The sequence below is a fragment of the Bos mutus genome, chromosome 11, assembly GCF_027580195.1.
Source record: "Bos mutus isolate GX-2022 chromosome 11, NWIPB_WYAK_1.1, whole genome shotgun sequence".
Taxonomy (NCBI): domain Eukaryota; kingdom Metazoa; phylum Chordata; class Mammalia; order Artiodactyla; family Bovidae; genus Bos; species Bos mutus.
The window spans coordinates 53,403,668-53,475,756 of NC_091627.1; positions in this window are offsets into that span (position 1 = coordinate 53,403,668).

A 72,089-nucleotide genomic window follows, 5' to 3' on the forward strand; every position below is an offset into this window, starting at 1 on the left:
AGAGACCCAGATGACATATTTCTGATAATAATATCTACTCATTATGAACAAATATAGAAAAATCGACAGCATGATTTTAGTAACTTAAATATGTGTGAAACAGACAAAAATAGAAAAATACATATGCATTTTAGTGGAGAAGGAAATGGAAACTTAGTCCATTCTTGCCTTGAAAATCTCATGAAGAGAGAAGCCTGGAGAACTGCGTTCATGGTGTCACAAGGGTCAGACAAGATAACAACTGAACAACAAATGCATTTTAAAATAGCAGTTCAAATACATAGTAGATACATATTGCTAATATTCTGATAATGTCTAATGCATGCATGATTGATGAACTCCTTCCAGTTTGTGGCCTCTTCTCAGGAGACTATGGACTTTAGAGTAGAAACCATGACTTAAGGAATACAATTTCCAACTTGGAATTTCAATGGGATTTATTATCTAAATTAATTGACAATCCCTAGGTTATGGAAATGCAATTGAAAATTAGTACTTTAAATGATTCATAGAATGAATTACCTTTTCAGCAGCAAAATGTTATCCTAGGGGTGTAAAAATATATACCATAGTTTCACAAATTATTTTTTCCATAAATGGCTTTGTATTAATTTTATTATTCAATAAGTATTTATATTTGTGTCTATGAATCTTGTTTTGCTGCTGTATTTTAGAGGTATAACAGGAAGAAAAGTTGTTACTATTAAATTGTTCTTATAGAGTTTATAATCAGTTCTGAGAAGATGGATCTGATTTTCATCCTCTCTGGTGGCTCAATGGTAAAGAATTTGCCTGCAGTGCAGGAGTCACAGGTTTGATCCCTGGTTTGGGAAGATCCTTTGGAGAAGGGGATGGCAATTCACTCCAGTATTCTTACCTGGGAAAGCCATGGACGAAGGAGCCTTGCAGGCTACAGTCCATAGGATCACAAGTGACTAAATCACTACCCACCACCTGGGATAAGATAGGGTTATTTTTGGTACTGAGGGCAGTTCTACTCTTTGGAACAAGTGAAGAGAGAGCTTGTATATTTGTTCTGATTTCTTTATCTGTGAATAATAAAAAACACTAAATGAACAGTGGCTTACCCAAAAAAAAAAGAGGTTTATTTTTGTCATCTTGAGGTTCAGTTCAGTTCAGTTGCTCAGTCATGTCCGACTCTTTGTGATCCCATGGACTGCAGCACGCCAGGCTTCCCTGTCCATCACCAACTCTCAGAGCCTATTCCTGAGGTAATCAGTCCAATTGCTGGTATAACTGTCTTCTGCTTTTAGGACTTTAATGATCAGGGTTCAATCAGGGAAATAGAAACACTAGCAATTATGATTAAGGGGTAACAACCTCAGATATGCAGATGACACCACCCTTATGGCAGAAAGTGAACAGGAACTAAAAACCCTCTTGATGAAAGTGAAAGAGGAGAGTGAAAAAGTTGGCTTAAAGCTCAACACTCAGAAAACAAAGATCATGGCATCTGGTCCCATCACTTCATGGGAAATAGATGGGGAAACAGTGGAAACAGTGTCAGACTTTATTTTTCTGGGCTCCAAAATCACTGCAGATGGTGACTGCAGCCATGAAATTAAAAGATTCTTACTCCTTGGAAGAAAAGTTATGACCAACCTAGACAGCATATTCAAAAGCAGAGACATTACTTTGCCAACAAAGGTCTGTCTAGTCAAGGCTATGGTTTTTCTAGTGGTCATGTATGGATATGAGAGTTGGACTGTGAAGAAAGCTGAGTGCCAAAGAACTGATGCTTTTGAACTGTGGTGTTGGAGAAGACTCTTGAGAGTCCCTTGGACTGCAAGGAGATCCAACTAGTCCATTCTAAAGGAGACCAGTCCTGGGTGTTGTTGGAAGGAGTGATGCTAAAGCTGAAACTCCAGTACTTTGGCCACCTCATGCGAAGAGTTGACTCATTGGAAAAGACTCTGATGCTGGGAGGGATTGGGGGCAGGACAAGAAGGGGATGACAGAGGTTGAGATGGCTGGATGGTATCACTGACTCTATGGACATGAGTTTGGGTGAACTCCCGGTGTTGGTGATGGACAGGCAGGCCTGGTGTGCTGCAATTCATGGGGTCGCAAAGAGTCGGACACAACTGAGTGATAGAACTGAACTGAACTGTACTGACTGAATAGGAATTAAACAGTATATAATTTTGGAAAGAGCTGTGAAGTAAAAATTCAGGAGAGTGCTGGGGGGATGATACAATTTATCTTTGACCAATCAATCTGAGAAATCAAGCATGTCGAATGGCTAATATGATCCTGCAAAGAAAAAAACTCATGTGGAGGTCTATAGACAATTCCATTTCTGTGTTATGTTCTCTGTGGGTCTGAAGCCATGCTTCTCTTGGAAGGCCTGGATCTTCTGTTGGCTAAAAAGCATGAGCATTTGGGAAGATCTGAACACAGAATAGAGGAGTGAGTGGGCTTGCCCCTTCCCGTATGTCTGTCACAATGCCTGATCTTGGTGACCATCAGAGAATAATGGCTTCTTCCTGAGTACCACCTCCAAAATGTCCTGCAAATTCTTCTTTGGAAAACTATCCCAGAGCCTTCCAGAGAGTGTGATTCTGGAGAAAGAACTAAACTAAGTCTACATACATCATGTGAAATGCCAGACTGGATGAAGCACAAGCTGGAATCAAGATTTCCAGGAGAAATATCAACAACCTCAGATATGCAGATGACACCACCATTATGGCAGAAAAGAAGAGGACTAAAGAGCCTCTTGATGAAGGTGAAAGAGGAAAGTGAAAAAGCTGACTTAAAACTCAACATTAAAAATCTAAGATCATGGCATCTGGTCCCATCTCTTCATGGCAAATAGTTGGGGAAACAATGGAAAGAGTGACATTTTATTTTCTTGGTCTCCAAAACCACTTCGGATGTTGACTGCAGCCACCAAATTAAAAGACACTTGCTCCTTGGGAGAAAAGCTATGACAAACCTAGAAAGCATACTGAAAAGTAGAGACAATACTTTGCCAACAAAGGTCTGTCTAGTCAAAACTATGATTTTTCAAGTAGTCATGTATGGATGTGAGAGTTGGACCATAAAAGAAGCCTGAACACTGAAGAGCTGATGCTTTTGAACTGTGGTGTTGGAGAAGACTCTTGAGAGTCCCTTGGACAGCAAGAGATCCAACCAGTTAACCCTAAAGGAAATCAATCCTGAATATTCACTAGGAGGAGTGATGCTGAAGCTGAAGCTCTAATACCTTAGCCTGCCTGATGTCAAGAAATGAGTCATTTGAAAAGACCCTGATTCTGGGAAAGATTGAAGGCAGGAGGAGAAGTGGGTGACAGAGAATAAGATGGTTGGATGGTATCATGATTCAATGCAAATGAGTTTGAGCAAGCTCTGGGTGATGGTGAAGGACAGGGAAGCCTGGCAGGCTGCAGTCCATGCGGTTGCAGGGAGTTGGACACAACTGATTGACTGAACAATAGCAAAGCAGGAAGTTGACATGGATAGAATATTGTGAGAGAACTTTAAGTAGTAAGATAAAGAAGGTAAAATGGTAAAAATTATGTGAGATTTTATTAAAAAAGAGGGATTATCAAATATATTTTAGAGGTAAACGCAGATAAAGAAAAATATTAAATATTAGGATAACATAAATTATGAGTTAGTTACTTTGGGTTTGCTTTTCTGTTTCAATCTATTTTTCATTACATTATTGATAAAACAACTATAACTTGAATTCAGGACTATTTTTGCCTTTTTCAGACAGGTATGCTATCTGAGTGAGTTTAAGAAATGAGCCCTGAGATACTGGATTGGGCAGTGATGGAGTGTGTGTTCCTAATGCATTTGGCAATTGCTTTGAGGGAAATTACTTTGTTCTTACTCAGGCAGGTATCATCCTGTTCTCTCTAAATAAAATGTCTATAACCAGTCATTTCTGTGTGAAGAAGAGGGATGGTATGTATTGAATAAGAAGTATACATTGTTGAGATTTATTAAAAAGAGAGTTAAGCATTGAAGAGACACACACTGCTGCAGTTTTTTTTTTTTTTTTTCCCCTAGTAGCTCAGCTGAATTTTGCATTCAGAGATCCAATTGGCCTTATCATGTCTATCCAAGGATGCCACATCATTAGGAAAATGCCTACAGCTCCTAGGAAAGGAGGGTAGAAGTTTGCAAGCCGAGAACTAGAGCTTAAAAAAAAAAAAAAAAAAAAGGTTATCATAGGAAATGCCACTAAAAGAAAATACCCTTCAGTAAAGCTGTGTTTCTTCCCACAACCATCTGGCAGTGTTCCATATTGTGCTTTCTGAAGAATATCTTACAGGGAAGAGAGGAATGAAGTAGGTACAGCTCCTACCTGTTAATGTTTTGAAAGAATAATTTTATTTTATTATTTATTTATTTTTGCCTGTGCTTGGTCTTCATTGCTACTCAGGCTTTTCTCTAATTACAGCAAGTAGGGGCTACTCTGTAGCTTCAGTGCATGGGCTCCTCCTTGCAGTGGCTTCTCTTGTGGAACACAGGCTCTAGGGCATGCAACTTTCAGTAGTTGCAGAATATGGACTCAGTAGTTGAGGTTCCTGGACTCTAGAGCACAGGCTCAATACTTGTGGCACAAAGGCTTAATTGCTCCATGGCATGTGGGACTCTTCCCAGGCTAGGGATCCAACTCATGTCTTTTGTACTGGCAGGTGGATATTTTATTACTGAGCCACTAGGGAAGCCCCTCTACCTGTGAATGTTAGGGAAACACATAATTTAAGCAATAATAAGTTTTGCACCAGAGACTTTTCTCCTATAGAAAAAGAATCCATATTTGACAGCTGGATATGTGTCTGCCTGAAGACTCTACATTATCCAGTCTCCCTGAAGGCTGGATGTGGCCATGCAATCAAGTTCTTCTAAGGAAAGGAAAACAGAAGTGGTGAGGGTAAGTTTCAGTATTTGCCTCCAAAGGAAGATGGTTCACTCTTTTCCCTTTGCATTTCACCTTCTGGTTAGGTGCAAATTCAGGTTATCCTCAACCAAGAGATTATATTAGGAAAGGATGCCAATCATACAGGATAACCTTAAATTTAAAAGAATCCGGATTCTTTTGGTAAGGGCCACAAATACATTCCCACTGTTACCATCAATAGTTGAAATCTATTCTACATTTCCTTGAATGTAGGATTTTTCCAGTTTAAACTGGAAAAGGTCAGTCTTCATTCCAATCCCAAAGGAAGGCAATGCCAAAGAAGGCTCAAAATACCACACAACTGCACTCATCTCACACGCTAGTAAAGTAATGCTCAAAATTCTCCAAGCCAGGCTTCAGCAATACGTGAACCGTGAACTTCCTGACGTTCAAGCTGGTTTTAGAAAGGGAAGAGGAACCAGAGATCAAATTGACAACATCCACTGCATCATGGAAAAAGCAAGAGAGTTCCAGAAAAACATCTATTTCTGCTTTATTGACTATGCCAAAGCCTTTGACTGTACGGATCACAATAAACTGTGAACAATTCTGAAAGAGATGGAAATACCAGATCACCTGACCTGCCTCTTGAGAAACCTGTATGCAGGTCAGGAAGCAACAGTTAGAACTGGACATGCAACAACAGACTGGTTCCAAATAAGAAAAGGAATATGACGTCAAGGCTGTATATTGTCACCATGCTTATTTAACTTATGTACCCACTACATCATGAGAAACGCTGGGATGGAAGAAACACAAGTTGGAATCAAGATTGCTGGGAGAAATATCAATCACCTCAGATATGCAGATGACACCACCCTTATGGCAGAAAGTGAAGAGGAACTAAAAAGCCTCTTGATGAAAGTGAAAAAGGAGAGTGAAAAAGTGGGCTTAAGGCTCAACATTCAGAAAATGAAGATCATGGCATCTGGTCCCATCACTTCATGGGAAATAGATGGGGAAACGGTGGGAACAGTGTCAGACTTTATTTTTCTGGGCTCCAAAAATACTGCAGATGGTGACTGCAGCCATGAAATTAAAAGACGCTTACTCCTTGGAAGGAAAGTTATGACCAACCTAGATAGCATATTCAAAAACAGAGACATTACTTTGCCAACAAAGGTCCATCTAGTCAAGGCTATGGTTTTTCCTGTGGTCATGTATGGATGTTAAATTTGGACTGTGAAGAAAGCTGAACACTGAAGAACTGATGCTTTTGAACTGTGGTTTTGGAGAAGACTCTTGAGAGTCCCTTGGATTGCAAGGAGATCCAACCAGTCCATTCTAAAGGAGATCAGTCCTGGGTGTTCTTGGATGGAGTGATGCTAAAGCTGAAACTCCAATACTTTGGCCACCTCATGCGAAGAGTTGACTCATTGGAAAAGTCTCTGATGCTGGGAGGGTTTGTGGGCAAGAGGAGAAGGGGACGACAGAGGATGAGATGGCTGAATGGCATCACTGACTCGATGGACATGAGTTTGGGTGAACTCCGGGAGTTGGTGATGGAGAGGGAGGCCTGGCGTGCTGCAATTCATGGGGTCACAAAGAGTTGGACAGGACTGAGCAACTGAACTGAACTGAACTGAATGTAGGATTGCCCCATAGTTGGCCATAAGCAAGATACTGTGCTAGAAGTGACTCTACAATTTCTAATATCAACTTCTAAAAGAATCACATGTTTCAGCTTTTGTACTTTTGTGACGTTCCCTTTTGGAAGTCAGTTGTGTAATAAATCTTATTATCCAGAAATCATCATTCTTTTTAATGAAAATGTTAGTTGCTCAGTTGTGTTCATCTCTTTACAACCCCTTGAAGTGTAGCCCACCAGGCTCTTTTTTTACACAGGATTTCCCAGCCAAGAATACTGGAGTGGGTTGCCATTTCCTTCTCCAGGGAATCTTCCTGACCCAGGGATGGAATCTATGTCTCTTGCGTCTCCTGTATTGGCAGGTAGATTATTTGCTGCTGAGTGACCAGGGAAGAGATCCCCAAATAGCTGTGTTAGAGGCTCCATGGACACACAAAATATGCTTGACTGACTCCTAGCTGTTTGAGCTACTCCAGGTGAAACACAAAACATGAGTGAGTAAGAACACTGGGACCTTTTATCCCTGGCATACACCACAAGAAACAGAAGACCAGATTAAAGAATTATGAGAAATTATGAGAAATAATAAAGTGGTTGTTGCTTTAATTTCATAAATGTTGGAATGTTGGCATAGTTTTTTATGGAGTATAGACTATTGGAACACTTTTTCTTTTTCTTTTTTTTAGTAATCCCACTGACACCACTGGGGCCTGATGCTATAAGGACAGACACTATGGAACAGGATTTTTACCTCCTTCCTACCCTCATTCCTCCCTACTGGTTGGGAAATACCATATTTTGAACCTCAATAGAAGCCCAATAAGAGAATTGGCTCTAGAGCATTTGCCTTGATATTCTTCTTCTTCTTCTTTTTTTTAATTGAAATAATTTTGGTTTAATCAAGTAGCTATTATATAAAATTCATGTATACACCATTATATTTCTACTTCTCTGTACATTACAGCATCCTCAGCACCAAATTGGTTTTAATTCTATCATCTGATATAACCACACTGCTTTCTCTTTCAAAACCACTCAGAGAAGCTCTGCCTGAACCATGAAGTATTAGGTAGGAAGTTAGGCATGAGCAAGGAGAGGTGGCCTAGCAGAAAAAGATTCAGGCTAATCTCTAAACCCTAGCCCAGACACATTCCAATGTGGCCCAGGGGAGCTCACAGACCTGCATCAAACTAAACATAGGGACTTCTCCAACTCTGGCACAGGCGCCCTTGCACAGCTGTGTCCTCAAGTGAACTTAGGAAGCTGGGACCCCATTAAAGATTCATAAATATTCTATACATACATACATGTGATTATAACAGAATTATGGGAAAGATGTGCAATAGAGGCTGTTGTTATGTAACTTGTAAGTATCAATCAAAACCATCAGTCCACGCCCACCTATATGAATATGTAAAACCCCTGTCTTGAAAAAACCCAGTACCTCACCATTCTGGGGCCACTGCCTGTCTTGGCTTGGCCCACCTCTCCATTGAGGTGTTCTTTCTGTTCTCAATAAACTGGCTTTTGCCACAAATAAAACCTCAGATTCTTCTTTGTGCCCTTACCAAGACCCGAGGCCTACAAGGGAGGGTCCTCTTCAGCACTCCCCAAATCTGGTAACAGAAGCTTGAGTATCATGGTTTAAGCCTTTGAGTTGACAAGACCTGTTTACGAATGATGATTGCAATTCTTTTCTTTCTCCCTCTTGACCTCAGATCTCAGGTCTCTTACTCTCAACTAACTTTTATTGATTCAAAAATCTATATAACTTATGTTCCAATTCAGCTATATGACAACCAGTGATTTTTTTAAAAAGCATAAATGATTTTACTGTTGAACTGTGAAGCTTATAATTTTTAATTTAATTTGAATACATTTTAAGGATTGTACTGAGAATTTTAAATAGATATTTTTATTGTTAATGACATCACAGATTTTATTGACTATGCTGCTGCTGCTTCTAAGTCACATCAGTCATATCTGACACTGTGTGACCCCATAGATGGCGGCCCACCAGGCCTCTGTCCCTGGGATTCTCTAGGCAAGAATACTGGAATGGGTTGTCATTTCCTTCTCCAGTGCATGAAAGTGAAAAATGAAAGTGAATTTGCTCAGTTGTGTCTGCCTCTTCATGACCCCATGGACTGTAGCCTACCAGGCCCCTCCATCCATGGGATTTCCCAGGCGAGAGTTCTGGAGTGGGTTGCCATTGCCTTCTCCTTATTGGCTATATTCCAGTCTATTTAATTGCTGAGAGGCAAATATGTTGAACTTGTTAAGTTTTTTTGGTTCTGACATGCTGTACAAATGGCCAAATACTTCATTGTGCTATCTAGCATTTTATATATCTCAAAGCTTAAAATTATTATTTATTTTATCTTAATATATTAAATGAATGAAATTCTCACAGTATAATTATTGCTATGGCAGATTTTACTTTTTCTTTGTATTGCATTCTTTTTTCAGCATATTATAAATTTATTATTGTGCTCCTATAAGTTTTCTGGTGTCTCAATAATTCTGCCCCATCGTAAATGAATTATCTCCATTCTTGGAACTTTTCTATCCACCCTATGGAGAAGCAAGAATATTAAGGCATCAATAGTGATTCCATCCTTAGTGCTAAAGGAGGTATGATACATTGTATAAAGAGAAAAGAAATATATGTTAATGCTCAACTTTCACAGTGAAATGCAACCAAAATCTGTCATGCTGTCATGGCCAACTCTTTGTGACTCCATGGACTGTTGCCTGCCAGGCTTCTGTGTCCATGGAATTTTTCTGGCAAGAATACTGGAGTGGGTTACTATTTCATGCTCCCAGGGATCTTCTCAACCCAGGGATCAAACCAATGTCTCCTGAGTCTCCTGCATTGGCAGGCAAATACTTTGCCACTGAGCCACCTGGGAAGCCCTCAAAGAAAGAATGTTTACACTTAAAAATGGTATTCATTATATAATATTCAATGGCCCCAAACCTTTGAAAAATCAGTCCCTGAGACTCTAAATGCCCTCTTACTTCTTCACTGAAACAAACAAACAAACAAAAAATCTTCCAAAACATTTATTCAAATGAAATTTAAGATTCTGATGTTTTGTGAAATATTTACTATGTAACGTCACTGAGCACTTTTCCTTTGTGTAGACATAAGAGTATAGCATTTAAAAGTTGTCAGAGACTGTACAGACTGTCTTGTTCAAAACTCTTTCTTTGTAAGAAAAAATACATGTGTAGCCCGATGTAAACAATGGTGTTTTTTGTTAACACACATACATATGCACACACATGCACACACACAGATCTTCTACTTAACCTCTACAAAACTCCAGATTCTAATTAGCTAATCTTTGAAATGTTTTATAGCAGTGAATTGCCTTATAACTATATCTTCTTTGCATCATATTTGCTATAACATATTCACATACATAACTTCTTGAATAATCCTCCCAAATCCTCTTTTTGTTATATTACTTTCTACTCTCAAATGAATTTTCCAGTACCAAGATGATCAAGGTCATAAATTCTAACATTAAAGATGATGTAATAACTATTCCTGTTTTGAAATATTATGCTTCCATTAATTTGAAAAGAAAGTTTCTGATTCAGAATGGTCAAAATACCTTGTTATACACACCCTTTTTAAACTTTTTAAATACCTTCAAAGATCTGAGTTATCCTCATCTTTATGTAAAATATGCCTAATAGGTATAGGGTGAAGGATGAGAGTGTGAAAAACAGCTGAAAACTCAATTATTAAAAAAAAAAATCCAAGACCATGGCACCCAGTCCCATCACTTCATGGCAAATAGAAGAGGAAAAGGTGGAAGCAGTGACTAATTTCCTCTTCTTGGGCGCTAAAATCACTCTGGATGATGACTGCAGCCATGAAATTAGAAGAGGATTCCTTCTTAGCAGGAAAGATATGACAGACCTAGACAGTGTGTTAAAAAAGCAAGTTCAAGGGAAGTTGTGATGCTCACTTTCCTTTTAGGAGTCTACATTGTGAAGAAGCACTGTGGGAAGAATCTATTAGTAGCCATCATGTCTTAGGTCCTCTGGATGACCTACTGCAGGAGAAACAGATTTTACAAATAAAATTTTCCACATATACTCTCAAAAAGTTTTTAGAATACATTCAGTAAAGTTGAATAATTTGATATCAGTGGTGTATCCATACACTAATAATAATCAGAAACAAAAATTAAGAAAATCCTGTTTATAATTGCATCAAAAAGAATAAAACATCAAGCAACAAACCTAACTAAGGACATAAAAGACTAATAGTCAGAAAACTAGAAAGCACTGATAAAGAAACCAAATGAAACACAAATAAACAGAAACATATTCCATGCTCAAGCACTGGAGCAATGGATAATTAGGATGTCCATTCCAACGAAAGCCATCAACAAATGTACTGACTACAATCACAACATAATATACAATGACATTTTTCATAGAAACAGAAATATTCCTAATATTAGCTTGCAACAACTAAGAACCTTGAACTGCCAAAAAGACTCTGAGAAAGAACAACACACCTAGAGGCATTTTCCTCTCTGACTTCAAACTACATCACGGAGCTCTAGTAACCACAACAGTGAGGAACTAGCACAAACACAGACACACAGACTACAGGAACAGAATAGAGAGCCCAGGAATAAACCCACATGTATGTGGCCAGGTAGTTCATGAAAATCAAGCCAAAAAAAAATGCAAAGAATAAAGGACAGTCCTCTAAGGAAACAGTGACAGGAAAACTGTTGACAGGCCACCCTACACTAAAGAACATCACTGGTCATCCTCTAGAGCATACAGAAATCTAACTAAAAGCCCGCAATTTTCCACATGGAGCTCTTTCCCTCCTGAGTCCTCTGAGATGGACCTCCAGTCAGCACTCAGTTGGACACAGGAAACATCTACTTTGTTCTCATTTTTCCCTCTTGCAGCACCTCCTTGCTGGTGGGTACTAAGGCAACTGGGCTCCTCTCAGCATGGACCCAGCCCCATTATCCAGAAGCCTGAGCCCTGATGGTCCTGAGGAGACAAAGCTCCCGCCAGTTGGTCACAGAGCCAAGTCTGAAGTCAAAATGTGCCTGTACCAGCTAGTCAGAGGAGGGTTTGGCGTCCGCTGCGGGCTACTAGAGAAGAACAGGCAGCACCACGCTCACAAACCCAGAGGTCTCATCCAGAACGTAGCTCTGCTGTGCACACTAAGACTGGAAGCCGAAACTGAAATGGAGCTGAATATCTCCATCAGTTCAGTTCAGTTCAGTTCAGTTGCTCCCTCATGTCCGACTCTTCGCGACCCCATGAATCGCAGCACGCCAGGCCTCCCTGTCCATCACCAACACCCAGAGTTCACTCAAACTCACGTCCATTGAGTCAGTGATGCCATCCAGCCATCTCATCCTCTGTTGTCCCCTTCTCCTCCTGCCTCCAATCCCTTCCAGCATCAGTCTTTTCCAATGAGTCAACTCTTTGCATGAGGTGGCCAAAGTACTGGAGTTTCAGCTTTAGCATCATTCCTTCCAAAGAAGTCCCAGGGCTGATCTTCTTCAGAATGGACTGGTTGGATCTTCTTGAAGTCCAAGGGACTCTCAAGAGTCTTCTCTAACACCACAGTTCAAAGCATCAATTCTTCCGCACTCAGCTTTCTTCACAGTCCAATTCTCACATCCATATATGACCACTGGAAAAACCATAGCCTTGACTAGATGGACCTTTGTTGGCAAAGTAATGTCTCTGCTTTTGAATATGCTATCTAGGTTGGACATAACTTTCCCTCCAAGGAGTAAGTGTCTTTTAGTTTCATGGCTGCAGTCACCATCTGCAGTGATTTTGGAGCCCAGAAAAATAAAGTCTGACACTGTTTCCACTGTTTCCCCATCTATTTCCCATGAAGTGATGGGACCAGATGGCATGATCTTCATTTTCTGAATGTTGAGCTTTAAGCTCACTTTTTCACTCTCCTCTTTCACTTTCATCAAGAGGCTTTTTTTCCTCTTCACTTTCTGCCATAAGGGTGGTGTCATCTGCATATCTGAGGTGATTGATATTTCTCCTGGCAATCTTGATTCCAGCTTGTCTTTCTTCCAGTCCAGTGTTTCTCATGATGTACTCTGCATATAAGTTAAATAAGCAGGGTGACAATCTACAGCCTTGACGTACTCCTTTTCCTATTTGGAATCAGTCGGTTGTTCCATGTCCCGTTCTAACTGTTGCTTCCTGACCTGCATACAGATTTCTCAAGAGGCAGGTCATGGCCCTTCTCAAAACATGGCTAAAGAACAATTAAAGACTATATGGAATTCAGCCATAAAAAGGAACATTTTTGAGTCAGTTTTAATGAAGTGGATGAACCTAGAGCCTATTAAACAGTGAAGTAAGTCAAAAAGAGAAAAACAAATATTGTATTTTAAAGCATATATATGGAATCAAGAGGGATGGTATTGACGAATCTGTTCACATAGCAACAGAGATGCAGACATAGGGAACAGATTAAGGGACAAGGGTGGGGAGCAAAAGGGAGAGGATGAGGTGAATGGAGAGAGCAGCGTGGATGCATATGCACCAACATATGTAAATAGACAGCCCATGGAAATTTGCTGCATGATTCAGGGAACTCACACTGGGGCTCTGTAATAGCATAGAGAGGTGGGAATGGGTAGGAGGTGGGAGGGAGATTCAAGAGGGCGGGGACATAGCTACACCTATGGTTACTCCATGTTGATGTATGACAAATCAAACTAATATAGTAAAGCAATGAAAAATAAGTAACTGTTTAAAAAAAAAAAAAAAAGCAAAGATATCACCTTGCCACCAAAGCTTCATATAGTCAAGGCTATGGTCTTTCCAGCAGTCATGTATGGATGTGACAGCTGGACAATAAAGAAGGCTGAGCACCAAAAAGTTGATGCTTTTGAAATGCGCTGCTGGAGAAGACTTTTGTGAATCCCTTGGAAAGCAAGCAGATCATATCAGATAATTTTAAAGGAAGTCAACCCTGAATAATCTTTGGAAGGACTGATGCTGTAGCTTAAGCTCAAATAATTGGCCACCTGATGCGATTAGCTGACTCATTAGAAAAGTCCCGGATTCTGGGAAAGATTGAAGGCAGAAGGAGAAGAGAGTGACAGAGGATGAGATACTTGGATTGGCATCATTGATTCACTGGACATGAACTTGGTCGAACCCCAGGAAATGATGAGGGACAGAGAAGCCTGGCACAACTTGATGACTGAACAACAGAAAAATACGTTGACTATAAAATAATACTTTCTATATACAAATGCAAATGCCCACCCCCCCATGAGATTCAATTAATGATAAACCCTTCATAAAACTCCCTTGCTCATAACGCCCTTGATTTTCCCTTCTTTCAACATTTAGAGCTTTTATTACTAGTAGTCACATGGAATTTACTCCATACTACCTGGATCTGTTATATTTTCTTATTTGTTTAAGCTTATGTCCTCAACTAGACTTCAAATTTTTGTTTTGGATGGGGTATCACTAAGCCACATCAGTCTTTAGTTTTTATCACAGAGTCTAGAAAAGTTTTCATCAGTTCAGTTCAGTTCAGTTGGTCAGTCATGTCCAACTCTTTGCGACCCTATGAATTGCAGCACGCCAGGCCTCCCTGTCCATCACTAACTCCCAGCGTTCACTCAGACTCATGTGCCTTGAGTGGGTGATCCATCCAGCCATCTCAGCCTCTGTCATCCCCTTCTCCTCCTGTCCCCAATCCCTCCCAGCATCAGAGTCTTTTCCAATGAGTCAACGCTTCACATGAGGTGGCCAAAGTACTGGAGTTTCGGCTTTAGCATCATTCTTTCCAAAGAACACCCAGGACTGATCTGCTTTAGAATGGACTGGCTGGATCTCCTTGCAATCCAAGGGACTCTCAAGAGTCTTCTCCAACACCACAGTTCAAAAGCATCAATTCTTCAGTGCTCAGCTTTCTTCACAGTCCAACTCTCACATCCATACATGACTACTGGGAAAACAAAAGCCTTGACTCGATGGTCCTTTGTGGACAACATAATGTCTCTGTTTTTGAATATGCTATCTAGGTTGGTCATAACTTTCCTTCCAAGGAGTAAGAATCTTTTAATTTCATGGTTGCAATCACCATCTGCAGTGATTTTCGAGCCGCCCCAAAAATAAAGTCTGACACTGTTTCCACTGTTTCCCCATCTATTTCCCATGAAGTGATGGGATCAGATGCCATGATCTTCGTTTTCTGAATGTTGAGTTTTAAGCCAACTTTTTCACTCTCCTCTTTCACTTTCATCAAGAGGCTTTTTAGTTCCTCTTCACTTTCTGCCATAAGGGTGGTGTCATCTGCATATCTGAGGTGATTGATATTTCTCCCGGCAATCTTGATTCCAACTTGTGTTTCTTCCAGTCCAGTGTTTCTCATGATGTACTCTGCATATAAGTTAAATAAGCAGAGTGGCAATAGACAGCTTGATGTACTCTTTTTCCTATTTGGAACCAGTCTGTTGTTCCATGTCCAGATGTAACTACTGCTTCCTGACCTACATATAGGTTTCTCAAGAGGCAGGTCAGGTGGTCAGGTGTTCCCATCTCTTTCAGAATTTTCCACAGTTTATTGGGATCCACACAGTCAAAGGCTTTGGCATAATCAATAAAGCAGAAATAAATGCTTTTCTGGAACTCTCTTGCTTTTTCCATGATCCAGCGGATGTTGGCAATTTGATCTCTGGTTCCTCTGCTTTTTCTAAAACCAGCTTGAACATCTGGAAGCTCACGGTTCACGTATTGCTGAAGCCTGGCTTGGAGAATTTTGAGCATTACTTTATTAGCGTGTGAGATGAGTGCCATTGTGCGGTAGTTTGAGCATTCTTTGACATTCTTTGGCATACTTTCTTTGAGATTGGAATGAAAACTGATCTTTTCCAGTCCTGTGGCCACTGCTCAGTTTTCCAAATTTGCTGGCATATTGAGTGCAGCACTTTCACAGCATCATCATTCAAGATTTGAAATAGCTGAACTGGAATTCCATCACCTCCACTAGCTTTGTTCATAGTGATGTTTCCTATGGCCCACTTGACTTCACATTCCAGGATGTCTGGCTCTAGGTAAGTGATCATACCATCATGATTATCTTGGTCGTGAAGATATTGTTTGTACAGTTCTTCTGTGTATTCTTGCCACCTCTTCTTAATATCTTCTGCTTCTGTTAGGTCCATACCGTTTCTGTCCTTTATCGAGCCCATCTTTGCATGAAGTGTTCCCTTGGTATCTCTAATTTTCTTGAAGAGATTTCTATGAATGTTTTCATAAGGACTGTTAAATAAGTTAGTAAAAAATAAAGTTTAAGTAAAAACAAAACCTAACAGAATAACAGCTGGACAATCAATCTGAGTGCAAACCAGTTTGAATTAAAAACACTGGCATATTTATTGAGCACATACTATGAATTGAAGTTTTTTGCATAGTACTTTACACATACTTTCTCATTAAACTAATTAAACACAGTCTGGCTTGAAATAAACATTCTGCATTTAAAATAGCTTTGAACATAGATAAATTTAGAATTTATGAAATGAACTCCAAATTCTCAGATGCTTTACCTTATTTATCTGAAGATAATTTCTTAAACAAGAGCATCTTTGAGATGTCAGAGATTGTACCAAAAAAGGGAACCGCAAGGAAAGACAGATACCCAAGTGCACAACAATTAGATTTCTTGGATTATGATGTCAGGCTTGCAAACCTGCTCCTTAAATTTCATTTGCTGGTTGTGGTCTAAGCATCCAGTGAAAATTGAATTTCTGTTTAATCTGTTTCTCTCCCAGAGTGTAAGTCTAAATCCTGCCAAGAAGTAATTATTTGCAAGTAATGTCCCCCTCATCTTCCTTGTTTCTTGGCTTCCATGTCTCATGATCATATTCTTAAAACTTATTTTGATGTAACTTTATATCATGCTATGTGCTTCCTTCAAATCCACTTTGGTTCCCCAATAGTCAGCACTTCTAAATCCTCAGGAAATACATTTTCCTAAAAGAGCACAATAGCTAACATTTTCTAACCCTTCTGTGAGTTCCTCAGGACTATATATTCATTATAATGGAGTAAGTGAACTCCTCTATCTCATGTCCATATATACCCCACCAAAATATTGATGTGCTGATTAACACCTAATACAAATGCTTTGTATTCCAAATAGCCTCCAGAGGAAAGAATGTGCATTTGGATTTATTGCTCAGCATTATGTAAGATGAAAGGGGCATATGTATATAATTAAAAAGCTGCAAATGTCACTGACTCCATGGTCAGGAGGCTAGCTTAAGAAACTTCAGGCAATTGTGCATTTTGTGACCTTGTCTACCTGCCAAAATAGAGAGGATTCAAAGTAAAACTGCTGAGCTGAAAACAGAGAAACAAATTTCAGGCACAATGATTTCTCTCTGGCATGGAAAGATCAATTCATGGCAATTTTAGGGGTGTGGAATGGCCACTATCCCAATTTTGTCTATTTTTCTGTTGATGTATTAGTTTCAGAGAAGACTTTCAATTAAGAAGAGTGTTCTATCTTTGTGTAATAACCCAGAGTGCAAGATAGGAACCGTTCTGTACTCAGAATGGTTCTGATTTCAGCTCCATCACTTCCCAGTTGTGTAAAATTAGGAACATACTTAAATTATCTGTACCTCATCTTCCTCATATATAAACTAGAGTTGATAATGACATCTACCTCCCTGGATTGTTGTAAGGATCAAATGAGTTAATGTATGTAAAGGGCTTAAAAAATTGCCAGGCATATAGTAAACCCTTATGTGTTACTTATTATTATTCACTATAGACTCAGTCTATCCTGACAATTTTTGTTCTCAGATATTCAGATTCAGCTCTTGCTCCCTTTCCTCAAGAAAACCTTCTCTAATGACCTTCTGCATGGGAAAGGAAGAAAACCAAGTAAATAATTAGCACTTTTCATCACCATAAGGGACAGGCCCTTATATTAGGTCAATAATACATATTTTTCAAAAGTAATTATTATAATATTCCCTTACATATGGATGATGCTTCTCAGGTGAGGAAACTGAGGTTTGGAGAGGGAGAATTGATTGTACAAGATTTCACAGCCAGTATGTAGCAGAACCAATCATTTAGGGCAAGTATATTTAAATGTAATGACCAAAACCTTTCTAAAATGGCATGGTAGGTTTTCTGTTTCCCTCAAAAATCACATGTAATTCAACCTATAATAGGTAAAATATTTTTATAAAATTGACTTAGTTGATTCTTGCAGGAAATCTAAGTGATACATAGTACAACTATGTCCCTTTACAAATAACAAATGTAAGGTTAATTGAGAAAGCTAGTTTACTCACCTTCTACAGAAAGTACATGGAGAAAAAAATTCAAAAATAGGTTATCTTAGAGCTTTAAGCCAACTTTTTAACTCTCCTCTTTCACTTTCATCAAGAGGCTTTTTAGTTCCTGTTCACTTTCTGCCATAAGGGTGGTGTCATCTGCATATCTGAGGTTACTGATATTTCTCCCCACAATCTTGATTCCAGCTTGTGTTTCTTCCAGTCCAGCGTTTCTCATGATGTACTCTGCATATAAGTTAAATAAGCAGGGTGACAATATACAGCCTTGATGTACTCCTTTTCCTATTTGGAACCAGTCTGTTGTTCTATGTCCAGTTCTAACTGTTGCTTCCTGGCCTGCATACAGATTTCTCAAGAGGCAGGACAAGTGGTCTGGTATTCCCATCTCTTTCAGAATTTTCCACAGTTTATTATGATCCACACAGTCAAAGGCTTTGGCATAGTCCATAAAGCAGAAATAGAAGCTTTTTTGTAACTCTCTTGCTTTTTCCATGATCCAGCGGATGTTGGCAATTTGATCTCTGGTTCCTCTGCCTTTTCTAAAACCAGCTTGAACATCAGGAAGTTCACGGTTCACATATTGCTGAAGCCTGGCTTGGAGAATTTTGAGCATTACTTTGCTAGCATGTGAGATAAGTACAATTGTGTGGTGGTTTGAGCATTCTTTGGCTTTGCCTTTTTTGGGGATTGGAATGAAAACTGACCTTTTCCAGTCCTGTAGTCACTGCTGAGTTTTCCCAATTTGCTGGCATATTGAGTTATGCCACTTTCACAGCATCGTTTTTTAGGATTTGAAATAGCTCAGCTGGAATTCCATCACCTCCACTAGCTTTGTTAGATCACGTCCATTAGCTTTGTTAGGAGCTAAAGTAAATAATGTCTAAAATGTAATTACACTATATACTGCAGTGCTGCTTCATGGATTATCTCACCTCTAGGATCCATTCCAAGTTCTGTGATAAGGCAGACACAAAACAAACCCACTATCACTGACTGCCTCTGTAGCCTATTCTGCTCAGTGTGCCTCCAGTGCTCTATCAGGACCCCTAGTTATGGCACAGCAAGGCATAGTTCTATTTTGTATCCTTTTGCCTCTGTTCGGTGTTTTTGTGGCCTGGAATGCTTCTTTCCCTCTTCATCCAAAGGCCTGAACTCTACACTGTCTCTGTGAGATTCTCTTTTCCACTCCAAACTGCAAAGTTGTCACTTTTGATAGAACCTTCACTTGCATCAACCCACTTCTCATGACTAGGCGGAAGGTTACCTGTCCCTGTCACTTCTTGAAATACAGATGTACATTTCAAGTTTTTATTGACATGTACATTTTTTCTAAAAGAGTATAATCTTAAAATTAGTCTCATTTATTTATCATTATATTAACATTTTACATATGGTCTTTGGAAATATTAGCACATTTGTATACAGCATATATATACCAAATATAATTTAATGACTAGTTAGCATCCTCTGTGAATAGAACCATTAGCTCAAATTTATATCTTTATTCCCACACCTATCTATTGTAATTTTTTCAGCTTATTAGCTGATATTCTCATTTTCTTCCCTGAAAATAAAAAAAAAAATCTCAACTGGGAATTTAATGTGAACCACTAGGACAATTTCAACTGAATGGTATATGAAATCCTCAGAAATCTGAGTATATAAAATCTAACATTTTTTGGTACTATCATTTGTATTTCTGCAGTCAACTTTAACTAGCATGCTGGAACTATTGCTGATTATTTCTTTTTACTGAGTAATAGCATCTTTTAAAATGCTTCAGATTCTATCTAAAAATCAAATGTGAGATATTAAATACAGTCCTTTTGGGAGATGGAAGCATTTTACTTAATTTCTGTGGTTATCATGCTAGGAAAATCCTTAATACATGACAGAAGGAGATGCACACACAGAATATATTAAGGAATAAATAAACTTTTTATTACAGACAGTATGAAAAATACACACAAAGTCAGGCCAAGTTAGAAAACATAGAAGTGTAGATGGAAAGAAAGTTCTGCCTACATAAGCACACTTACCTCAGAAATAGAAGGTGAAGATAAGAAAAGATTCTTTCTAAGAACCAGCAGTTAAAAGAGTGAATACTAATTGCCTTCCAGTTAAAGGATGATGGGAGATGCGATTACATTTTCTTAAAGAAGAAATCTAGTTTTCCTAGCAGTGATTTGCTTGCACTTAAAAGACTCTAGGATGTTGAGAACATTTGTCTGCAGCTCTTCAAAAGCATATGGATTCCATAAGACTGTTCTATACATCGGGAGAGGGTGGGAAGATTTGGGAGAATGGCATTGAAACATGTAAAATATCATGTATAAAACGAGATGCCAGTCCAGGTTCGATGCAGGATACTGGATGCTTGGGGCTAGTGCACTGGGACAACCCAGAAGGATGGTATGGGGAGGGAGGAGGGAGGAGGGTTCAGGATGGGGAACACATGTATACCTGTGGCGGATTCATTTTGATATTTGGCAAAACTAATACAATTATGTAAAGTTTAAAAATAAAATAAAATTTAAAAAAAAAGCATATGGATTAAAATGAGACAATTCTAACTGGCCAATACATGGGAGATGGCATCAAAGCCTGCCTTAAATAAATCTTCTCTATATATTTATGCAAATAAGAAATTATTTCCTCTACAAAATTCCAATAAATTTATTCTGAATTGGTAAAAACAAATTCCAATTGGTTTCAAATGTTAGAATTTATTCATAAGGAATTTTTCTTATTATAAAACAACAGACAAAAAGACTCTAAGAGTTGACTATATCCTAGTCAATTACTTTCATCTTTTCTGCACTTAAATATCTTATCTTTTCTTTTGTAGAAATTATCATCAAAATATATTTAATAATTATATGATCTGTATCTTTCATATCTCTCTAGATATTGTGAAGTTCTTGAGGATAAGTATAATGATTACTCAGGTATACTAGAGTTAAATTATGGATATTTTATGAGCACTTAGATGAGCATATGGAAACACTGTCTGTGTCAACAGGTATGGCAAGAAAATGAGTAACAAATTAAGGTAAGCCCTAACGTACATACAGGCAGTTCTTGTTAAACCTTGCACAAATTTAAATTACCAAGGTTTAGTTAAATAAAACTTGTCTTCTAATATGACAATTCAAATTTTAGTTATCAAAGCATGTTAATTGAAATTAATTGCATAAGGTACAAAGTTTTCTTCTAGCTCTTCTCTCCACAAACACTGTGCAAAAAGTGTTTTGAAGCATTGTATTCAAAGTCTTAGGATATGACTTCTTTCAAAGGCTGTTGTTTATTGCGCATTGTGCATCTGTTACTCACTTCACACCTGGTGCAGACAGTTGTGCTGTGTATTTGTCTCTTAGTTACAAACCTACATGCCACTTTACAATAGTCAAAAGAGGGAGTAAGCCAACAAAAATGAAATTGTAACAAAGAGACTAAGTGCTAACATTGTAAGTGAAATTCAAATCTATATAAATGAAATTATAGAATAAACCACTAACCACACTATTATTGATGCTACTGAAATTGGAGAGACTTCAGATATACAGCTAGGAGAACTTTGTGCAGTTATCAAATTGAATGAATTAATTGTGATAAAAAGAATGAAGATGTCTAGAAGAAATAACACTGGCAAAAAAAAAAAAAAAAAACCTTTACTTAAATTTTCAGATATATTTCATGACATTGAAATAACAAACAATAAAATATTGGAAGCCACTTCAAACTGAGAAAGTTCAGTTCAGTTCAGTTGCTCAGTCATGTCTGATTCTTTGTGACCCCATGGACTGCACCACTCCAGGCTTCCCTGTCCATCACCAACTCCCAGAGCTTACTCAAATTCATGTGCATTGAGTCAATGATGCTATCCAACCATCTCATCCTCTGTCATCCCCTTCTCCTTCTGCCTTCAATCTTTCCCAGCATCAGGGTCTTTTCAAATGAGTCAGTTCTTCACATTACGTGGCCAAAGTATTGGAGTTTCAGCTTCAGCATCAGTATTTCCAATTAATAATCAGTCCTTCCAATAAATATTAATATCCTTTCATTTAGGATAGACTGGTTGGATCTCCTTACAGTCCAAGGGACTCACAAGAGTTTTCTCCAACACTACAGTTCAAAAGCACTAATTCTTTGACATTTAGCTTTCTTTATAGTCCAACTCTCTCATCCATACATGACTACTGGAAAAATCATAGCTCTGACTAGATGGACCTTTTTGGCAAAGCAATGTCTCTGTGTTTTAATATGTCATCTAGGTTGGTCATAACTTTTCTTCCAAAGAGTAAGTGTCTTTTAATTTCATGACCACAGTCACCATCTGCAGTGATTTTGGAGCAAAAAATACTAAGGTCTGTCATTCTTTTCATTATTTCCCCATCTGTTTTCCATGAAGTGATGGGACCAGATGCCATAATGCTAGTTTTCTGAATGTTGAGCCTTAAGCCAACATTTTCACTATCCTCTTTTACTTTCATCAGGAAGATCTTTAGTTCTCCTTCGCTTTCTGCCATAAAGGTGGTGTCATCTGTGTATCTGAGGTTATTGATATTTCTACCTCCAATCTAGATTCCAGTTTGTGCTTCATCCAGTTCAGCATTTCCTGTGATGTACTCTGCATATAATTTAAATAAGCAGGGTGGCAATATACAGCTTTGACATACTCCTTTCCCAATTTGGAACCAGTCTGTTGTTACATGTCCAGTTCTAACTGTTGCTTCTGGACCTGCATATAGATTTCTCAGGAGGCAGGTCAGGTACTTTGGTATTCCCATCTCTTTCAGAATTTTCCACTGTTTGTTGTGATCCATACAGTCAAAGGCTTTGACGTAATCAGTAAAGCAGAAATAGATGATTTTTCTGGAACTCTCTTGCTTTATCCATGATCCAGGGGATGTTGACAATTTAATCTCTGGTTCCTCCACCTTTTCTAAATCCAGCTTGAACATCTGGAAGGTCACAGTTCACATACTATTGAAGCCTGGCTTTGAGAATTGTGAGCATTGCTCTGCTAGCATGTGAAATGAGCGCAGCTTTGCAGAGTTTGAACATTCTTTGCCATTCTTTGAGATTGGAATGAAAACTGACCTTTTCCAGTCCTGTGGCCACTGCTCAGTTCTTCAAATTTGCTGGCATATTGAGTGCAGCACTTTCACAGCTTTATCCTTTAGGATTTTAAAAAGCTCAACTGGAATTCTATCACTTCCACTAGCTTTGTTCTCAGTGATGCTTTCTAAGGACCACTTGACTTCGTATTCCAGGATGTCTGGCTCTAGGTGAGTGACCACCTCATTGTGATTATCTGGGTCATGAAAATATTTTTTGTACAGTTCTTCTGTGTATTCTTGCCACCTCTTCTTAACATCTTCTGCTTCTGTTAGGTCTATACCATTTCTATCCTTTATTTTGCCCATCTTTGCATGAAATATTCCCTTGGTATCTCTAATTTTCTTGAAGAGATATCTAGTCTTTCCATTCTATTGTTTTCTTCTATTTCTTTTTGTTAATCACTGAGGAAGGCTTTCTTATCTCTCTTTGCTATTCTTTGGAACTCTGCATTGAAATGGGTATATATATATCCTTTTCTCCTTTGCCTTTTACTTCTCTTCTTTTCACAGCAATTTGTAAGTCCTCCTCAGAAAACCATTTTGACTTTTCCCATTTATTTTTATTGGGGATGGTCTTGATTCCTGCCTCCTGTACAATGTCACAAACCTTTGTCTGTAGTTTTTCAGGCAGTCGGTCTAACAGATTTAATCCCTTGAATCTATTTGTCACTTCTACTGTATAATCATAAGGGATTTTATTTACGTCATACCTGAGTGGTCTAGTGGCTTTCACTGCTGCTGCTGCTGCTAAGTCGCTTTAGTCGGGTGACCCCATAGATGGCAGCCCACCAGGCTCTGCGGTCCCTGGGATTCTCCAAACAAGAATACTGGAGTGGGTCGCCATTACCTTCTTCAATTTAAGTCTGAATTTGGCAGTAAGGGGTTCATGAACTGAGCCACAGTCAGCCCCCAGTCTTGTTTTTGCCAACTGTATAGAGAGCTTCTCCATCTTTGGCTGCAAAGAATATAATCCATCTGGTTTCAGTATTGACTATCTGGTGATGTTCATTTGTAGAGTCTTCTCTTGTGTTGCTGGAGGAAGGTGTTTGCTATGATCAGTGTGTCCTCTTGGCAAAACTCTATTAGCCTTTGCCCTGCTTCATTCAGTACTCCAAGGCCAAGTATGCCTGTTACTCCAGGTATTTTTTGGCTTCCTAAAGAGAAAAGAGCATAACAATTCAGTAGGGAATAGAAAAGATGCTCACTCTATATCAGATGCTATACAATGAGAACTGTATATAATTTGCAAAGAATTAAAACACAGTTTTCAGTATTTCTTATTTTTTACATTGTAGTGTACTAAATAAATATTATTTACTATTTAAAATTTTTATTTATATACTTATAACTGACAATAAGAGGGTTTATAATGCTTTGGTAAATATTTTTAAAGGTCACAGAATAATCATATTTTCCCATTGATTAAAATCACTTTGCCCAATTTCATTGTATGTACCTTTTCTGATCTGGCACTACTGTAGAAGTGGGAACTGCCTGTGCATACTGCTGTCATCATCACTCAAAATAATCATATGTGGACAAAAACATTATGCTATATCATACAAATTTAACAGAAAGTATCAACAGTCTTCTCAATGAATCACTTGTAATTGTTTTATATTTTATAAAATTGGAAGAATGCAGAAGTGGTCACTTAAGGCAACTACAGATCAGGGGGAACCTTTTTGCATAGCAATTCAAAGGAAAACTATGATTGTATTTATTTATATTTACTGTACTGCTTATTTTAATTAAGAAAATTATCATGATTCTTTGTTGTTATTGTTGCTTTAAAATGCCATTATGAGCTAGCACAGGAAACTATACTCAATATTTTATAATAACCTATAAGGGAAAAAATATGAAAAATTATATATATGTATTATTTATATAAAAATATATATACACATACGTGTTTAGCTGCTAAGTCATGTCAGATTCTTTTTCAACCCCATGAACTATAGCCTGGCAGGCTCTTGTTTCCATGGGATTTCCCAGAAAAAAATACTGGAGTGGGTTGCCATTTCCTTCTTCAGGGGATCTTCCTGACCCAGAAATTGAACCTGTGTCTCCTGCATTAGCAGGCAGATTCTTTACTACCAAGTCACCAGGGAAACCATATATATATATATAAAATCACTGTGCTGTACATCTGAAACTAACAAGACATTGTGTGTTAGTCCACTATACTTCAATAAAAGAAAAAAGACAATTTTTGCAGAATTCAACCTGTAAAGGCAAGTCAGCCAACTCAAGTCATCATTACAGACTGAAGCTATGTAGGTTTCACTAGAGTTTCAGTCATACTTTCAGTAATGGATAGCTGAGTTTAACATTTAAAAAATCTGAACAACCCATGGTCTTTCTCCAATTCTTTGAGTTTAATATCTGAGTAAACAAATTCAATAGAGATCATAGAGTACATTGCATATGGTGTTTTCTCTCATCTCAGTCCATTCAAGCAAACAAATGATTCAGTCTTACAACAACAAAATGTCTACTTGAAATTTTGTCCTGAATTTCTCTTTGAAAAAAAGAACTGCACTGCTTAGCCAGTTTTAATTCATTGATTGACACGTACTCATAGATTCCATTTACCCATTTCATAAAATCCTATAGTTACAGAATTTCAAAACAGGAAATACTTTGGAGTAAGGGGTTTCTTCTCCTTTCAAACCCTGCTTTTTTTCATACTTATTAAAAGACCAAAATGTGTAAATGCTGCTGCTGCTGCTGCTAAGTCGCTTCAGTCATGTCCGACTCTATGCAACCCCATAGATGGCAGTCCACTAGGCTCCCCCGTCCCTGGGATTCTCCAGGCAAGAACACTGGAGTGGGTTGCCATTTCCTTCTCCAGTGCATGAAAGTGAAAGTGAAGTCACTCAGTCGTGTCCGACTCTTAGCGACCCCATGGACTGCAGCCCACCAGGCTCCTCTGTCTATGGAATTTTCCAGGCAAGAGTACTAGAGTGGGGTGCCATCGCCTTCTCCATGTGTAAATGCTTGTAGTTGCTAAATACATGGCCAAGAGTGACTTCATTAAAATAATTGCACAAATTATTGACACTTGGGTTGTTTGGAAATTATCACAGTTAACCTTCCCAGAAATCTAATAAAATATCTTATTTATGGGTCAATTGAATATGCATATACAAAAATAGCTTTCTTGTTAAGTAAATGAGAAGGTCAATGAATAAGTAGCCCCTGACAGGGGTAGGAGAGTGGAGGAGGTAGAATGTGTTTTGTTTCTTTCTGTATCTTTGCTATTAAAAGAAAGAAAGAAAACCTTTGCATCTATCAAAGGAAGCTTGAAATTGAGAGGAAACTGCAATTCAAGAAACAGTAAAAGAACATTCTGTACTCTCCTTGAACTTCTATGTCCCAGTCTCTACATGTATTTTCATTTTGTCTTTAGTCTTTTGAGATTGCTTTTGAGGAATTATATGGGCTCCCTCTGGTGACTAATTTCACACCTAAACATTCCCATGGCAGTTAATTAAGAGACTGAAATCTCCAAATCCTGTGTCTCGTCTTATGCATAAAAGTGTGTGAGGCTATAAACCTACAGGGATGAATTAAAAACAAAACAAAACAAAACACTGGAGTTTAGTACTGGTTCTTTATAGAATGCTTAAAGAGTAACTAACTTCGTCACATTAAATTCCCGTTGTGTGCTACCTTTTTTCTTTCTTTTTATTGTAGTTGTCATTATTTAGAGTGAGAATATCTTGACATATTCAGGCAAAATACTTCTAAAATAAAGACAAAATTCAATTGTTTTAAAACAATATACTTTTTTCCAATGTGTTGTTACACATAGAAAATGGAGTAAAGCTAGTGTGGAGATCATAAATCAAAGTCATACATGAAAGATTTATCCAAGTCTAGCCTCTTCAGGGGCTTTCCTGGCAGCTCAGACAGTAAAGAATTTACCTGCAATGTCAGAGACCTCGGTTCAATCACTGAGAAGATCCCCTGGAGTAGGAAATGGCAACCCACTCCAATGTTCTTACCTGGAGAATTCCATGGACAGAGGAGGCTGGACGGCTACAGTCCATGGGGTTGCAGAGTCAGACATGAAGCCAGACAGCTCTTCATCACCTTAAAAGAGCCTGGGTAACATTTTGGCTACCTGATGTGAAGAACTGACTCATTAGAAAAGATCCTTATGCTGGGAAAGATTGAAGGCAGGAGGAGAAGGGAATGACAGAAGATGAGATGGCTGGATGGCATCACTGACTCAATGGACATGAGTTTGAATGAGACTTGAAAGTTAGTGATGGACAGGGAAGCCTAGTACGCTGCAGTCCATGGGGTCACAAAGAGTCGGACACGACTGAGTGACTGAACTGAATTGAAGGCTCCCTCTTAGTATAATGTGGCAAATATCAGGACTCCTTATTCAGCCTACTTTTGTTTCTTTTTTTCTATCTTTTAAATCTGTTTCTTTCATTCTAAGAAATAAAATATATTCCAAGAGATGTAATTAAAGAATTGAGCCACATTCTAGTCCCATACTCAAGCTTTATTAAGAAATAATCATTTTGAAGTTCCTATGTCTGCTTTGTATTTAGTAGTTGTATTTTCAAAACATGTGTCTACATAAATAGCCTTGAAATTCGATATCATTTTGTGTCTGTTTATAATTTACCTACACTAGTATCATTGTGTGTGTGCCTTCCTGAAACTGGTATCTTTATCCACCTGAGATTACAGATCCATTCCTGTTGGTGGGTATAGATATAGTTTATTTTCTTTACCAGTGATCAACTATAATATTATAGTATCATTTTTTTTTATTCTGACCATATATAACTGTCATTTAAATTGTTTTCATTTTTCTGTCAGCCTAAAGATTCAGAGCATCTCATGGCTTTTTTATCTTCCACATATATGAGGGTTTCTCAGGAGCACAGTCTGTGAAGTTGGATTGATGAGTATTGGTGAATGCACATCTTTAACTCTATCAATAATTCAAATTTCACTTAAAAGTGATGTTTCTGTTTACTTTCTCATCACTTTTTATTTACTTTATGAGAACATTTTGACCAGGAAGTGAAAAAAGTGTTCTCAGTTTAATTTCTACCCTTCTTTGTGACACTTTTAAAAGCTATTTTCAAAAGTAGCTTCACTTGTGAACAATTGAACATTTTCACACCTTTCCCCTAGTCACTATCTTTTGCTACATGACAGTATAAGTTTAAACACTTTCTTGCTCCTATATACCCTGATATCAGTATGTGAACTGAGAACTTCAAGATGTATAAGCTAGATTTCAAAAAAGTAGAGGAACCAGAATCAAATTCCCAGCACCCACTGGATAATAGAAAAAGCAAAAGGATTCCAAAAAAGGAAAAGGAAAAAAAATCTACTTCTGCTTCATTGACTATGCTAAAGCCTTTAACTGTGTGGATCACAACAAACTGTGGAAAATTCTTAAAGGGGTGGGAATACCAGACCACTTTACCTGTCTCCTGAGAAACAAGTATGTAGGTCAAGAAGCAACAGTTAGAAGATGACATGGAACAATAGACTGGTTCAAAATTGGGAAAAGACTATGTCAAAGCTTATTTAACTTATATACAGAGTATATCATACTTTCCATATGCCGGGCTGGATGACTCATAAGCCGGAATCAAGATTTTCAGGAGAAATATCAATAACCTCAAATATGCAGATGATACCACCCTAATGACAGAAAGTGAAGAGGAACTAAAGAGTCTCTTGAGGTAGCTGAATGAGGAGAGTGAAAAAGCTGGCTTAAAACTCAATATTCAAAAAACTAAGATCATGTCATCTAGTCCTCTTTCACTTCATGGGAAATAGATGGGAAAAAAATGGAAACAGGGACAGATTTTATTTTCTTGGGCCCCAAAATCACTGCGGACAGTGACTACAGCCATGAAATTAAGAGACACTTGCTCCTTGGATGAAAAGCTATGACAAACCTAGACAGCATATTAAAAAGCAGAGGCATCACGTTGCCTATAAAGATCTGAATAGTCAAAGCTAGTGCGTTTCCAGTAGTCATGTACAGATGTGAGATTTGGACCATAAAGAAGGCTGAGTGCCAAAGAACTGATGCTTTCAAACTGTGGTGCTGGAGAAGACTTGATTGAGAGTCCCTTGGATTGCAAGGAGATCAAACCAATCAATCCTAAAGGAAATCAACCCTGAATATTTATTGGAAGAACAATACTGAAGCTGAAGCTCCAATACTTTGGCTACCTGATTTGAAGAGTCAGCTGATTGGAAAAGAACCTAATGCTGGGAAAGATTGAGGGCAAGAGGAAAAGGGAGTGACAGAGGATGAGATGGTTGGATGGCATCACTGACTCAATGGACATGAGTTTTAGCAAACTCAGGGAAATAGTGAAGGACAGGGAAGCCTGGTGTGCTGCAGTTCATGGGGTTGCAAAGAGTTGGACACGACTTAAAGACTGCACAAAAACGCTGATAGAGTAGGGAAGGGAAAATATTCATTCACACTACTACTACTTCTTTGGAAAAACTATTCCAGTGTTATATTTTAATGTTGTTTTTCCTTCACATCAGCTGGTTAAATCATTCCATTCTCTTTTCTTTCAATATCATCTAACTTCAAGTCATTTTCCTTTATTTTGTAAGATATTTTACAATGATCTTTTAAAAGTGTCTAGTTTTCTGCTAGACACTCTCTCATCAGCCCCCTCAGTAACAAATAATAACAATGTCTGTATTAATGGCTTTTATACTTCCATGACCTTCAACACAGCATCTAAGCAATCTTTGTATATCCTAAACACATTTACATTTTAATTTTAAACTGTAATTAAATGCAACTCAAATAGACATCTTCTTTTATGTATACAACACTAGAACCACTTCATCTAAACACAGTTGAGGAAAAAAGAGAAAAAAAAGACAACCATGACAAACATAATTTTAAGTTTTAAGTATTAGTTTCAAATAAATTATATTACTGCCTAAAAAGCCTATTTCTTCTCCCTAGTCTTTTATTTTCTTATATCATAAGAAGCAATACTTTTCACACTCTTCTCAAACTATCAAATCTACTCTGCATATCCTCACTCTTCTTTGATATCCTCACTTGATATCCATACTTCTTCATGCCCTCCTCCAGGGCATCTTCCCAACCCAGGGACTGAATCCAAGTCTTCCACATTGCTGGCAGATTCTTTACCGTAATCTGAGCCACCAGGGAAGCTCAAGAATACTGGAGTAGGTAGCCTAGGGGAGCTTCTCTAGGGGATCTTCCCTACCCAGGAATCGAACCAGAGGCTCCTGTATTGCCAGTGGATTCTTTACTGGCTGAGCTACCAGGGAAGCCCGATTTCACTGAACAAGCAGTAGCAAACCAGAAACAGCTTCCATACATTCCCAAAGCCACATCCACCATTTTAGCTGGATCCCATTATGGTGGTGACTTATGTTATGCTGCTGTCTTAGCCAAGCCTATCTGTTTACTCTTGCTGAATCACATCTATTAAAAATTGTGACTCTTGCAAAGAACCCATTTTGTTTCTACGTTATCAGCGTTTTTATCTCAGCTGTATTATTATCGTCATCATCATCATACCCCAAGGCTGCAATATCTCCCATGCTAGAAACTCATAAAATCTTTTTGGACATCAAATCCCCTCTGGAGAAACCACCTGGCTTTTCTGCTCCCCTTTGTAGGAACATTGCTTTTAATTCCTCCTCCTCCCATTTTCTCCTGAATTTACCACCATCATATTTAATTGCTTCAATCTTAGTAAAACCACTACTAAACCACTGAGGCACTAGACCCCAATGTTGGTACAACCAGTGTTATTATTTTTTTTTTCTGATCTCACTTGACTCAGCTTATCACATTTGACATAGCTGATCATTCCCTCATTTTTTTCTTGAAACACTTCCTTTCCTTCCAATATCTTTCCTCTACTGAAAATTTGTTGCTGAATCTTCTTAATTTCCCAATAACTAAATTTGGAGAACCTTCGAACTCAATTAATGAAACTCTTTTCTTATCAATCTTGATGATTGCATCCAGAATTATAACTTTAAATACCATTTGTAGTCAAATGCAAAGTATATGAATTTCCTATCTGACGTCTCCATGTGAACATCTAGATGTCAACATGTCAAAGACAAAATGCTGGAATTCAAATACTCACTTCTCCTTAGTCTTATTTTCCTTTTCTTATTTTTTGTCAATCCACTAGAAAGTAACTCCATCACCCCTATCGCCAAGACTAAAAACCTTGGAGATACTTTGGATAGATCTCCTAATCTCATATTCCTCACCTATATATTAGCAAATTCTGTTGATTTTTTTTTAACTTTAAAACATACAGCCCAACCACCTCTTTCTGATATTATCACTATTCTAAAGTATCTGTAATGCAGTCAGTTCAGTTCAGTCACTCAGTCGTGTCCAACTCTTTGCCACTTCATGGACTGCAGCATGCCAGGCTTCCCTGTCCATCACCAACTCCCAGAGCTTGCTCAGTATCTGTCGTGCAAGCCTTTTATCATCTGGTGCCAGAGAGGTCTTTGTGATTCAGCAGTATCATTTTCTACACACCAAACAGAATGATATCATTAAAAATAAGCCAAATTTCATATTACTTATTTTCTAAAATCCCTGCAATTTTTCTAATCATCTCAAAAAATCCAAAATTATTACCATGTCTGCACTGACTGGCAACCTGTCTCATTTCATATATTACCTCTTTTCCTATTGCTCACTTCATTCCAGCCATTTGGTTTTTGAGGTATTTTTCAAGCACATCAAACATTTCCTGCCTTAGGGGTATTGTATCCAAGTTTTTATTTTTCTGGAATCTTCTTCCCCAGATTTTTTCATAGTTTCCTACCTTGCAGTGATCATTTACTCTCTTAGAGAAGTCTCTGATCCCTCTTCTAATATAGAATCTACTTCACTATTCTCTAGCCAGGGTGTATTTATTTTCACAGAATATATTATCACCTAAGATAGTTTTCATTTATTTGTTTATTAGTTATTAACCATTTCTAACTATTTATTATGATAGAATTGACCACAATGAATGTAGGGGGTGTCTTTGTTTGCTACTATGACCACTGCACCATGAAGGGGCACAATAAATATTTGTTGAATATTTATTCAAATAATACTGAATAATGTTGTATTTCCTAACCAAAACTTTCTGTGTACTCATCTCTACTAATATTCAACTCATTAAATCTGATCTTTTGTTGAGGTCTTTTAATGGACCAGAAGCTGGTGGTCCAGAGTCTACAATAAGAAAGTAAAAGAGAGAGAGAAAGAGGCCGATATTCCTTGGTTTACGCAGAAAACCAATAAAGTCCTTTGACTCAGGGCTTGCGTTGCTCACAAAGGCACCTGGTACCCTCTCGAGGTGGGTGAAGTCACAGTGTGCCTTCTCCAGAGAGTCTTAGAAGCCTGGGCAGGAGAGTGAGCACAACGGGTCTCTGTGATCCAGAGAATTAGCCTGAGAGAGACACAGAGAGAGAGAGAGACACGGGGACCAAAGCTTTGATGGAGCAAAGGTGTTTTATTCAACATTGTGTGGGTATTTATACTGTCTTACAAGGTAGCTATTTTCAGCAGAGATAAAATCAAAACTTACGAGTTATCAAGGAAACATGAGGTCATCCATATGAAAGAGAGAGGGTTGTAAATAATCACTTTTACCGTATGGTTCATAAAAAGGAAGAGGGTCATAGTTACTTATCACCGTATGGAAAAACTAACGAAGGAAATGCATGCATTCCTAAATCCCCAGGAGTAGTTTGCTACTCCACATAATTTCTGAATATTCAGGAACACACAGGAAGCCTCCTGTTAAATGCTTCCTGACAATTCCCCCTATTGTATTATATTTGTAAAATTAAATTTGATTTGTTCCCAGTTGTAAGCACTATGATTAAAATGAACAGGAGTAACACAAAATTGAAGTAATCTGGAAGCAAGTCCAGCCATGAGACCTTCTTCCCAGGGTCATTGGAGATATACTGGTAACCACAAATTATGTCAAGATCGAAGAATCAAAAGGGAATAATTTCTTAAAGAGATAGAAGAATTAAGACAAGTATATAGTTTGAAATTAATGCAAGTTACAGAACGTAAAGTCTTATTAAATTGTAAATTTCCTATGTCTATAACAAAAGGAAGTGGGACACAGGCCTGTATAAAATATGAATGATTATAGCAAAAGAAATAGTTACTACGACCACGACTGGTCCCTGTGAAATGTCTGGTCCAAGTTCCAAGTTCTCTGGTGCTCGCAGCAAGTTTCCAAATGTCCCATTGTTCAGGCCCACTCTGTTTATCAAGGACGATCCTAGGATGAGGTGGGGTTAATCCACTGTCAAGACACCCAAGAAGTCCTTTGTCATAGTAATGTTCCATTGTAGTGTCAGTGAACTTCCATGTCACTTGCGTAACACAGTCACATACCATTCTATTTAACTCTTCTAAGCAGTTAGATAACCACATACCATGGGGTCCCCAATCAACAATTGTATGATTAGCCACAAACATTAATTTTCCTGATTTGGCTTGACATTAGTCCCAACGAACAGGAGTATATGTAAAGTTCTTATAAGTAAACCCTCTGCATAATGTTCTTGTTCCTTCCTTAAGTCTTTCCCTAACATTTTCCCTAAAGTCTCAGTAGTATAAACATGGTTCACAGGCGAAGAAAGGGCAGTAAATAATCCAAGCAAATTCTGAAAATCCTTTTTGGGAGGCAGGGCAAAAGCCCAAGTTTATCGGCTAACGTTTATGCACAATTCTGCTGGGCCCATGCACAAGGCAAGGACCTGATAGCCTAAAGAAATGTTCATATACACAATGGAGTATTATTCAGCCATTAAAAAGAATACATTTGAATCAGTTCTAATGAATTGGATGAAACTGGAGCCTATTATACAGAGTGAAGTAAGCCAGAAAGAAAAACACTAATACAGTATACTAACGCATATATATGGAATTTAGAAAGATGGTAACAATAACCCTGTATATGAGACAGCAAAAGAGACACTGATGTATAAAACAGTCTTTTGGACTCTGTGGGAGAGGGAGAGGGTGGGATGATTTTGGAGAATGGCATTGAAACATGTATAATATCATATATGAAATGAGTCACCAGTCCAGGTTCAATGCACGATACTGGAAGCTTGGGGCTGGTGCACTGGGACAACCCAGAGGGATGGTAGAGGGAGGGAGGAGGGTTCAGGATGGGGAACACGTGTATACCTGTGGTGGATGCATGTTGATATATGGCAAAACCAATACAATATTGTAAAGTTAAAAAATAAAATTAAATTAAAAAAAAAGAAATGTTAATTAATTTTCCCTCCTCAACAGGGTGTGAGGGCCCTTTCATGTTCCAGGGAGGGGGGGCATATAGGTGGAGTCATTGGTTGATATGATTGGTCTTTTCTCTGTCCATTCTAGGACCTGCAATAGACGGGGGTTGGGTATGTAAGCTTGATTAGTCAGAGCTCCAGTGGGGGGAGGTACAGGCCAAAAGACTGAGCATTGCCAGGAGAATGTATTCAGGACTCCGAGGTATTCCCTGTTGAGAGACCAAATTTTCAGCTCGATTAGTAAGGGTTTTTTTTTTTTTTTTGTCCCCAAGTGGGGAGATCATCGGGGTGATGCCACTGAGGGTGGTGCTTCCTGGAAATCTTTAGAGCTGCCATGGCCTGTATTGGAATTTCTTCCTCCTGGGGTCCTTATTGTCCCATCTCAACTTTGAAGGCCGGGGGCCTCCTTGGGTTGAATCTACCAAACAGGAAGCCATGTGAGTTCACTGGATCCATCTGGGAAATACAAACACACCTCTTTTCCTGTAAGATTAGAATCCCAATTGCCATTGTTTCATTAACCCATCTTGGTACCAAATGAGCAGAGGAAGAGAAGTGTCCTTCAATTCCTCGAAATGTTTTTCTGCCCTTGTAAAGTATCTCCCTGTGGTAAGTAGGATACTGAAAGAGAAACTCCCCGGGTCAGTAGGTGCCCAATATGCTAATGGAGATCAGTGGAGAAAAAACTCCAGGAAGAATGAAGGGATGGAGCCAAAGCAACAACAATACTCAGCTATGGATGTGACTAGTGATAGAAGCAAGGTACGATGCTGTAAAGAGAAATAGTGCATAGGAACCTGGAATGTCAGGTCCATGAAACGAGGCAAATTGGAAGTGGTCAAACAAGAGATGGCAAGAGTGAATGTCGACATTCTAGGAATCAGCAAACTGAAATGCACTGGAATGGGTGAATTTAGCTCAGATGACCATTATATCTACTACTGTGGGCAGGAATTCCTCAGAAGAAATGGAGTAGCCATCATGGTCAACAAAAGAGTCCAAAATGCAGTACTTGGATGCAATCTCAAAAACAACAGAATGATCTCTGTTCGTTTCCAAGGCAAACCATTCAATATCACAGTAATCCAGGTCTATGCTCCAACAGTAATGCTGAAGAAGCTGAAGTTGAATGGTTCTATGAAGACCTACAAGACCTTTTAGAACTAACACCCAAAAAAGATGTCCTTTTCATTATAGGGGACTGGAATGCAAAAGTAGGAAGTCAAGAAACACCTGGGGTAACAGGCAAATTTGGTCTTGGAATATGGAATGAAGCAGGGCAAAGACTGATAGAGTTTTGCCAAGAAAATGCACTGGTCATAACAAACACCCTCTTCCAACAACACAAGAGAAGACTCTATACATGGACATCACCAGATGGTCAACGCTGAAATCAGATTGATTATATTCTTTGCAGCCAACGATGGAGAAGGAGCTGGAACGAAGACCAGGAGCTGACTGTGGCTCAGACCATGAATTCCTTATTGCCAAATTCAGACTGAAATTGAAGAAAGTAGGGAAAACCACTAGACCATTGAGGTATGACCTAAATCAAATCCCTTATGAATATATAGTGGAAGTGAGAAATAGATTTAAGGGCATAGATCTGATAGATAGAGTGCCTGATGAACTATGGAATGAGGTTTGTGACATTGTACAGGAGACAGAGATCAAGACCATCCCCATGGAAAAGAAATGCAAAAAAGCAAAATGGCTGTCTGGGGAGGCCTTACAAATAGCTGTGAAAAGAAGAGAAGAGAAAAGCAAAGCAGAAAAGGAAAGACATAAACATATAAATGCAGAGTTCCAAAGAATAGCAAGAAGAGATAAGAAAGCCTTCTTCAGCGATCAATGCAAAGAAATAGAGGAAAACAACACAATGGGAAAGACTAGGGATCTCTTCAAGAAAATCAGAGATACCAAAGGAATATTTCATGCAAAGATGAGCTCGATAAAGGACAGAAATGGTATGGATCTAACAGAAGTAGAAGTTATTAAGAAGAGATGGCAAGAATACACAGAAAAACTGTACAAAAAAGATCTTCACGACCCAGATAATCATGATGGTGTGATCACTGCCCTAGAGCCAGTCATCCTGGAATGTGAAGTCAAGTGGGCCTTAGAAAACATCACTACGAACAAAGCTAGTGGAGGTGATGGAATTCCAGTTGAGCTATTCCAAATCCTGAAAGATGATGCTGTGAAAGTGCTGCACTCAATATGCCAGCAAATTTGGAAAACTCAGCAGTGGCCACAGGACTGAAAGAGGTCAGTTTTCATTCCAATCCCAAAGAAAGGCAATGCCAAAGAATGGTCAAACTACCACACAATTGCACTCATCTCACACGCTAGTAAAGGAATGCTCAAAATTCTCCAAGCCAGGCTTCAGCAGTATGTAAACCATGAACTTCCTGATGTTCAAGCTGATTTTAGGAAAGGCCGAGGAACCAGAGATCAAATTGCCAACATCCCCTGGATCATGGAAAAAGCAAGAGAGTTCCAGAAAAACATCGATTTCTGCTTTATTGACTATGCCAAAGCCTTTGACTGTGTGGCTCACAATAAACTGTGGAAAATTCTGAAAGAGATGGGAATACCAGACCACCTGATCTGCCTCTTGAGAAATCTGTATGCAGGTCAGGAAGAAACAGTTAGAACTGGACATGGAACAACAGACTGGTTCCAAATAGGAAAAAGAGTTCGTCAAGGCTATATATTGTCACCCTGTTCATTTAACTTCTATGCAGAGTACACCATGAGAAACACTGAAGTGGAAGAAACACAAGCTGGAATCAAGATTGCCGGGACAAATATCAATAGCCTCAGATATGCAGATGACACCACCCTTATGGCAGGAAGTGAAGAGGAACTCAAAAGCCTCTTGATGAAAGTGAAAGTGGAGAGTGAAAAAATTGGATTAAAGCTCAACATTCACAAAACTAAGATCATGGCATCTGGTCCCACCACTTCATGGGAAATAGATGGGGAGACAGTGGAAACAGTGTCAGATTTTATTTTTCTGGGCTCCAAAATCACTGCAGATGGTGACTGCAGCCATGAAATTAAAAGACTCTTACTCCGTGGAAGGAAAGTTATGACCAACCTAGATAGCATATTCAAAAGCAGAGACATTACTTTGCCAACAAAGGTCCGTCTAGTCAAGGCTATGGTTTTTCCTGTGGTCATGTATGGATGTGAGAGTTGGACTGTGAAGAAGGCTGAGCACCGAAGAATTGATGCTTTTGAACTGTGGTGTTGGAGAAGACTCTTGAGAGTCCCTTGGCCTGCAAGGAGATCCAACCAGTCCATTCTGAAGGAGATCAGCCCTGGGATTTCTTTGGAAGGAATGATGCTAAACTGAAACTCCAGTACTTTGGCCACCTCATGCAAAGAGTTGACTCATTGGAAAAGACTCTGATGCTGGGAGGGATTGGGGGCAGAAGGAGAAGGGGACAACAGAGGATGAGATGGCTCGATGACATCACTGACTCGATGGACATGAGTCTGAGTGAACTCCAGGAGTTGTTAATGGACAGGGAGGCCTGGCGTGCTGCGATTCATGGGGTCACAAAGAGTTGGACAGGACTGAGCGACTGATCTGATCTGGGTATGTAAACTTGGTTAGTCAGAGCTCGAGCAAGGGGAGATACAGGCCAAAAGACTGAGCATTGCCAGGACAATCTATTCAGGACTCCAAGGCATTCCCTGTTGAGAGGCCAAATTTTCAGCTCGATTAGTAAGAGTTTTTATTTGTCCCCAAGTGGGGAGATCATAAAGGTGATGCCGCCGAAGACGGTGCTTCCTGGTGATCTTTAGACCCGCCATGGCCCGTATTGGAATTTCTTTCTCCTGGGGTCCTTGTTGTTCCGTCTCCATTTTGAAGGCCGGGGGCCCCCTTGGGTCGAGTCTTCTGAAGAGGAAGCCATGTGAGTTCCTTGGATCCAACTGGGGAAATACAAGCCTACCCTTTTCCCTGTAAGATTAGTTCCCCGATTTCCATTTTTTCGTTAACCCATCTTGGTACCAAATGGGCAGAGGAAGAGAAGTGTCCTTCAATTCCTTGAAATGCTTTTCTGCATATTTCCCTGTGGTAAGTTTAAAAAATTTAAAACAAATAAAGCTGTATTAACAGTAGTTATAGGTTTAGAAAATGTCTTTTGTTGGAATCTAGTAAAGTCTGCTTTAAATAAGGAAGATAGTAGTGTTGCTGTGTATTCCCCCTTTTTTAACTTTTTTATTTGCAGCTTTAGTGTGTGATGTGCTTGTTCGACTATGCCTTGTGCCTGTGGATTATAAGGAACACCTGTAATATGTTTAATAGAAAAAGATTGTAAAAATTGTTTAAAGTGTCTAGAAATATAGGCAGGACCATTGTCTGTTTTTAAAGAACTAGGAGTTCCCATTCCAGCAAAACCAGCTAATAAGTGAGTTATATTCACTTTTCACTTTCATGCATTGGAGAAGGAAATGGCAACCCTCTCCAGTATTCTTACCTGGAGAATCCCAGGGACGGCGGAGCCTGTGGGCTGCCCTCTATGGAGATGCACAGAGTCGGACACGACTGAAGCGACTTAGCAGCAGCAGCAGCAGGAGTTCCCATTCCAGCAAAACCAGCTAATAAGTGAGTTATATTCATTTTCACTTTCATGCATTGGAGAAGGAAATGGCAACCCACTCCAGTATTCTTGCCTGGAGAATCCCAGGGACGGCGGAGGCTGGTGGGCTGCCATCTATGGAGTCGCCCAGATTCGGACACGACTGAAGGGACTTAGCAGCAGCAGCAGCAGGAGTTTCCATTCCAGCAAAACAAGCTAATAAATGAGTTATAACGTGTTGTGTAGCCTCACTGAGAAGAGGTGTGGCCCAAATAAAAGAATTAGTGTCGATACAGACATGCAAGAAAGAACATGGAGAAAGTTCAGGGCAATGAGTTACATCCATTTGCCATAGTTCATTAGGTTGCACACCACGAGGATTAATACCTTGTGCAATAGGTCGAAGATGTAGAGGTCTACAAGTAGAGCAATTACTAACAATTTCTTTAGCCTGGCGGTATGGGATTTTCCATAGCTGGTGTAGGGAGCCAGCATTGTTATACAACAGAGCATGCTGTTCCTCTGGAGTAGCAAAGGAAACCATTTCATCAGCTTGCTCATTACCATAAGTCATGGGGCCAGGAAGACAAGAATGTGCTCGAATATGTGTAATATAAATGGGAGAATTGAGGTTTCTAACAACAGATTTAGTTCGAAAAAGAGTTGCTGAATAATAGGTTGATTGGAGTTTATGGTGGAGGTTTCTATATTTTTTAATACAAAAACAATATATAGAGTCAGAGACTATATTAATGGGGTAAGGATGTAGGCAAATAACTTGAATAAGAGCATATAATTCATTTTGTTGAGCAGAATGAAATTCAGTATAAAAGATTTTATATTCCGTAAGACACCAGAATGAAGCTTTGGCGTTTTTCAGTTCAGTCACTCAGTCGTGTCCGACTCTTTGCGACCCCATGAGTCGCAGCATGCCAGGCCTCCCTGTCCATCACCAACTCCCGGAGTTCACTCAGACTCACGTCCATCGAGTCAGCGATGCCATCCAGCCATCTCATCCTCTGTCGTATAGGCCCCCCTCGCTCTCCCATCATCGGAGTCTTTTCCAGTGAGTCAACTCTTCGCATGAGGTGGCCAAAGTACTGCTTTAGCATCATTCCGTTTTTAGTCCCATCTATAGAGAAAAACCTCGACCTGTGGTATAGGCTGTGAGCTGATAATGCGAGAAATAATAAATTCAGTATTTTTGAAGAAATTCCACAGCTTACCAGAAGGATAATGAAATGAAATTTCTCCAAAATATTCCAGAAAAGCTATTTGGAAATTGGTAGAAGTTTGTAATGTGTTCTCAAATTGAGATTTATTGATAGGTATTATAATTTTATGAGGATCAGAGCCAATTAGAGTTTTAGTCCTATTTCTTCCATTGATAATGATTAGAGCAATTAAATCAAGGTAGGGTGTAAGTGACTTTATTCCCCTAAAACGGGTGTAGATCCAGTCTACTGGGTGTTCTTGTTGGGCAAGAAGTCCTGTGGGAGAATGAGGAGAGGGGAGTATAAACAATTCCAGAGGTAAATCTAGTTTGATGCGAGTAGGAAATTGTTTTTGTAATTTATTTTGCACAAAATAGAGTTCCTCTCGTGCCTCCTGAGAAAGTGAACGAGGGCTATTTAAATCAGGATCTCCTTTTAAAGTATTAAATAGGTTATTCAGTTGATAATTAGCAATGCCTGAAGAAAGTCTAATCCAATTTATATCACCTAAGAGCTTTTGAAAATCATTTACGGTTGATAATTTATCGGTACGGATCTGAGTTAGTTGGGGAGTAATACATTGTCTATTAACAACAAACCCCAAGTAATGGTAAGGTGTAGAGGTTTGAATTTTTTCAGGGGCAATGATTAATCCAGAGTTTCTTAAGCATAATTGAGCTATATCAAACATGTGTTGAGTTTCTAAGCTAGATGGAGCTGAAAACAATATATCATCCATATAGTGAATAACAAGAAAGTTAGGAAATTGCTTTCTCACAGACTCAAGGGCTTTGGCTATGTAGTACTGACACATGGTGGGAGAATTCATCATTCCTTGTGGCAGTACATTCCGTTGGTACTGTTTATGAGGTCCAATATGATTAGGATAAGGGAGAGAGAAAGCAAATCTCTCTCGGTCTAAAGGGTGTAAAGGTATATTAAAAAAGCAATCTTGTAAATCAATAATAATAATATGTCAATTTTGAGGAATAGTGGTAGGTGATGGGATCCCTGGTTGTAATGCACCCATAGGTTTCATAGATGCAGTAACTTTTCTAAGGTCTGTTAGGAGATGCCATTTGTTAGATTTCTTTTTTATAGCAAAATTGGAGAGTTCCAAGGAGAACAAGATTTCTCAAAATGCTTTAATTCTATATCTATAAGCTGATCTTCTTCAGAATGGACTGGTTGGATCTCCTTGCAGTCCAAGGGACTCTCAAGAGTCTTCTCCAACACTACAGTTCAAAGCATCAATTCTTCGGTGCTCAGCCTTCTTCACAGTCCAACTCTCACATCCATACATGACCACAGGAAAAACCATAGCCTTGACTAGACAGACCTTTGTTGGCAAAGTAATGTCTCTGCTTTTGTATATGCTATCTAGGTTGGTCATAACTTTCCTTCCAAGGAGTAAGAGTCTTTTAATTTCATGGATGCAGTCACCATCTGCAGTGATTTTGGAGCCCCAAAAATGAAGTCTGACACTGTTTCCACTGTTTCCCCATCTATTTCCCATGAAGTGATGGGACTGGATGCCATGATCTTTGTTTTCTGAATGTTGAGCTTTAAACCAATTTTTCACTCTCCACTTTCACTTTCATCAAGAGGCTTCTGAATTCATCTTCACTTTCTGCCATAAGGGTGGTGTCATCTGCATATCTGAGATGATTGATATTTCTCCCAGCAATCTTGATTCCAGCTTGTACTTCTTCCAGCCCAGCGTTGCTCATGATGTACACTGCATATAAGTTAAATAAGCAGGGTGACCATAGACAGCCTTGACGTACTCCTTTTCCTATTTGGAACCAGGCGGTTGTTCCATGTCCACTTCTAACTGTTGCTGCCTGACCTGCATACAGGTTTCTCAAGAGGCAGGTCAGGTGGTCTGGTGTTCCCATCTCTTTCAGAATTTTCCACAGTTTATTGGGATCCACACAGTCAAAGTCTTTGGCATTGTCAGTAAAGCAGAAATAGATGTTTTCTGGAACTCTCTTGCTTTTTCCATGATGCAGTGGATGTTTTCAATTTGATCTCTGGTTCCTCTGCCTTTTTCTAAAACCAGCCTGAACGTCTGGAAGTTCACAGTTCACGTATTGCTGAAGCCTGGCTTGGAGAATTTTGAGCATTACTTTACTAGCATGTGAGATGAGTGCAATTGTGCAGCAGTTTGAGCATTCTTTGGCATTGCCTTTCTTTGGGATTGGAATGAAAGCTGACCTTTCCCAGCCCTGTGACCACTGCTGAGTTTTCCAAATTTGCTGGCATATGGAGTGCAGCACTTTCACAGCATGATCTTCCAGGATTTGATATAGCTCAACTGGAATTCCATCACCTCCACTAGCTTTGTTTTTAGTGATGCTTTCTAAGGCCCACTTGACTTCACATTCCAGGATGTCTGGCTCTAGGTGAGTGATCACACCATCGTGATTATCTTGGCCATGAAGATTTTTTTTTTGCACAGTTCTTCTGTGTATTCTTGCCACCTCTTCTTAATATCTTCTGCTTCTGTTAGGTCCATACCATTTCTGTCCTTTATGGAGCCCATCTTTGCATGAAATGTTCCTTGGTATCTCTAATTTTCTTCAAGTTCCTTAGCTGCCTGTAATTTCTCTTTCATGAGAGGCCACTGCCTTGTCCAAATAGGCTCGTCATTCTTCCAAGTTATTAATAATTGTATTGTTTGTTAAATGAGCAGTGGACCCTAGGAAAAATGTGGAATATATATCTGAGTTTGCCATCGTATAAGTAAGTCTCTTCCTATTAGATTAAGGGGGTACATCTATCACATAAGGTTTTAATATTGCAGGCTGGCCTTCTGATCCCTCAAATGGATAAATTTGAGTACTCTGATAAATTTCTTGTACTTTGATTTGAGAAATCCCTGCAATTTGGCAAGAAAATTTTTGTACAGGCCAGGGTTTGGGCCATAAATGTTTGGAAATAAGAGTAATATCGGATCCAGTGTCAAGGAGACCAGAAAATCTTTTACCATTAATTTTGATACTTATAGTCGGTCGGGAAAATTCAGGTACTAACGATGTCCAAAACTAATGATGTTTTTGATCTGTACTGCCAAATCCACCCTTCTGTACATCATTAGAGGAGTTAATAGAAATGTAAGGTAAAAGGAATAATTGAGCAATTTTATCCTCCCTTTTGAATTGCCATAAAATCTGAGATGACATCATAATTTGAATTTATCCTTTATAATCTGAATCAGTTACTCCAAGGTGAACAGTAATTCCTTTAGAAGTCAAGCTAGATAGGCCAAGTAAAAGATAAAAGGTTTGTGGGGGCAGGAGTCCAAAAAGTCTGGTAGGTATTCTAGAGGGGACTGCCTGGGGGTAAAGGAGAAAGTCATTTAGGTCTGGTATATCGATGGCAGCACTGCTAGATGCTGAAGCTTTGAGGGAAAAGATGGAATTTGCCCCTGGTTTTTGTTGAAGGGGACCTGAGGGGTCCCCTGCTTGGAATTTTCCGGAATAGGTTTTTCTTCAATGTCAAATTTAGATTTACAGTCTTTGGCCCAATACGTTCCTCTACAGCAGTGAGGGCAGATTTTTGGAGATATTTTTTTGTTAACTTTCTTAGGGCTGTCCGTTTTTAAATGGTTCTTATCTCCACATGTAAAGCGTCGTTCATTTCCCTTTCTTAAGGCAGCAACCAATTGTTTCAGCTAGAGTTTGCATCTTTTGAGTTTCTGATCGTAGATTATACAAGCTTTCAAATAATCAATAATAGTCCCTGTCTCACGAATTGGAGCTATAGCTTTTTGACATTCCTGATTTGCACTTGCATAAGCAAGTAATTTCTCTAGTTGCCTTTTGGCTTCTTCTCCAATTACAGTATGGGAAATAGCAGTTTGTAATCTAGCTAAAAATCAGCACATATCATTGGGTCCCTGTAATATTTAAGTATAGCTACCTGTAGGCTCCCCTTGAAAGTAATTGAATCCCAAGCTTCAAGGGTCACTGTATTTAATTGTTCATGTAACAAGGGAGGGCATGGTATTTGAGCTTCTATAGCATCAAACTGTCCTGTACCAGTTAGCATTTCAAAAGTAATTTGATTTTGGGGAGCGCCAGCTTGAGGATTTCTATTGGCATAATCTCTGGCTATATCATGAAACCACATCATCCACTGAAGATATTCTGGTTTAAGGAGAGCTTTTATTAAAGTTTGCCAATCATGGGGAATAAAATTTCCAATAGAGGATGTTATAGAATTTAGAAGTACTTTCGTAAAAGGTGAATGTGGGCCGTACATAGTTATAGCTTTTTTAATTTGTTGCATGTGATAGAAGTTAATACCCTCATATTGAGGTATTAGGTGCCCTTCAGCATCAGAATTTCTTAAAATTGGAAAGGCAGAGAAACCATCGGCTTCAGAGACCTGTGATTGCAAATCCAGCAATTCAGAGAGCCTCTGTCATGAAGGAGAGTGAGTTGGTAGATTATTGTTATTCAGAAAGGTGTTGTTGGTTTTAATGTCAAAAGATGTCTTAGGGGAGTTGTTGCCAGAATCATTAGATTCTAGCAAGGGAGAGACTTTGGGATTTGTGTCTGCTGGCAGGGGATGAGCACTTGGAACAACTGGGGCAGGGCTTGTAGGAAAATTCTAAAATATTTCATGTTGTTCTAAGTGGGCCTTTCGTAAGGTTTTGTCATCTAATTCATATTCATGTAATAAGTGTTCTGCCTGTTGCCAAATATTAGGAGGGCTAGAATTACCTTGAAATGGCAAAATCACAGCTTCAATGAGAGACCATAGAGGCCAAAAATCTATCGGGGTATTTTTTCCTTGTCTGGTGGCATGTTCAACATTCTCTTAGGCCCAGTGCCAAATTTCTAAATGAAAACTATCTTCATCAGGGAACCAAGGGTTACATTCAAACACCGTCTGAAGGCAAGCCTCTATTCACTGAGGTGAAATTGAAAATCCCTGAACTTTAAATAAATGCTGAAGTAAAGAAGAAAAAATTTGGGGCTTTCCAGGTATTTGATCCATGTCTTAGTACTTACCGGCCTCAATAGGCCCTTGAGGTCACTCCATCTGAATCTGCCACGTGTACCAGGTACCTGTTCTGGGCGCCACTTGTTGAGATCTTTTAATGGACTGGAACCTCGTGGTTCAGAGTGAACCCTAAGAAAGTAAAAGAGAGAGAGAAAGAGGTTGATATTCCTTGGTTTACACAGAAAACCAACAAAGTCCTTTTGACACAGGGCTTGTGGCTCACGAAGGCACCTGGCGCCCTCTCAAGGCAGGTGAAGGTACAGTGCACCTTCTCCAGAGGGTCTTAGAAGCCTGGACAGGAGAGTGAGCATGATGGGTCTCTGCACTCCAGAGAATTAACCTGAAAGAGAGAGAGAGAAATATACGGGGACCAAAGCTCTGATGGAACAAAGGTGTTTTATTCAACATTCTGTGGGTATTTATACTGTCTTACAAGGTAGCTCGACAAGACATTGTACAGGAGAAATAAAGACCATCCCCATGGAAAAGAAATGTAAAAGCAAAATAGCTTTCTGGGGAGGCCTTACAAATAGCTGTGAAAAGAAGAGAAGTGAAAAGCAATGGAGAAAGGAAAGATATAAGCATCTGAATGCAGAGCTCAAAGAATAGCAAGAAGATATAAGAAAGCCTTCTTCAGTGATCAATGCAAAGAAATAGAGGAAAACAACAGAATGGGAAAGACTAGAGATCTCTTCAAGAAAATTAGAGATACCAAAGGAACATTTCATGCAAAGATGGGCTTGATAAAGGACAGAAATCATATGGACCTAACAGAAGCAGAAGATATTAAGAAGAGGTGGCAAGAATACACAGAAGAACTGTGCAAAAAAGAACTTCATGACCCAGATAATCACGATGGTGTGATCACTAACCTAGAGCCAGACATCCTGGAATGTGAAGTCAAGTGGGCCTTAGAAAGCATCACTACGAACAAAGCCAGTGGAGGTGATAGAATTCCAGTTGAGCTATTCCAAATCCTGAAAGATGATGCTGTGAAAGTGCTGCACGCCATATGCCAGAAAATTTGGAAAACTCAGCAGTGGCCACAGGGCTGGGAAAGGTCAGTTTTCATTCCAATCTCAAAGAAAAGCAATGCCAAAGAATGCCCAAACTACCGCACAATTGCACTCATCTCACACGCTAGTAAAGTAATGCTCAAAATTCTCCAAGCCAGGTTTCAGCAATACGTGAACCGTGAACTTCCTGATGTTCAAGCTGGTTTTAGAAAAGGCAGAGGAACCAGAGATCAAATTGACAACATCCGCTGCATCATGGAAAAAGCAAGAGAGTTCCAGAAAAACATCTATTTCTGCTTTATTGACTATGCCAAAGCCTTTGACTGTGTGGATCCCAATAAACTGTGGAGAATTCTGAAAGAAATGGGAATACCAGACCACCTGACCTACCTCTTGAGAAATTTGTATGCATGTCAGGCAGCAACAGTTAGAACTGGACATGGACCAACAGCCTGTTTCCAAATAGGAAAAGGAGTTCGTCAAGGCTGTCTATTGTCACCCTGCTTATTTAACTTATATGCAGAGTACATCATGAGAAACGCTGGACTGGAAGAAACACAAGCTGTAATCAAGATTGCTGGGAGAAATATCAATCACCTCAGATATGCAGATGACACCACCCTTATGGCAAAAATTGAAGAGGAACTCAAAGGCCTCTTGATGAAAGTGAAAGTGGAGAGTGAAAAAGTTGGCTTAAAGCTCAACATTCAGAAAACGAAGATCATGGCATCCGGTCCCACCACTTCATGGGAAATAGATGGGAAAACAGTGGAAACAGTGTCAGACTTTATTTTTCTGGGCTCCAAAATCACTGCTGATGGTGACTGCATCCATGAAATTAAAAGACGCTTACTCCTTGGAAGGAAAGTTATGACCAACTTAGATAGCATATTCAAAAGCAGAGACATTACTTTGCCAACAAAAGTTCGTCTAGTCAAGGCTATGTTTTTTCCTGTGGTCATGTATGGGTGTGAGAGTTGGACTGTGAAGAAGGCCGAGTGCCGTTGAATTGATGCTTTTGAACTGTGGTTTTGGAGAAGACTCTTGAGAGTCCCTTGGACTGCAGGGAGATCCAACCAGTCCATTCTAAAGGAGATTAGCCCTGGGATTTCTTTGGAAGGAATGACGCTAAAGCTGAAACTCCAGTACTTTGGCCACCTCATGTGAAGTGTTGACTCACTGGAAAAGACTCTGATGCTGAGAGGGATTGGGGGAAGGAGGAGAAGGGGACGACAGAGGATGAGATGGCTGAATGGCATCACTGCCTCGATGGACATGAGTCTGAGTGAACTCCGGGCATTGGTGATTGACAGGAAGGCCTGGCGTGCTGCGATTCATGGGGTCGCAAAGAGCCGGACACGACTGAGTGACTTTTCTGATCTGCTAGGTTTAGAAAATATCTTATGTTGGAATCTAGTAAAGTCTAATTTAAATAAGGAAGACAGTAGTGTTCCTGTGTATTCCCCATTTTTAATTTTTTTTATTTGCAAGTTTAGTGTGCGATGTGCTCATTCCACTATGCCTTGTGCCTGTGGAATATAAGGAATACCTTTAATATGTTTAATAGAAAAAGATTGTAAAAATTGTTTAAAGTGTCTAGAAATATAGGCAGGGCCATTGTCTGTTTTTATAGAACTAGGAGTTCCCATTACAGCAAAACAAGCTAATAAGTGAGTTATAATATGTTGTGTAGCCTCACGGAGAAGAGGTGTGGCCCAAATAAATGAAGATTTAGTGTCGATACAGACATACAAGAAAGAAGATTGAGAAAGTTCGGGGCAATGAGTTACATCCATTTGCCAAAGTTCATTAGGTTGCAAACAGTGAGGATTAATACCTTGTGCAATGGGTTGAAGATGTAGAGGTCTATAAGTAGAGCAATTACTAATAATTTCTTTATCCTGGAGGCATGGGATTTTCCACAGCTGGTGTAGGGAGCCAGCATTGTAATGCAACAGAGCATGCTATTCCTCTGGAGTAGCAAAGGAAACCAGTTTATCAGCTTGCTCATTACCATAATTCATGAGGCCCGGAAGATAAGAATGTGCTTGAATATGTGTAATATAAATGGGAGAATTGTGGTTTCTAACAATAGATTGTAGTTCAAAAAAGAGTTATTGAATAATAGGTTGATTGGAGTTTATGGTGGAGGTTTCCATATTTTTTAATACAAAAACAGAACATATAGAGTCAGAGACTATATTAATGGGGTAAGGATGTAGGCAAATAACTTGAATAAGAGCATATAATTCATTTTGTTGAGCAGAATGAAATTTAGTATAAAAGACTTTATATTCCTTAAGAGACCAGAGTGAAGTTTTCACGTTTTTAGTCCCATCTATATAAAAACCTCAGCCTGTGGTATAGGCTGTGAGCTGATAATGTGAGAAATAATAAATTCAGTATTTTTGAAGAAATTCCACAGCTTACCAGAAGGATAATGAAATGAAATTTCTCCAAAATATTCCAGAAAAGCTATTTGGAAATTGGTAGAAGTTTGTAATGTGTTCTCAAATTGAGATGTATTGATAGGTATTTTAATTTTATGAGGATTAGAGCCAATTAGAGTTTTAGTCCTATTTCTTCCATTGATAATGATTAGAGCAATTAAATCAAGGTAGGGTGTAAGTGACTTTATTCCCTTAAAACAGGTATAGATCCATTTTACTGGGTGTTCTCGTTGGGCAAGAAATCCTGTGGGAGAATGAAGAGAGGGGAATATAAACAATTCTAGAGGTAAATCTAATTTGATGTGAGTAAGAAATTGTTTTTGTAATTTATTTTGCACCAAATAGAGTTCCTCTGGTGCCTCTTGAGAAAGTGAATGAGGGCTATTTAAATCAGGATCTCCTTTTAAAGTATTAAATAGGTTATTCAGTTGATATTTAGCAATGCCTAAAGAAGGTCTAATCCAATTTATATCACCTAAGAGCTTTTGAAAATCATTTAAGGTTGATAATTTATCAGTACAGATCTGAGTTAGCTGGGGAGTAATACGTTGTCTATTAACAACAAACCCCGAGTAATGGTAAGGTGTAGAGGTTTGAATTTTTCAGGGGCAATGATTAATCCAGAGTTTCTTAAGCATAGTTGAGCTATATCAAACATGTGCTGAGTTTCTAAGACAGATGGAGCTGAAAACAATATATCATCCATATAGTAAATAACAAGAAAGTTAGGAAATTGCTTTCTCACAGGCTCAAGAGCTTTGGATACATAATAATGACACATGGTGAGAGAATTCATCATCCCTTGTGGCAGTACAGCCCATTGGTACCATTTATGAGGTCCAATATGATTAGGATAAGGGAGAGAGGAAGCGAAACTATCTCAGTCTAAAGGGTGTAAGAAATCTTGTAAATCAATAATATACCAATTTTGAGGAATAGTGGTAGGTGATGAGATTCCGGGTTGTAATGCACCCATAGGTTTCATAGATGCGTTTTCTAAGGTCTGTTAGGAGACACCATTTGTTAGATTTCTTTTTTATAACAAGAATAGGAGAGTTCCAAGGAGAACAAGATATCTCAAAATGCTTTAATTCTAGTTGTATATCTATAAGTTCCTTCAGTTCAATTCAGTCGCTCAGTCGTGTCCGACTCTTTGCAACCCCAGGAATCACAGCATGCCAGGCCTCCCTGTCCATCACCAACTCCCGGAGTTCACTAAGATTCATGTCCATCGAGTCAGTGATGCCATCCAGCCATCTCATCCTCTGTCGTCCCCTTCTCCTCTTGCCCCCAACCCCTCCCAGCATCAGAGTCTTTTCCAATGAGTCAACTCTTCACATGAGGTGGCCAAAGTACTGGAGTTTCAGCTTTAGCGTCATTTCTTCCAAAGAAATCCCAGGGCTGATCTTCTTCAGAATGGACTGGTTGGATCTCCTTGCAGTCCAAGGGACTCTCAAGAGTCTTCTCCAACACTACAGTTCAAAGCATCAATTCTTCGGTGCTCAGCCTTCTTCACAGTCCAACTCTCACATCCATACATGACCACAGGAAAAACCATAGCCTTGACTAGACAGACCTTTGTTGGCAAAGTAATGTCTCTGCTTTTGTATATGCTATCTAGGTTGGTCATAACTTTCCTTCCAAGGAGTAAGAGTCTTTTAATTTCATGGATGCAGTCACCATCTGCAGTGATTTTGGAGCCCCCAAAAATGAAGTCTGACACTGTTTCCACTGTTTCCCCATCTATTTCCCATGAAGTGATGGGACTGGATGCCATGATCTTTGTTTTCTGAATGTTGAGCTTTAAACCAATTTTTCACTCTCCACTTTCACTTTCATCAAGAGGCTTCTGAATTCATCTTCACTTTCTGCCATAAGGGTGGTGTCATCTGCATATCTGAGATGATTGATATTTCTCCCAGCAATCTTGATTCCAGCTTGTACTTCTTCCAGCCCAGCGTTGCTCATGATGTACACTGCATATAAGTTAAATAAGCAGGGTGACCATAGACAGCCTTGACGTACTCCTTTTCCTATTTGGAACCAGGCGGTTGTTCCATGTCCACTTCTAACTGTTGCTGCCTGACCTGCATACAGGTTTCTCAAGAGGCAGGTCAGGTGGTCTGGTGTTCCCATCTCTTTCAGAATTTTCCACAGTTTATTGGGATCCACACAGTCAAAGTCTTTGGCATTGTCAGTAAAGCAGAAATAGATGTTTTTCTGGAACTCTCTTGCTTTTTCCATGATGCAGTGGATGTTTTCAATTTGATCTCTGGTTCCTCTGCCTTTTCTAAAACCAGCCTGAACGTCTGGAAGTTCACAGTTCACGTATTGCTGAAGCCTGGCTTGGAGAATTTTGAGCATTACTTTACTAGCATGTGAGATGAGTGCAATTGTGCAGCAGTTTGAGCATTCTTTGGCATTGCCTTTCTTTGGGATTGGAATGAAAGCTGACCTTTCCCAGCCCTGTGACCACTGCTGAGTTTTCCAAATTTGCTGGCATATGGAGTGCAGCACTTTCACAGCATGATCTTCCAGGATTTGATATAGCTCAACTGGAATTCCATCACCTCCACTAGCTTTGTTTTTAGTGATGCTTTCTAAGGCCCACTTGACTTCACATTCCAGGATGTCTGGCTCTAGGTGAGTGATCACACCATCGTGATTATCTTGGCCATGAAGATTTTTTTTGTACAGTTCTTCTGTGTATTCTTGCCACCTCTTCTTAATATCTTCTGCTTCTGTTAGGTCCATACCATTTCTGTCCTTTATGGAGCCCATCTTTGCATGAAATGTTCCCTTGGTATCTCTAATTTTCTTCAAGTTCCTTAGCTGCCTGTAATTTCTCTTTCATGAGAGGCCACTGCCTTGTCCAAATAGGCTCGTCATTCTTCCAAGTTATTAATAATTGTATTGTTTGTTAAATGAGCAGTGGACCCTAGGAAAAATGTGGAATATATATCTGAGTTTGCCATCGTATAAGTAAGTCTCTTCCTATTAGATTAAGGGGGTACATCTATCACATAAGGTTTTAATATTGCAGGCTGGCCTTCTGATCCCTCAAATGGATAAATTTGAGTACTCTGATAAATTTCTTGTACTTTGATTTGAGAAATCCCTGCAATTTGGCAAGAAAATTTTTGTACAGGCCAGGGTTTGGGCCATAAATGTTTGGAAATAAGAGTAATATCGGATCCAGTGTCAAGGAGACCAGAAAATCTTTTACCATTAATTTTGATACTTATAGTCGGTCGGGAAAATTCAGGTACTAACGATGTCCAAAACTAATGATGTTTTTGATCTGTACTGCCAAATCCACCCTTCCGTACATCATTAGAGGAGTTAATAGAAATGTAAGGTAAAAGGAATAATTGAGCAATTTTATCCTCCCTTTTGAATTGCCATAAAATCTGAGATGACATCATAATTTGAATTTATCCTTTATAATCTGAATCAGTTACTCCAAGGTGAACAGTAATTCCTTTAGAAGTCAAGCTAGATAGGCCAAGTAAAAGATAAAAGGTTTGTGGGGGCAGGAGTCCAAAAAGTCTGGTAGGTATTCTAGAGGGGACTGCCTGGGGGTAAAGGAGAAAGTCATTTAGGTCTGGTATATCGATGGCAGCACTGCTAGATGCTGAAGCTTTGAGGGAAAAGATGGAATTTGCCCCTGGTTTTTGTTGAAGGGGACCTGAGGGGTCCCCTGCTTGGAATTTTCCGGAATAGGTTTTTCTTCAATGTCAAATTTAGATTTACAGTCTTTGGCCCAATACGTTCCTCTACAGCAGTGAGGGCAGATTTTTGGAGATATTTTTTTGTTAACTTTCTTAGGGCTGTCCGTTTTTAAATGGTTCTTATCTCCACATGTAAAGCGTCGTTCATTTCCCTTTCTTAAGGCAGCAACCAATTGTTTCAGCTAGAGTTTGCATCTTTTGAGTTTCTGATCGTAGATTGCGACAAGCTTTCAAATAATCAATAATAGTCCCTGTCTCACGAATTGGAGCTATAGCTTTTTGACATTCCTGATTTGCACTTGCATAAGCAAGTAATTTCTCTAGTTGCCTTTTGGCTTCTTCTCCAATTACAGTATGGGAAATAGCAGTTTGTAATCTAGCTAAAAATCAGCACACATATCATTGGGTCCCTGTAATATTTAAGTATAGCTACCTGTAGGCTCCCCTTGAGAAGTAATTGAATCCCAAGCTTCAAGGGTCACTGTATTTAATTGTTCATGTAACAAGGGAGGGCATGGTATTTGAGCTTCTATAGCATCAAACTGTCCTGTACCAGTTAGCATTTCAAAAGTAATTTGATTTTGGGGAGCGCCAGCTTGAGGATTTCTATTGGCATAATCTCTGGCTATATCATGAAACCACATCATCCACTGAAGATATTCTGGTTTAAGGAGAGCTTTTATTAAAGTTTGCCAATCATGGGGAATAAAATTTCCAATAGAGGATGTTATAGAATTTAGAAGTACTTTCGTAAAAGGTGAATGTGGGCCGTACATAGTTATAGCTTTTTTTAATTTATTGCATGTGATAGAAGTTAATACCCTCATATTGAGGTATTAGGTGCCCTTCAGCATCAGAATTTCTTAAAATTGGAAAGGCAGAGAAACCATCGGCTTCAGAGACCTGTGATTGCAAATCCAGCAATTCAGAGAGCCTCTGTCATGAAGGAGAGTGAGTTGGTAGATTATTGTTATTCAGAAAGGTGTTGTTGGTTTTAATGTCAAAAGATGTCTTAGGGGAGTTGTTGCCAGAATCATTAGATTCTAGCAAGGGAGAGACTTTGGGATTTGTGTCTGCTGGCAGGGGATGAGCACTTGGAACAACTGGGGCAGGGCTTGTAGGAAAATTCTAAAATATTTCATGTTGTTCTAAGTGGGCCTTTCGTAAGGTTTTGTCATCTAATTCATATTCATGTAATAAGTGTTCTGCCTGTTGCCAAATATTAGGAGGGCTAGAATTACCTTGAAATGGCAAAATCACAGCTTCAATGAGAGACCATAGAGGCCAAAAAATCTATCGGGTATTTTTTTTCCTTGTCTGGTGGCATGTTCAACATTCTCTTTAGGCCCAGTGCCAAATTTCTAAATGAAAACTATCTTCATCAGGGAACCAAGGGTTACATTCAAACACCGTCTGAAGGCAAGCCTCTATTCACTGAGGTGAAATTGAAAATCCCTGAACTTTAAATAAATGCTGAAGTAAAGAAGAAAAAATTTGGGGCTTTCCAGGTATTTGATCCATGTCTTAGTACTTACCGGCCTCAATAGGCCCTTGAGGTCACTCCATCTGAATCTGCCACGTGTACCAGGTACCTGTTCTGGGCGCCACTTGTTGAGATCTTTTAATGGACTGGAACCTCGTGGTTCAGAGTGAACCCTAAGAAAGTAAAAGAGAGAGAGAAAGAGGTTGATATTCCTTGGTTTACACAGAAAACCAATAAAGTCCTTTGACACAGGGCTTGCGTGGCTCACGAAGGCACCTGGCGCCCTCTCAAGGCAGGTGAAGGTACAGTGCACCTTCTCCAGAGGGTCTTAGAAGCCTGGACAGGAGAGTGAGCATGATGGGTCTCTGCACTCCAGAGAATTAACCTGAAAGAGAGAGAGAGAAATATACGGGGACCAAAGCTCTGATGGAACAAAGGTGTTTTATTCAACATTCTGTGGGTATTTATACTGTCTTACAAGGTAGCTCGTACAAGACATTGTACAGGAGACAGGGATAAAGACCATCCCCATGGAAAAGAAATGTAAAAAGCAAAATAGCTTTCTGGGGAGGCCTTACAAATAGCTGTGAAAAGAAGAGAAGTGAAAAGCAATGGAGAAAAGGAAAGATATAAGCATCTGAATGCAGAGCTCCAAAGAATAGCAAGAAGCAATAAGAAAGCCTTCCTCAGTGATCAATGCAAAGAAATAGAGGAAAACAACAGAATGGGAAAGACTAGAGATCTCTTCAAGAAAATTAGAGCTACCAAGGGAACATTTCATGCAAAGATGGTCTTGATAAAGGACAGAAATCGTATGGACCTAACAGAAGCAGAAGATATTAAGAAGAGGTGGCAAGAATACACAGAAGAACTGTACAAAAAAGATCTTCATGACTCAGATAATCATGATGGTGTGATCACTCACCTAGAGCCAGACATCCTGGAATGTGAAGTCAAGTGGGCCTTAGAAAGCATCACTATGAACAAAGCTAGTGGAGGTGATGGAATTCCAGTTGAGCTATATCAAAGCCTGGAAGATCATGCTGTGAAAGTGCTGCACTCCATATGCCAGCAAATTTGGAAAACTCAGCAGTGGTCACAGGGCTGGGAAAGGTCAGCTTTCATTCCAATCCCAAAGAAAGGCAATGCCAAAGAATGCTCAAACTACCACACAATTGCACTCATCTCACACGCTAGTAAAGTAATGCTCAAAATTCTCCAAGCCAGGTTTCAGCAATACGTGAACCGTGAACTTCCTGATGTTCAAGCTGGTTTTAGAAAGGGCAGAGGAACCAGAGATCAAATTGCCAACATCTGCTGGATCATCAAAAAAGCAAGAGAGTTCCAGAAAAACATCTATTTCTGCTTTATTGACTATGCCAAAGCCTTTGACTGTGTGGATCCCAATAAACTGTGGAAAAATCTGAAAGAGATGGGAACACCTGACCACCTGATCTGCCTCTTGAGAAACCTGTATGCAGGTCAGGCAGCAACAGTTAGAAGTGGACATGGAGCAACAGCCTGGTTCCAAATAGGAAAAGGAGTACGTCAAGGCTGTCTATGGTCACCCTGCTTATTTAACTTATATGCAGTGTACATCATGAGCAACACTGGGCTGGAAGAAGCACAAGCTGGAATCAAGATTGCCAGGAGAAATATCAATCACCTCAGATATGCAGATGACACCACCCTTATGGCAGAAAGTGAAGACGAACTCAAAAGCCTCTTGATGAAAGTTAAAGAGGAGAGTGAAAAGGTTGGCTTAAAGCTAAACATTCAGAAAAGGAAGATCATGGCATCCGGTCCCACCACTTCATTGGAAATAGATGGGGAAACAGTGGAAACTGTCAGACTTTATTTTTCTGGACTCCAAAGTCACTGCAAATGGTGATTGCAGCCATGAAATTAAAAGACTCTTACTCCTTGGAAGGAAAGTTATGACCAACCTAGATAGCATATTCAAAAGCAGAGACATTACTTTGCCAACAAAGGTTCATCTAGTCAAGGCTATGGTTTTTTCTGTGGTCATGTATGGATGTGAGAGTTGGACTGTGAAGAAAGCTGAGCACCGAAGAACTGATGCTTTTGAACTGTGGTGTTGGAGAAGACTCTTGAGAGTCCCTTGGACTGCAAGGAGATCCAACCAGTCCATTCTGAAGGAGATCAGCCCTGGGTGTTCTTTGGAAGGACTGATGCTAAAGCTGAAACTGCAGTACTTTGGCCACCTCATGCGAAGCCTTGACTCATTGGAAAAGACTCTGATGCTGGGAGGGATTGGGGGCAGGAGGAGAAGGGGACGACAGAGGATGAGATGGCTGGATGGCATCACCAACTTGATGGACATGAGTTTGAGTGAATTCCGGGAGTTGGTGATGGACAGGGAGGCCTGTTGTGCTGCAATTCATGGTCGAAAAGAGTCGGACATGACTGAGTGACTGAACTAAACTGAACCATATAAATGTATTGCACTCCACCCTTAACTAAATTTTGATTGGAATTTAAAATATTACATTTGCTACTGATAGTCATTCTAAGCAAGTTTTCTTAGTAGAGGTACTTTTCTTAAGGATAAGTTTTTCTTTTTTTTTGGTGAATATTCTAAATTGATGTTTATGGACACAACATCTGCTATAGGATAGTGGAGAAATTAATTAATGTTAAGAATAATTACAGTCTATCAGAAATGCAAAGGTGTTGTGTTAATGGTATCATTTTAGCAAAAATTAATCTGTTCTAACCTGTCAGTTACAATAAAAAGAAAGATTTTTTTTGTGTTGACTGGGGGGGGAGCCTGGTGGGCTGCCGTTATGGGGTTGCACAGAGTCGGACGGACATGGCTGAAGCGACTTAGGAGCAGCAGCAGCAGGATGAGTTTAGATTTAGTCTTTTTACTCTGCTAAAAGCAACAGATTGAAGCCCCAACTCAAATAATCACCCAGTATTGATACTATCTATTCGTCAGAATTAAGCATAATTTTATCCTTTGAGTTGAGTTGACTTCATAGATTCCTTTGGCTATGATGAAGGTATTAACCAAATTTTTTTTTAAAGTATATTGTCTGTTTTTTATTTTTCCCCACACACATCTTTGAGTATCAATTTTTGGGTTTTAAATAGTAACACTTCAAAGGATTCTCAGCTCCTACTCCCAACCACAATAAGTGAATATGAATGGGTGCATTTTAAATAGGCTCTGAATTTGTTTATATATATATGGAAGCAGCCTAATTGTGTATCAGAAACTAGTAATTCTACATATCTCAAATATGAAAAACAAAATAGTCTTCCAAACACTTTAGAATGAACATGTATCTAGTAACTGCTCCTTTAAAGTAAAAAGAAACACATTGTTCTTTCCAAGCAAAATAATTTAAACAATGTGTTTACAAATACAATCAGCAATACTAACTTTATGTATCATCAAATAGCTCAACAGTTACAATTATAGGTTGGAATTAATTGTTTTTATTTTTTAAATAAATGAAGAGGTAATATAATTTCATGAATTCACAGAAATAATATTGATAAAGTAACAATTATTCCCAACTTGATTTACAGATTCAATGCAATCCTAATCAAAATCCCAGCAAACTGTCTCTCAATAATGACAAACAGATTCTAAAATTTTGTAGAAATGACAAAGGCCAACCCAATACTGAATAAGTGAAACAAAGTTGGATGACTCATAATACCCAATTTGAAGACATAAAGACACAGTGTTCAAGACAATGGAGTGCTGGTGAAAGAGCTTACCAACTGACACAAATACAGTGAACAGATTTTTGACAGAGAAATCAATGAAGAGAGCATAGTCTGTCAACACATTTGTGTTGGAAAAATCGGGCTGCCTGATACAAAATATAATCCATGAAACAGAATTTATATACCACACAGACATTAGATCAAAATGTGATATAGAAATTAAGAATATAATACAAATCTATAAGCCAGAGAAAGCTTTTGGGGTAAAATTGAGATGACATTGGATTCGGTGGTGGAATTTTAAGTAAAACACCACTAGTATGACACATGAAAGAACAAAGTGATAACTTGGATGTTATTAAAATTAAAAACTACCCTGTGAAAGATACCAGTAAGATGGTGAAAAAGATGAGAAAAATATTTTCAAAACATATGTCTGATAAGGAACTTGTATTCAAAATATAAAATACTGAGCTTTTAAAAACAACTGTTAACATTCAAGAATGAAAAATGAACAAGCCAACTGAAAATGGCAAGATAGCTGAATGAATACTCACCAAAGAAGGTATATAGATGGATGCATTATCAAATCATTTGTCACAGATAATTGGAAATGGAAACAACAATTAAATGCTACTTATCAAATGTCACTTATTAAAATCACTAAAATTTGAAGCACATTCAAAACATTCAATTAAAATTTGAATCTGGGAATGGTACAGAGACTTTTGAAGACTGTTTGGCAATCACTTGCAAATTTAAATGCAGTTTTATAATATGATTCACCTCTCAAGGTCTTAGCATTTACCTAATAGAATTAACAAGTTATGCCTACCCAAAAACCTGTGCATGAATGTAAATAGTGACTTCATTCACACTTACTATAGCCAAAAGCAACCAAGATGTCCTTTGACAGGTGAATGGATATAAGCTCTGATATATCCTTACAATGAAGTATTATTCAGTCATAAAAATAAGTGAGCTAGTAAGCCACAGAATTATATGGAAGAACTTAAACGCATATTGCGAGGTGAAAGAAGTCAGGATGAACAAATCCATATAATTCCAACTCTATGACTTTCTGGAAAAGGCAAAACCATAAAGAGAGTAAATAAATCAGTGACTAATAGGTTTGGCAGAGGTAGAAGTGGGTGGAGAGTTGGATAACTATATCACAGGGAATTTACAAGCATTCCAGAGATATTGTGGGTTCGATTCCAGATGAACAGAATAAAGCAAATATCTTAGTAAAGTGAGTCATACAATTTTTTTTTCTTGTTTTCCAGTTCATACAAAAGTTATGTTTACTTTGGGCTCTAAACTACTATGTGTTTCATAGCATTTTATCTAAAAAATAATATATCTTAATTTTAAAATATTTTTGTTTCTAAAAATGCTATCATCTGAGTCTGTAGTAAGTTGTAAACTTTTTGCTGGGGGAGGGTCTTGCCTTCATGTTGATGGATGCTGACTGGTTAGGTTGCTGGAGTTTGGGGGCTACATGACATTTTTTTTTTTAAGTAAGAAAACAATTGTAGTTTGCACCATCAATTGACTGTCTCTTTTATGACTGATTTCCCTGTGTCATACAATGCTGTTTGATGACATTTTACTTATAAGAAGACATCTTTCAATTAGAATCAAATCTTCAGAGCCTTACCACTGTGTTATCAATTAAGTTTAAATAATGTTCTAAATTCTGTGTTGACATTTCAACAGTCTTCACAGCATCTTCACCAGGAGTAGATTCCATCACTAAAAATCAGTTTAATTGCTCATCCAAGAGAAGTAACTCCTTTGTTATCATGAGATTATTTAGTATGAGATTGCAGAGATTCAGTCGCATCTTTAGAGTCCATTTCTAATTCTAGTTATCTTGTGATTTCCACCACATAGTAGTTACTTCTTACACTGAAATCTTGAACTCCTCAAGGAGTTCCAATCCATTAGGGTTGGAATTAACTTCTTTTAGATTACTATTAATGTTGATATTTTGATCTCTTCTCATGAATCACGAATATTCTTCATGGCATCTGGGCAAATGAATACTTTTCAGAAGGTTTTCAATTGACTTTTTTCCAGTGATTCCATCAGAGGAATCACTATCAATGGATGGTATAGTGTTAGAAATGTATTTCTTAGGCAATGACACTTGCAAGTCAACATTTTCCTTGACCCATAGGCTACAAAATGGATGTTGCGTTAGCAGGCATAAAAATATTCATCTCATCATACATCTCCATCATGGTTCCTGCATCATGTGCATTGACACTGAACAGAAATATATCAAAAGAATTTTTTTTTCTTCCCTGAGCAGTAGGTCTTGACAGTGGGCTTAAAATATTATAGCACTCTGTTATAAACAGGATTTGTTGTTCAATTTATAGAGCACAGACAAAGTAGATTTAGCATAATTCTTACAGGCTGTAAGATTTTTGGAATAGTAAATGAGCACTAGCTTCAAATTCAAGTCACCAGCTGCATTAGCCAGTAACAAGAATGTCAGATTGCCTTTTGAAACTTTAAGGCCAGGCATTGATTTGTCTTCTCTAGCTATGAAAGTTCTAGATGACATCTTCTTCAAACAGAAGGCTACTTTGTCTACATTGAAAATATGTCATTTAGTGCAGCTAACTTCATTAATTGTCTTAGCTAAGTCTTCTGGACAACTTACTGCAGTTTCTACATCAGCACTTGTTGCTTCAGTTCAATTCAGTTCAGTTGCTCAGTCATATCTGACTCTTTGTGACCCCATGAATTGCAGCAGGCTAGGCCTCCCTGTCCATCACCAACTCCTGGAGTTCACCCAAACTCATGTGCCTTGAGTCAGTGATGCCATCCAACCATCTCATCCTCTGTTGTCCTTTTCTCCTCCTGCCCCCAATCCCTCCCAGCATCAGGGTCTTTTCCAATGAGTCAACTCTTCGCATGAGGTGGGCAAAGTATTGGAGTTTCAGCCTCAGCATCGGTCCTTCCAATGAACACCCAGGGCTGGTCTCTTTTAGGATGGACTGGTTGGATCTCCTTGCAGTCCAAGGGACTTGCAAGAGTCTTCTCCAGCACCACAGTTCAAAAGCATCAATTCTTCGGCGCTCAGCTTTCTTCACAGTCCAATTCTCACATCCATACTTGACCACTGGAAAAACCATATGGAAATGGATTCTTTCTTTAAACCACATGAACCAACCTCTGCTGGCTTCAAACATTTCTTCTGAAGCTTCCTCAGTTCTCTCATCCTTCAAATAATTGAAGAAATTTAGGGCCTTGTTCCGGAGACGGCAATGGCAACCCACTCCAGTACTCTTGCCTGGAAAATCCATGAGAGGAGGAGCCTGGTAGTCTGCAGTCCACGGGGTCATGAAGAGTCGGACACGACTGAGCGACTTCACTTTCACTTTTCACTTTCATGCATTGGTGAAGGAAATGGCAACCCACTCCAGTCCTCTTGGCTGGAGAATCCCAGGGACCTGGGAGCCTGGTGGGCTGCCATCTGTGGGGTCGCACAGAGTCGGACAGGACTGAAGCGACTTAGCAGCAGCAGCAGGGCCTTGTTCTGGATCAGGTAGGGCTTCCCCTCTGGCTCAGATGGCAAAGAATCTGCCTGCAATGAGGGAGACCCAAGTCCAATCCCTGGGTCAGGAAGATTCCCTGGAGAAGGGAATGGTTAGCCACTCCACTATTCTTGCCTGGAGAATTCCACGGACAGAGGAGCTTGGCAGGCTACAGTCCATGGGATGACAAAGAGTCAGATATGACTGAGTGATTAACACTTTCACTTTTTCTGGATCAGGCTTTGACTTAAGTGAATCTGTTGGCTTCATGTTGATCTTCTATCCAGATTAAAACTTACTCCGTATCAATTTTCTTTGTATCGCAATAAGGCTCTTTTTCTTTCTTATCATTCATGTTTTCACTGGAGCATTACTCTGCATTTATGACTTGGCTAACTGTTGCAGGAGATCTTGAATTCACTCTACCTTATCCTGGCTTTCAGTGTGCCTTCCTCACAGAGGTTAATCATTTCTAGCTTCTGATTTAAATCAAAAGATATGCACCTGTTCACTTTATTTGAACATTTAGAGGCTATTGTAGAGTTGTTATGGAGAAGGCAATGGCACCCCACTCCAGTACTTTTGCCTAGAAAATCCCATGGATGGAGGAGCCTGGTAGTCTGCAGTCCACAGGGTCGTGAAGAGTCGGACACGACTGAGTGACTTCACTGTCACTTTTCACTTTCATGCATTGGAGAAGGAAATGGCAACCCACTCCAGTGTTCTTGCCTGGAGAATCCCAGGGATGGAGAAGCCTGGTGGGCTGCTGTCTATGGGGTCATACAAAGTCGGACATGACTGAAGTGACTTAGCAGCAGCAGCAGCAGCAGCAGCAGTAAAGTTGTTAATTGGCCTGGTTTCAATACTCTTGCATCTCAAGTGTTAGGGGAAGTTCTGAGGAGAGATGAGAGATGAGAGAAGAGCTGTTGGTGGAATAGACAACACACACACAACATTTATCCATGAAGTGTGTTCTTTCACCTGGGTGTGATTTGTAGCATCCCAAAACAATTAAAATGGTACCATCAAAGATCACAGATCACTATAACAATATAAAAACAATGAAAACCTTTAAAAATTGTGAGAATTACCAAAATGTAACACAGAGACATGTAATAGAATGAGCAAGTCAGTCAAAATCAGTAGAAGTTAACAACAGAAGAGATAAATCTTAATGCATGCAAATTAAAAATATTTTATGGGTTGGCCATCCCAGCATGAAATGCAGAATGTGAAAAGTAATCTAAATATACTGCAAATGTGTTTGACAATGTGAAGGGGACAATGTGATAATGTGCTGACTGAAGTAACTTTGGAAACGAATAGATTCTGCAAGACAAAAGGCAAACAGAATGTACAAAGCACTACACTCTAGTTTTTTTTTTTTTTAAGTCGTTCTTACTTTCTAACTTGCTAATATGGTGTATCATATTGATTGATTTGCATATATTGAAAAATTCTTGCATTCCTGGGATAAATCCTGCTTGATCATAATGTATGTTACTTTTAATGTATTAATGGATTCCATTTGTTAGTATTTTGTTAAGAATTTTTGCATCTTTGTTCATCAGTGATTATTGACCTATAAGTTTATTTTTCTGTGGCATTTTTGTCAGGTTTTCGCATCAGGGTGCTGGTGGCATCGTAGAATGAGTTTGGGAGTGCTTCTCCCTATGCAGTTTTCTTAGAAGAATTTGAGGATAGTGTTAGTTCTTCTCTAAATGTTTGATAGAATTTTCTGTAAAGTCATCTGGTCTTGGGCTTCTGATTGATCTCATTTGTGAAACAGAAATAGAGACACAGACATAAAGAACAAATGCATTGACATCAATGGGGGGAGGGAGGATGGGATGAACTGGGAGACTGGGATTGACATATATACACTATTGACAATTGCATAAAATAGCTAACTAATGAGGACCTCCTGTATAGCTCAGGGAACCCTACTCAGTGCTCTGTGGTGACCTAAATGAGAAGGAAATCCAAAAAAAAGAGGAGATATATGAACACATATAGTTGACTCACATTGCTGTACAGTATAAACTACATCAACATCTTAAAGCAACTATACTCCAGTAAAAAATAATTTAAAAAACAGTAATTTTTTCTTGTTCAATGGGGTTACCAGGTAGACAATTCTGAAACCACTACACCTGTGTACTGGAATTGAGCAGTTGAACAAGTGACTATCAAGTGGTCGTGATAGAGGAAGCATACTGACTGAAACTGCCCACCCTGGCCAGGCATCATAGTAACCATCTGCATGAGGTCCTAGTAAGGAACCCAGAACTAATAAGCCACCATCAACTGGAAAAGTTTGGGAAAGGTCAAAAGGAGATACCACATGTCTGATCACCTCCCAGAATCTTTCCCAAGGGCATCCATCATGGCTGAGCAAGGTGTGCACCACCAAGAAGGACTCTGAGTCAGAATGATTGGCTAAAGACAACCCAGAAACTAATCCCATCACCATAAAAACCTGTTAGCCATAAAACCCTGTGGCAGAGCAGTTCTCCTGGGTTCCCTTACCCTACTGCTCTCCGTCCAGGCCCTATACCAATAAAATCTCTTGCTTTGTCAGGAGATGTATCTCCCCGGACAATTCATTTCTGAGTGTTAGACAAGAGCCCAGTTGCATGCCCTGGAAGGGGTCCCCCTTCTTGCAACAGTAGAAGTCAGTTATCACACTTTTGGAGTGGGAGGCTACAGAGAAGCCTGATAGAGTGATTCATGCAGTATTGGATTAGAGCAGGAGACCTCAGTATGTATTCATTTTAAATGTAATAAACATGAAGATGGTAACAAATATAAATATAGATCTGTAAGTACCTTGGTTACATTCCACATATAGATTTTCTTGCTCTGTCAGCTGAAAGGGCCTAGAAGCATTGACACTCAAGTAGCATGAACAAACCTAGTGCCATGATATTTGATTTTTAATTTTTAAAAGATTTGTATACAATTTAAAGGTTACTCTCTACCATTATTACAAAATATTGGCTATATTTCTCATGTTGTACAATAGATCCTTGACCCTATCTTACACACAATAGCTTCTACCTCCTGCTCTCCCATCCCTTTACTGCCCCTCTCCTCCTACACTGGTAACCACTACTCTGCTCTCTATATCTGTGAGCTTCTTTTTCATTATGTTAACTAGTTTGTTATATTGCTTAAATTCTACATCTAAGTGATATCATACAGTATTTATATTTCTCAGTCTGACTTATTTCACTTAGCATAATGCCCTCCAAGTCCATTCCTGTTGCCGCAAATGGCAAAATTTTCACTGTCTTTTATAGTTGAGTAGTAGTTCATTGTAAATATATATCATGTTTCATTGATTTTAAATCCTATTTCCCAATAGAAAACAGGGTTCATAGAGAAATAGCTTCTTTTAGTACTCAGGAAAGAAATATATAAGAACAGCTGACAGCACCTTGTAATGCCAAAAAAAAAAAAGTGCTAAAAACAATAAATTAAAGGAACAAACAGAAGAATCACAATGATAAGTTTATATCAAATGGATACTGGTGATAATCAAGAGACCTATTGGCAAAAAGAAGGACAGTTTGATGGAAAAATTGTAAAGTTCTATTGGATTTTCACCTACAGTATAAAACAAACATCTGTATATCTACACTGGCATAAATAAAATCTTGAATATATAATAAATGGGGGAACATAGGAAGGTATCTCTTCAGTTCAGTTCAGTCGCTCAGTCATGTCTGACTCTTTGTGACCCCATGAATCGCAGCACGCCAGGCCTCCCTGTCCATCACCAACTCCCAGAGTTCACTCAGACTCACGTCCATCGAGGCAGTGATGCCATCCAGCCATCTGATCCTCTGTCGTCCCCTTCTCCTCCTGCCCCCAATCCCTCCCAGCATCAGAGTCTTTTCCAATGAGTCAACTCTTTGCATGAGGTGGCCAAAGTACTGGAGTACTGGAGATCCAACCAGTCCATTCTGAAGGAGATCAGCCCTGGGTGTTCTTTGGAAGGAATGATGCTAAAGCTGAAACTCCAGTACTTTGGCCACCTCATGCGAAGTGTTGACTCATTGGAAAAGACTGATGCTGGGAGGGATTGGGGGCAGGAGAAGGGGACGCCAGAGGATGAGATGGCTGGATGGCATCACTGACTCAATGGACGTGAGTCTGGGTGAACTCCAGGAGTTGGTGATGGACAGGGAGGCCTGGTGTGCTTCGATTCATGGGGTCGCAAAGAGTCGGACACGACTGAGTGACTGAACTGAACTGAACTTCATGAATATTATTATTTCCTAAATATTAATATTATTTCCTCATTTCATCATCATTTTTAAAACTATGCCATTTAAAATAGTTGAATGGCTTTCATATATCAACACTGTTTTTGACACTGAGGGGGTATAAAAGAAGATAGGAGTCATCATTCTTCAATTTGGGTAATATTTTTTAATTTATAATTTCTTGTTATTTGTTACGATTTTGTTGAAATTTCAACAATATTAAGAATTTTGACAAGAGCTATTATTTCCATGCTATAAGTGACACAATTCAGGCTCAGGAAAAGGCAATGAAAATCCACAGTGGACAACAAAAAGGGAATCATGTTCAGAGTAGAATTTTGATTTTTTCAGTAGAATTCCAGTGTTTCTTTATAACAGAATAAATGTGAGTTGCAGGGGTTTATAGATCTAGGGTTTAGATTTTAATATCAACACTAAGGTAAATTATATCAACCTGTGAAATGCAGATTCATGTTTTAAATGTTATAATTGTGGTACTTTACACAGTTAGTATGGAAAAGGCAATGGCACCCCACTCCAGCACTCTTGCCTGGAAAATCCCATGGATGGAGGAGCCTGGTGGGCTGCAGTCCATGGGTTCGCTAAGAGTCGGACAAGACTGAGCGACTTCACTTTCACTTTTTCACTTTCATGCATTGGAGAAGGAAATGGCAACCTACTCCAGTGTTCTTGCCTGGAGAATCCCAGGGGCAGGAGAGCCTGGTGGGCTGACATCTATGGGGTCACACAGAGTCCGACACGACTGAAGTGACTTAGCAGTAGCAGCACACAATTAGTATGGTTGCTTTAATATTCTACCACACCAGGTTATCTTTTTGATGACATATCACTCTTTTTATAGCCTTGCAGACTAGTTAAGCAATAAGGTATGTCATTTAAACCAGTAACATAAGGTATACAAATGTTTTAAAAAGAAAAACAAATACTACAAAAAATAATTAAATGTTAAATCATGCAGCAGTGAGGGAAGCAATATGCAGTGTGTGTGCTCAGTCATGTCAGACTCTGTGATCCCATGGACTGTAGTCCACCAGATTCCTCTGTCCAGAGAATTTTGGAGGAAAGAATACAGAAGTGGGTTGCCATTTTCTTCTCCAAGGATGTTTCCCACCCAGGGATTGAACCCGTGTATCTTATATCTCTTGCATTGGCAGGCAGATTTTTTAGCACATAGCCACCTGGGAAGCCAAATAGATATGCGAAGCTTTGTATTACAATCCAGAATGTTGGTAATTGTTCAGTTGCTCAGTCATGTCTGACTCTTTGTGGCCCCATGGACTCTAGCCCACCAGGCACCTCTGTCCATGGAATTTTCCAGGCAAGAATACTGGAGTGAGTTGTCATTTCCTTTTCCAAGGAAGCAATATACAAGCTCATTAAAGAGAAAGACTAGTGAGAGGTGATGGAGTCAGAGAGGGCGTGATAGAAAAGGTAACATTTGAACTTGGCCTTAAATCTATTATCCTCACTCATAGCTTTTGTCCTTTGCCTTCAACCTCAGCAGAGTTCACATTCATTCCCTCACTAATGACTTGTTCACAGACATGAAGACCGTTATCAATCACATCTCAACCATGAAGATTTGACCTTTCTGCCACATTGATTAGTCATTACATTGATCTGCCCTGCATTATTTCAGTTCACCATCCTCCCTATCTATTAGACAAGTGCCTGCACTCTGCCCTTCAAAGGTCTAAATACCCATTTCCAGCTTATCTTGCCTGAATTTCTTGTACTGAAAAGCACCAGGTTCTTTATGATAAGCACTTACATTGAAGAAAATGTGCTCTCCAAAAATATAAGTGCTGATACTCTAACTACCTGAGGTGAAAGAACAATCGTGAAATTTAATAAAGAAGAAATGAAATGTTCAATTGGAGACCAAAATTGCTTTACAGCAGTACAATAAAATAAAACACAAGCCAGTTGCCCTCAGCACCAGGCTATTATTCACACAGAGCAAAACAGGAAGTAGCCCTCAGGGTTGCTTGAGCAGAAATATATGAGTGATGAGAGTTTTCTTTCTTTCCTTTTAACCTCTGAGGAACTATGAAGGAAGAGTACAAAGACTCACATTCAAGCAAAAGGTAAAAATATTTTCTGTCCTCTTCTTACCAACTTTCTCATATTTTATTCTGACAAACTGGTATTAGATTGAATATAATGTAAACCTTCTTTATTCTCTTAGATAAGGCAGCCACTGAGAGGTAGAGAATTACACTTCAGAAATGACACAAATTATTTCCCATAAGTATTGGGATAAGGCAATAATTCTAGATCCCTGAAAAAAAGTGACAAGTGTCCAAACTGAATTCTTCACTTCAAAATCCTACTTGGTACCTAACACTGTGACTGGCTTACCATAGTGCAAAAGGCTGTCTGTTGAATAAACAGACAGAAGATATTTATGTAAAGAGTGATGACAGTTTAAGTAGCAGATGAAGAGGAATCATGGAGGATTTTTCTTACAGCTTTCAGTTCAGGAAAGCACGCTAATTTTACTCATATAGTGTGTTTATTTGAGGTGGCTTAAAAGAAAGCTGATGGAAGATTTGTCTTTGCCTTTCTTCTGTGTTTTCTACTTGTTGAGTATTTCTTCAAAATTAACATAATGTCTCCTCATCTTAGACCTATGCTTTGACTGGTTTTGTTTCACACAAGAGGCAAAAGAGAAGTCGACAGAACAATGAATGATCTCTAGTTGACTTATTATGCCTTATCTTTTTGTTGTTGTTCAGTCATTAAGTCATGTCTGACTGACACTTTGTGACCTCGTGGACTGCAACACTTCAGGTTCCTCTGTCTTCCACTATCTCCTAGAGTTTGCTCAAGAATGGACTGATGCCACATGGAAGATATTTTGGGAAAGAGGGAAAATGGAAGTGAGGAGGCCATGCAAGTTCTTCATTTCCACCATTCTGCAATGCTCCTTGAATTCCTTTTGATGTATATATCATGTTTCTACATAGGGTTTAAAATGAAGAAAATTTTGATCAAACAAAAACTGAAAACTACTGTTTTATATAATCTACTAAATTGTTGGGTAAGAAAATGCAAAAGGATTATTACCAGGAAGACATTCATTTTAGTATAGTAACATGAGTCATTTGCAAGTAATGGCTCCATTGTTCTCCAGCTTGACCATTTTTCATTGGCATGGTGGAGATTTGGAGAGGAAAGAAAAGGAAAACAATTCTATGTGAAGCTCATCAGGAGAATATTTTTAAGTAGGAAAGAAGGCATCCAACCAACAGCATCATCAAGAAAGAGTTGGTCATATGCAAGTATACCTCTTTTCATTGAGCTTTGTTTTATTGTGCTTCATGGACACTGTGATTTTTTTTTCTAATAAATTAAATGTTTGTGGCAATGTTATGTCGAGCAACTCTATCACCACCATTTTTCCAACAGTATTTGCTTATGTTTGTATTACTGTCTCACATTTTGGTAATTCTTGCAATATTTAAAAAAAATCATTATTATAATATCTGTTTTTGTGATCTCTGATCAGTGATCTGTGCTGTTACTATTGAAAAAGATTACAAGTCACTGAAGTTTCAGTTAGCATTTTTTAGCAATAAAGAATTTTTAGATTGAGGTACCTTTAATGTTTTTTATTGTGATGAAAGTCATGTAAGACATACAATTTTAGCCATAGTTACCTGTAGAGTTTAGTAGCACTAAGTAGTTTCACACTGCTGTACAACTCTCACCATTATTCATCTCCTTAATTTTTCACCTTATTAAACTAAAACTCTCTCCCCATTAAACACTAACTCTCCTTTCTCCCTCTCCAATCCCCCTAGCTCCCAGCCCCTGGCATCTACTAGTGTACTTTCTGACTCTATGAATTTGACTATTCTAGGTATCTCATATAAGTGGAATCAAACATTATTTGTCTGCACTTAATATATATTGGAATACATTTTTAAGATTAACTTAATATATGTCCTCCAAATAGATGGCCAAGAGAAGAGGAAATTTTTCCCCAGTCCTTTTTAGCCCAGTTCCTCTCCTGTCCTTAGGAAAACATAAGAGGCAAACTATGTGAATAACCAAACTTATCTGTTCCAAAGCACTTTGCTATTTTCTGCCCTTAAATTCAGTTTAGTTCCTTACCTGTTAGTCTGATTTTTAAGTAATTGTCAACCTTTCCTTTTTTTTCTATATCAGTTGATGCGTCCCTGAGAGTGTCAATGAACCAGCCAGACACCTGAGGACTTCTGGCCTTCTGCAATTCTCTCTGCAGTTGAAAAGTTTCTTTTTTAATTTTTTTTAAATTTTATTTTATTTTTAAACTTTATAATATTGTATTAGTTTTGCCAAATATCGAAATGAATCCGCCACAGGTATACCTGTGTTCCCCATCCTGAACCCTCCTCCCTCCTCCCTCCCCATACCCTCCCTCTGGGTTGTCCCAGTGCACCAGGCCCAAGCATCCAGTAGCGTGCATTGAACCTGGACTGGCGACACGTTTCATACATGATATTATACATGTTTCAATGCCATTCTCCCAAATCTCCCCACCCTCTCCCTCTCCCACAGAGTCCATAAGAAGCCAATCAGTGCCTCAAAATTTCTATAAGAATTACTATTAACTTTCTCTTTTATTTTTTTAATTTAATTTTAGTTTTAAACTTTACATAATTGTATTAGTTTTGCCAAATATACTATTAACTTTCTAAATTGAAGTTCTCCAAATATTGGTCTTTTTCTCAGTCCTTCATACTTGACCCCATCTCAGTTTATTGTTACAAAACAAGCACCTTAGTTTCTCTATATGAAAAACAAAACTGTGTTTATAAAGCATGTTTAAGACAATCACATTTGTGTTTTCTCCCATTTAACCAGGGAGGTCAAACATGTTGTTCATCACTCGTGGCAAAATTACCAGCCCTGTCCTTAGTACTGGCTTAGAAATATAAAGTTCACTGCAAGCAGAAATGGTAACTCTCCTTCTGAGATAGATGGAAAGAAAGAGAGAGGGAGGAAAGATATTGACAAGAGGAGAGGGAGTGATGGTAAAGATATAAAATAATCTGAAAGACTGAGAGGAAATGAAAAAGAATGAAAAGAGGAGTACAGTGAGGGATGTAAGGAAGTAGTATTTTTTAAAGGCTATGCAAGTTAAGAAGATAGGAAACAGCATTTATGTAGAATTTTGTATCTGTTAAACATAACAGCAGATACTATATTTGAACCCAAATGTTATCATTTTCCTGTTACTTGATGAATATCACTAATCAAATGAAAAGAAGAACACAAAATAACAGAAAATAAAAAGTCCTGAAGCTTGAAAAGTTTGTGGACCAATTAAGAAATGAGAGCATAAGAAAGTATCAAAAACATAATTCCAGACTTCTTTGCAAGATTCTAAAACAGAGATTTTTCCAAAAGATAAAGAGGAAAAGAAAGGATGTTATTTAGAAAGGAAAGGGTGTACGCATCTTTCCAAAATATGGTTTTCTTCAGATATATGCCCAAGAGTGGGATTGCTGGATCATATGGTATGTCTATTTTTAGTTTTTTAAGGAGCCTTCATACTGTTCTCCATAGTGGGAGAACCAGTTTACATTCCCACCAACAATCTAGGAGGGTTCCCTTTACTCCACACCCTCTTCACCATTTACAGTTTGTAGATTTTTGATAATGGCCATTTTGACCTGTGTGAGGTGGTAACGTCACTGTAGTTTTGATTTGCATTTTTTTAATAATTAGTAAGGCTGAGCATATCTTCATGGGCTTTTTTTTTTTTTGCCATCTATATGTTTTCTTTGGAGAAATGTCTATTTAGATCTTCTGCCTAGTTTTTGATTGGGTTGTTTATATATTTTTAACCGTTTGTATATTTGGACATTAATCCCTTGTCAGCTGCTTCTTTGTAAATATTTTCTCCCATTCTGATGGTTGTATTTTTTGTTTTACATCACTACTTACAATAACCAGGAAATGTGAGTGACCTAAATGTTCATCAGTAGTGAAATGGATAAAGAAATGTGGTACATATATAATGGAATACTACTCAACCATAAAAAAGCAAAACAAAACAATGCCATTTGCAGTAAAGAGCCTACTGTATATCACAGGGAACTCTACTCAATATTCTGTAATGGACTATATGGGAAAGAATCTAAAAAAGACTGTATATATATATTTATATAAATGATTTCTTTTGCTGTACAGCTTAAACTAATACAACAGTATACTCAATAATTTATTTTTATAAAATACAAAGAAAAAAAAGAAAAGAAAGGCAAGGGTGAATTTTTAAATTGGTTCACACTCTAAGGCTAACATTTCACTAACATTTTGCCAAGAAACAATGTTTCATTATTAATTAATGGCTTCCTTAATTAAAGCAAGCTGTGGCACTTTTTCAAAAGTTTTCTTTTTTTTTATGAAACAAACTACTCTCTTTTGAAAAAAATATTTAAGAGTTGACTCTTATGTGAATGGATGTGATGGGTGCCAAAATTCTTAACCCTCCAAAAATAGGCTCCCTCATGTATTAAACAAACTTGAATTCTTATCTTAAATTCACTTCAACTAAGAAGATAATTCACAAAACTCAGAGTAAAAAAAAAAAAAAAAAAAAAAAAACTCTGATTTAAATCAAAGGAAGGATGGATACAAGCTTTTCCAACTCAGTCTCCTTAACTTAT